Below are 60,948 nucleotides of genomic sequence, written 5' to 3' on the forward strand. Positions count from 1 at the left end.
AGACATCTTGGAGTTTGAAGTCAAGTGGGCCTTAGGAAGCCTTACTGTGAACAAAGCTAATGGAGGTGAAAGAAATCCACTGAGCTATTTAAAACCCTACAAGGTAATGCCATTAAAATGCTGCACTCAATGTGTCAGAAAATTTGGAAAACTCAGCAGTGGCCCATAGGACTGAAAAAGGTCAGTTTTCATTCCAGTACCAAAAAAAGGCAATACCAATGAATGTTCAAACTACAGTGCAATTGTATTCATTTCACATGCTAGCAAGGTAATGCTAAAATCCTTCAATCTAGGCATCAGCAGTATGTGAACAGAGAACTTCTACATGTACAAGCTGGATTTAGAAAAGGCAGAGGAATCAGAGATCAAATTGCCAACATCCACTGGATCATAGAAAAGCAAGGGAATTCCAGAAAAACATCTACTTCTGCTTCATTGACTATGCTAAAACCTTTGGCTGCATCACAACAAACTGGAAAATTCTTAAAGAGATGGGAATACTAGACCATGTTACCTGTCTTCTGAGAAACTTGTATCCAGGTTAAGAAACAACAATTAGAATTGAACATGGAACAATGGACTGGTTCAAAATTGGAAAAGGAGTACATTAAGGCTGTATGTTGCTATCCTGCTTATTTAATTATATGCAGAGTACATCATGACAAATGTCAGGCTGTATGAATTACAGGCTGGAGCCAAGATTGCTAGGAGAAATATCAACAACCTCAGATATGTAAATGACACCACCCTTATTGCAGAAACTGAAGAGAAACTAAAGAGCCTCTTGATTAGGGTGAAAGAGGAGCATGAAAAAGCTGGCTTAAAACTCAACATTCAAAAAACTAAGATCATGGCACCCACTCCCATTGTTTTAAGGCAAATAGATGTAGGGAAAGTGGAAACAGTGACAGATTTTATTTTTTTGGCTCCAAAATCACTGCAGGCAGTGACTGTAGCCACAAAATTAAAAGATGCTTGCACCTTGGAAGAAAAACTGTGACAAACCTAGACAGCATATTAAAAAGTGGAGACATCACTTTGCCAACAAAGTTGAGTATAGTAAAATCTATGGCTCTTCCATTAGTCATGCATGGATGTACAATTGGACCATAAAGAAGGCTGAGTGCTGAAAAACTGATCCTTTTGAATTGTGGTGCTGGAGAAGACTCTTGAGGGTCCCTTGGACTGCAAGGAGATCAAACCAGTCAACCCTAAAGGAAATCAACCCTGAATATTCATCGGAAGAACTGATGCTGAAACTGAAGCCCCAATACTTTGGCCACGTGATGTAAAGTGCTGCTTCATTGGAAAAGACCCTGGTGCTTAGGAAAGATTAAGGGTAAGAGAAGAGGGCAAAAGAAGGAGATGGTTGGATGGCATCACCAACTCAATGGACATGAGTTTGAACAAATTCTGGGAAATAGTGAAGGCCAGGGAAGCCTGGTATGCTGCAGTCCAAGGGGTTGCAAGGAGTAAGACAGGACTTAGTGGCTGAACAACAACAAGAAATCAACAGTGAGAGTATTGGCAAAATGCAATTGGTTGGGGTTGATAATTCCATAAGCCTCTTATCATTATTCATCAGGAGGCAGACAGAATGAAAACCATAATCACAGAAAACTAACCAAGTTGAGCATATGGACCACACCCTTTTCTAACTCAGTGAAACTAGGACCCATGCTGTCTGGGGCCACCCAAGACCAGACAAGATATGGTGGAGAGTTTTGACAAAACATGGTCCAGAGGGAATGGCAAACCACTTCAGTGTTCTTGCCTTGAGACATGAACAGTATGAAAAGGTAAAAATACTGGACACTGAAAGATGAACTCCCCAGGTCAGTCAGTGCCCCATATGTTACTGGAGAAGAGTGAAGAAATAACTCCAGAAAAAAATGAAGGGATGGAGCCAAAGCAAAAACGATGCCCAGTTGTGGATGTGACTAGTGATGGAAACAAAGTCCAATCCTGTGAAGAATAAAATTGCATAGAAACCTGGAATGTTAGGTCTATGAATCAAGGTAAACTGGAAGTGAACAAACAGGAGATGGCAAGAGTGAACACTGACATTTTAGGAATCAGTGAACTAAAATGGGCTGGAATGGGTGAATTTAATTCAGATGACCATTATATCTACTACTGTGGTCAAGAATCCCTTAGAAGAAATGCAGTAGCCCTCACAGTCAAAAAAAGAGTCCAAAATGCAATACTTGGGTGCAATCTCAAAAATGACAGAATGATCTCTTTTCGTTTCCAAGGCAAATCATTCAGTATCACAGTAATTCAAGTCTATGCCCCAAACACTAATGCTAAAGAAGCTGAAATTGAACAGTTCTATGAAGACTTACAAGAACTGCTAGAACTAACACCAAAAAAAGATGTCCTTTTCATAGGTGACAGGAATGCAAAAGTAGGAAGTCAAGAGATAGCTGGAGTAACAGGCAAGTTTGGCCTTGGAGTACCAAATGAATTGTATAAAGGCAAAGGCTAACAGAGTTTTGCCAAGAAAATGCACTGGTCATAGAAAACACCCTCTTCCAACAACACAAAAGACAATTCTACACATGGACATCACCAGATGGTCAATACCAAAATCAGATTGATCATATTCTTTGCAGTCGAAGATGGAGAAGCTCTATACAGTCAGCAAAAACAAGACCAGGAGCTGACTGTGGCTCAGATCATGAACTCCCTATTGCAAAATTCAGACTTAAATTGAAGAAAGTAGGGAAAACCACTAGAACATTCTGGTATGACCTAAAGCAAATCCCTTACGATTATACAGTGGAAGTGACAAATAGATTCAAGGGATTAGATCTGATAGACAGAGTGCCTGAAGAACTATGGACAGAGGTTTGTGACATTGTACTGGAGGCAGGGATCAAGACCAGTCCCAAGAAAAAGAAATGCACCTTGCTTATAGTTTCCTTTGTTGTGCAGAAGCTTTTAAGTTTAATTAGGTCCCATTTGTTTATTTTTGCTTTTATTTCCAATATTCTGGGAGGTGGGTCATAGAGGATCCTGCTGTGATTTATGTCGGAGAGTGTTTTGCCTATGTTCTCCTCTAGGAGTTTTACAGTTTCTGGTCTTATGTTTAGATCTTTAATCCATTTTATTTTTGTGTATGGTGTTAGAAAGTGTTCTAGTTTCATTCTTTTACAAGTGGTTGACCAGTTTTCCCAGTACCACTTGTTAAAGAGATTGTCTTTAATCCACTGTATATTCTTGCCTCCTTTGTCAAAGATAAGGTGTTCATAGGTGTGTCGGTTTATCTCTGGGCTTTCTATTTTGTTCCATTGATCTATAATTCTGTCTTTGTGCCAGTACCATACTGTCTTGATGACTGTGGCTTTGTAGTTGAGCCTGAAGTCAGGCAGGTTGATTCCTCCAGTTCCCTTCTTCTTTCTCAAGATTGCTTTGGCTATTCGAGGTTTTTTGTATTTCCATATAAATTGTGAAATTATTTATTCTAGCTCTGTGAAAAATACCATTGGTGGTTTGATAGGGATTGCATTGAATCTATAAATTGCTTGGGGTAGTACACTCATTTTCACTATATTGATTCTTCCGATCCATGAACATGCTATATTTCTCCATCTATTAGCGTCCTCTTTGATTTCTTTCACCAGTGTTTTATAGTTTTCTATATATAGGTCTTTAGTTTCTTTAGGTAGGTGTATTCCTAAGTATTTTATTCTTTTTGTTGCAGTGGTGAATGGAATGGTTTCCTTAATTTCTCTTTCTATTTTCTCATTATTAGTGTATAGGAATGCAAGGGATTTCTGTGTGTTGATTTTATATCCTTCAACTTTACTATAGTCATTGATTAGCTCTAGTAATTTTCTGGTGGAGTCTTTAGGGTTTTCCATGTAGAGGATCATGTCATCTGCAAACAGTGAGAGTTTTAGTTCTTCTTTTCCAATTTGGATTCCTTTTATTTCCTTTTCTGCTCTGATTGCTGTGGCCAAAACTTCCAAAACTATGTTGAATAGTAATGGTGAAAGTGGGCACTGCTGTCTTGTTCCTAACTTTAGGGGAAATGCTTTCTATAAGCAAGGTGAAAAGACAGCCTTTGGAATGGGAGAAAATAATAGCAAATGAAGCAACTGACAAACAAATAATCTCAAAAATATACAAGCAACTCCTGTAGCTCAACTCTAGAAAAATAAACGACCCAATCAAAAAATGGGCCAAAGAACTAAATAGACATTTCTCCAAAGAAGACATACAGATGGCTACCAAACATATGAAAAGATGCTCAACATCACTCATTATCAGAGAAATGCAAATCAAAACCACAATGAGGTACCATTTCATGCCAGTTAGAATGGCCGTGATCCAAAAGTCTACAAGCAATAAATGCTGGAGAGTATGTGGAGAAAAGGGAACCCTCTTACACTGTTGGTGGGAAAGCAAACTAGTACAGCCACTATGGAGAACAGTGTGGAGATTCCTTTAAAAACTGGAAATAGAACTGCTTTATGACCCAGCAATCCCACTGCTGGGCATACACACCGAGGAAACCAGAATTGAAAGAGACACGTGTACCCCCAATGTTCATCGCAGCACTGTTTATAATAGCTAGGACATGGAAGCAAGCTAGATGTCCATCAGCAGATGAATGGATAAGAAAGCTGTGGTACATATACACAATGGAGTATTACTCAGCCATTAAAAAGAATACATTTGAGTCCGTTCTAGTGAGGTGGATGAAACTGGAGCCGATTGTACAGAGTGAAGTAAGCCAGAAAGAAAAACACCAATACAGTATACTAACACATATATATGGAATTTAGAAAGATGGTAACGATAACCCTGTATGCGTGACAGCAAAAGAGACACAGATGTATAGAACAGTCTTTTGGACTCTGGGAGAGGGAGAGGGTGGGATGATTTGGGAGAATGGCATTGAAACGTGTATAATATCATATATGAAATGAACCGCCAGTCCAGTTTCAATGCAATACTGGATGCTTGGGGCTGGTGCACTGAGACGACCCAGAGGGATGGTACAGGGAGGGAGGAAGGAGGGGGGTTCCGGATGGGGAACATGTGTATACCTGTGGTGGATTCATGTTGATGTATGGCAAAACCAATACAACCAATACCAATTAATAAAGTAATTAATCTCCAATTAAAATAAGTAAATTTATATTTTTTAAAAAAGAAAAATGCAAAAAGGGAAAATGGTTGTCTGAGGAGGCCTTACAAATAGCTGAGGAAAGAAGAGAAGAAAAAGGCAAAGAAGAAAGGAAAAGATATACCCATCTGAATGCAGAGTTCCAAAGAATAGTAAGGAGAGATCAGTAAGCCTTCCTCAGTGATCAATGCAAAGAAATAGAGGAAAACAATACAATGGGAAAGACTAGAGATCTCTTCAAGAAAATTAGGGATACCAAAGGAACAATTCATGCAAAGATGGGCAAAATAAAGGACAGAAATGGTATGGACCTAACAGAAGCAGAGGATATTAAGAAAAGGTGGCAAGAATACACAAAAGAACTGTACAAAAAAGATCTTAACAACCCAGATAACTATGATGGTGTGATCACTCACCTAGAGCCAGACATCCTGAAGTCTGAAGTCAAGTGGCCCTTAGGAAGGATCACTACAAATAAAGCTAGAGGAGGTGATGGAATTCCAGCTGAGCTATTTCAAGTCTTAAAATATAATGCTGTGAAAATGCTGTATTCAATATGCCAGGAAATTTGGAAAACTCAGCAGTGACCACAGGACTGGAAAAGATCAATTTTCATTCCAGTTCCAAAAAGACAATGATGAAGAATACTCAAACTACTGCACAATTGCACTCATCTCACATGCTAGTAAAGTAATGCTCAAAATTCTCTAAGTAAGGCTTCAACATTATGTGAACTGAGAACTTGCAGATGTTCAAGCTGGATTTAGAAAAGGCTGGGGAACCAGAGATCAAATTGCCAACATTCATTGGATCATAGAGAAAGCAAGAGAATTCCAGAAAAACATCTACTTCTGCTTTATTGATTGTGCCAAAGCTTTTGACAGTGTGGATCACAACAAACTGTGGAAAATTCTTAAAGAGGTGGGAGTACCAGACCACCTTTCCTGCCTCCTGAGAAATCTGTATGCAGGCCAAGAAGCAATAGTGAGAACTGGACACAGAACAACTGACTGGTTCAAAATTGGGAAAGGAGTACTTCAAGGCTGTATATTGTCACCTTGCTCATTTAACTTATACGCAGAGTACATCATGTGAAATGCGAGGTTGGATGAAGCCCAAGCTGGAATCAAGATTGCCAGGAGAAATATCAATAACCTCATATATGCAGATGACACCACACGTATAGTGGAAAGTGAAGAGGAACTAAAGATCCTCTTGATGAAAGTGGAAGAAGATAGTGAAAAAGCTGGCTTAAAACTCAATATTCAAAAGAAAATGAAGATCATGACATCCGGTCCCATCACTTCATGGCAAACAGATGGGGAAACAGTGGAAACATTGACAGACTTTATTTTCTTGGGCTCCAAAATCACTGCCGATATTGACTGAAGCCATGATATTAAAAGACATTTGCTGCTTGGAAGAGAAGCTATGACCTGCCTAGACAGCATATTAAATAGCAGAGACATTACTTTGTCAACAAAGGTCTGAATAGTCAAAGCTGTGGTCTTTCCAGTAGTCATGTATAGATGTGAGAGTTAGACTATAAAGAAAGCTGAGCACTGAAGAATTTATGCTTTTAAATTGTGGTGTTGGAGAAGATTTTTGAGAGTCCCTTGGACTGCAAAGAGATCAAACCAGTCAATCTTAAAGGAAATAACCTGAATAGTCACTGGAATGTATGAAGCTAAAGCTGAAGCTCCAATACTTTGGCCACCTGATGTGAAGAACTGACTCTTTGGAAAAGACTCTGATGCTGGGAAAATTGAAGGCAGGAGAAGGGGATGACAGAGGATGAGATTGTTGGATGGCATCACTGACTCAATGGGCATGGATTTGAGCAAGCTCTGGGAGTTGGTGATGGACAGGGAAGCCTGGCAGGCTGCAGTCCATGGGGTTGCAAAGAGTTGAATTCAACTGAGCCCGAACTGAACTGTACTGATAATAATGGAAAGTAGATGAAGACTGCTTCAAGGACTCTATATGATTTGTGCTACTTTTTCATGTTATTGAAAATTCCAATTAAAATGAAGTCTCTCCAAGGTGAGGTTCCTATTGAAACCAGATGAAGGGAAAGGCAGCGAAATGTCTGGGGAAGAGGGTGTGGGCTGTGGGTACCTGAACTGAGGCCTGAGACAGCTAGCTGAACTTGTTGATGGACAGAGGTGAACTGTGGGGTGATGTCATGGGCCCTGGGAAGGGGTGTGGGCTTTATTCTAAGCACAGTGAGCCTATTGAAGGACTGGCTGGGTCCATGTGAGTTTGGGCACAGAGGCAGCAGGATCTGCAAGTGGACTGGATGTGGGATGAGAACAAAGTGGAGTCGAGAACGATGCGCAGGATTGTGAGCAAAGCGTCTGGGTGGATGTTGGTGCCTTTTATGGACACTGGGAAGCCTGCAGGGGAGCAGGGCCTCTGTGTTTGTGCTTGCTTTGTAGTTTTGTGGGAGCTGTGAGGTGGCCCTCAGAAGCCTCGGACAGTCCATAGCTAATAGCTGGAGACTTCTCTCTCCTGAGCCCTCTCTCTCCTTAAACCTCAACCGTGGTTACAGGTCAGGCCTTTCCCACAGACTGTTCACTTTCAGGTGACCAGTTTTGGCCATGACTGAGTTCTCAGATATCTATGGAATTCGGAACTCTTTCCCCCTTCAGTGGTGCTGATACTGAGACTAATCACCAAGTGTATTTACAGAGAAGGATTAGTGTCTGAGGGGTAGGAAGGTTGGGATTAGTTGAAAAAACTCATAAGGAAATGTGCTGTAATCTCCTTAGTGTTCACACAGCAGGGACAGTGAGGTGACAGCAGGCACCTCACATAATGAAGACCAAGAAAATCATCATTGGCTGCAAAGTTTTCTCTCTCTTTTAATCGAAGTATTGTGGGTTTTTTTTAAAAAAAAAAAACAATATTATACTCCTTTCAGGAGTATAGCATATTGATTTAAAAGTTTTAATAGATTATACTGCACTTAAAGTCATTACAAAATATGGCTACATTCTTTGAGCTATACAGTATATCCTGTATTTTATTTATTTTATACATAAGTTTGTACCTTTTAATCCCCTAGCAAAGGACTTGCCCCTCTTCCCTTTTCTCTCCTGTCTGGTATCCAGCAGTTTGTTTTCTATATATCTGTGTCTGTTTTGTTATATTTAATAATTTTTTTAATGTTTTAGACTCCATGTGTAGTTAGAACACACAGTATTTTCTTCCTCTGTCTGACCTATTTCACTTAGCATAATACCCTCTAGGTCCATTCATGTTGCTGCAAATTGTAGAATTTCATTATTTTTTAATGGCTGACTAATATTTCCACGTGTGTCTTTGTGTGTGTGTGTGTGTGTGTGTGTGTGTGTGTGTATAAGGGTGTATACTACTTCATCTTTATCAGTTCATCTGTGATGGACACTTGGATTGCTTCCATATCCATAAACAATGCTGCTGTGAACATTGGGATACAAATATCTTTTCCAATTAGTGCTTTTGTTCTCTTCAGATATATACTCAATAGTGGAATTGCTAGATCAATGGCAATTCTATTTTTACTTTTTTGAGCAATCTCCTTGCCATTTTCCTTACTGTCTGTACCAATTTATTGGTACAATACATTCTCACCAACTGCATACTAGGGTTTTGTTTTCTCTATATTTTGGCCAACATTTGATAATAGCCATTTTGACACATGTGAGGTGATAAGCGCACTGTGTTTTGACTTGTATGATTAGTGATGTTGAGCATCTACATACCTCTTGTCAATTTGGATATCTTCTATTCAGGTTTTTTGCACATGTTTTAACTGGGTTCTTTGTTTTTTTCAATACTGAAGTTTTTGAGTTATTTATATATTTTTGATATTGACTCATCAGTCATTATTTGCAAATATTTTCTCCCATTCAGTAGGTTGTCCTTTAATTTGGTCCCATTTGTTTATCTTTGATTTTTTTAGCCTTTGCCTTAAGAGACACATCCAAAAAGGTATTGCTACAATTTTTATCAAAGAATATTCTGCCTATATTTTCTTCTAGAAGTTGTATGGTTTCAGACCTTATATTAACATCTTTAATGCATTTAAAAAATTGGGGCATAGTTGCTTTGCAATGTTGTGTTAATTTCTGCTGTATCGAAAGTGAATCAGCTATATATACATATATATACACCAATAGCATATTCAAAAGCAGAGACATTACTTTGTCAACAAAGGTCCATCTAGTCAAGGCTATGGTTTTTCCAGTGGTCATGTATGAATGTGAGAGTTGGACTGTAAAGAAAGCTGAGTGCTGAAGAATTGATGCTTTTGAACTGTGGTGTTGGAGAAGACTCTTGAGAGTCCCTTGGACTGCAAGGAGATCCAACCAGTCCATCCTAAAGGAGATCAGTCCTGGGTGTTCATTAGAAGGACTGATGTTGAAGCTGAAACTCTAATACTTTGGCCACCTCATGTGGGGAGCTGACTCATTTGAAAAGACCCTGATGCTGGGAAAGATTGAGGGCAGGAGGAAAAGGGGACAACAGAGGATGAGATGGTTGGATGGCATCACTGACACAATGGACATGGGTTTGGGTAGACTCTGGGAGTGGGTGATGGACAGGGAGGCCTGGCATGCTGTGGTTCATGGGGTTGCAGAGTCAGATATGACTGAGCGACCGAACTGAAGTGTAGGAGGGTTCCCTTTTCTCCATATCCTCTCTGGCACTTATTGTTTAAATGCAATTTTATTTATTTATTGGCATATGTTGTGAGGAAATGTTCTAATCTCATCCTTTTATGTGCTGGTGTCCAATTTTCTCAGTATCACATATTGAAGAGACTGTCTTTTCTCCATTGTATTTTTCTTTACCTCCTTTGTCATAGATTAATTGACCATATGTACATGTGTTTATTTCTGGGATCCCTATGCTATGATTTATGTGTCAATTTTTGTTTTGATTACTGTAGTTTTGTGCTATTGTCTGAACACCAGAAGCACGATATCTCTAGTTTTGTTCTTTTTTAAGATTGCTGTTTGTGTTTTTTTTTGGTATGTGTGTGGTTCTGTACTCATTCTAGGATTATTTATTCTGTTGTTGTTGTTCAGTTGCTCAGTCATGTCTGACTCTTTGCAACCCCATGGACTGCAACATGCCAGACCTCTCTGTCCTTCACCATCTCCTGAAGTTTTCTCAAGGTCATGTCCATTGCATTGGTGATATCATCTAGCCATCTCATCCTCTGACACTCCCTTCTCCTTCTGTGCTCAATCTTATTCAACATCAGCGACTTTTCCAATGAGTCAGTTATTTGCATCAGATGACCAAAATACTGGAGTTTCAGCTTCAGCATTAGTCCTTCCAACAAGTATTCAAGATTGATTTCTCTTAAGACTGACTGGTTTGATCTCCTTGCTGTCCAAGGGACTCCCAGGAGTCTTCTCCAGCTCCACAGTTTGAAGGCATCAATTCTTCAGCTCTCTACCTTCTTTATGGTCCAGCTCTCACAACCATATATGACCACTGGGAAAGACCATAGCCTTGACTGTATGTACCTTTGTCAGCTGAGTAACGTCTCTGCTTTTCAACACACTGTCTAGGTTTGTCATCGCTTTCCTGCCAAGAAGCAAACATCTTCTGATTTCAAGGCTGCAGTCACCATCTGCAGTGATTTTAGAGCTCAAGAGGAGGAAATCTGTCACTGCTTTCACTTTTTCCCCCTACATTTGCCATGAAGTAGTGGGGCCAGAGCCATGATCCTAGTTTTGTTTTTTTTTTATATATATTTAGTTTTAAGCTGGCTCTTTCACTCTGCTCCTTCACCGTCATCACGAGGCTGCTTAGTTCCTCTTCACTTCCACCATTAGAGTGGTGTCATCCCCATGTCTAAGGTTGTTGATGTTTCTCCCACCTTTCTCGATTCCAGCTTGTAACTCACACATCTGGCATTTCTCATGATATGCTCAGCATATAGATTAAACAAACTGGGTTTGTTTATTTATTCTTGTTCTATTTCTGTGAAAAGTGTCACAGAGTTTTTCCTAGGAATTGCATTAAATTAGTGGATTGTTTTGGGTAATATGGACATCTTAACAATATTAATTCTTCCAATCCATGAATGTGGCCTTTCTTTTCATTTGTGTTTTCTTCATTTTCCTTCATCAATGTCTTATAGTTTTTAAGTGGATGAATTTCACCTCCTTGGTTAAGTTTATTTTTAGGTATTTTATTTTTTTGATATAATTATAGATGGGATTGGTTTCTTAAATTCTTTCTGATAATTTATTATTAGTGTATAGAAATGTAACAGATTTCTGTATATTAATCTTATTTCCTAAACTTTATTGAATTCATTTACTGTCTTTGATGGTCTTATTGGTGGAGTTATTATTATTATTATTACTTTCTGTGTATAATATTATACATCTGCAAATAGTGAGACTTTTACTTTTTCCTTCTTATTTGAACATCTTTTATTTTTCTTTTCTGCTTACTGTCTCTAGGCGTTCCAATATATGTTCAATAGAAGTGATGAGAATGGACATCTTTGTCTCATTTTTGATTTTAAAAGAAAAGCTTTCAGCTTTTCACTGTTGAGTATTATGTCAGCTGTGGGTTTGTCATGAATGGGTTTCATTAAGTTGAGCTGTGCTCCTTCTGTACCACCTTTGATAAGGGTTTTTTTTTTTTTAAATCATGAATATATATTAGTTTTGTCAAAAGCTTTGTCTATTAAGATGGTCTATAACTTTTATCTTTTGTTAGTATGGTGAATTATATTCACTGATTTGTGGATGTTGAATCATTCTTCCCATCTCTGGAATAAATCCCACTTGGTTAAGGTGTTTGATCACTTTTTATATATTTTTGAATTCAGTTCACTAATATTTTGTTGAGCTTTTTTCCATCTATTTTCATCAGAGATATTGGCTTGCAATTTCTTTTTCTGTAGTGAAAAAGTTTTCACTTGTTTTCCTTTGGTAGCTGGGTAATGGTGGCTTTGAACAATGATTTGGGGAGTGTTTCCTCCTCTTCAATATTTTGAAATAGCTTGAGAAGGATAGGTATTAGTTCTTTTGTGTAAGTTTAGTAGAAATCCCCTCTAAAGACATTTCTCTTTGGACTTTTGTTTGCTGGGAGTTTTTTGATTACATATTCAATTTCAATACTAGTGGTCAGTCTTTACAGATTATATATTTCTTCCTGATTCAGTCTTGGAAAATTATGAATTTCTAGGAATTTATGCATTTCTTTTCATTCAGTTTGTAGGCATACTGATTGTAGTATTTCCCTTGTGACTTTTTGTATCTCTGTGATACCAGTTGTGATTTTTTCTCTTTCACTTCTTTTTTTTACGTCAAGTCTATTTTTTTCTTAATGAGCATGGCCAAAGGATTATCAATAATGTTTATCTTTTAAAAAAAGATGCTAAGGAACATTATTCTAAATGGTGAAAAACTGAAAGCATTCTCCCTAAGATCAGGAAAAAAACAAGAGTGTCCACTTTCACCACTGTTATTCAACATAGTTCTGGAAGTCCTAGCTACAGGAATCAGAGAAGAAAAAGAAATAAAAGGAATCCAGATAGGAAAAGAAGAAGTAAAGCTCTCACTGTTTGCTGATGATACGATACTGTACATAGAAAACTCTAAAGATAGTATCAGAAAATTACTAGGGATAATCAGTGAATTTCGCAAAGTTGCAGGATACAAAATCAATACTCAGAAATCACTTGCATATCTATATACTGACAATGAAAAATCAGAAACAGAAATTAAGGAATCAATCCCATTTACCATTGCAACAAAAAGAATCAAATATCTAGGAATAAACTTGCCTAAGGAAACAAAAGAACCATACACAGAAAATTATAAGACGCTGATGAAAGAAATCAAAGGTGCATAAACAGATGGAGAGATATTCCAGGTTCCTGGGTAGGAAGAATTAATATTGTGAAAATGACTATACTACCAAATGCAATCTACAGATTAAATGCAATTCCTATCAAATTACCAATGGCATTTTTCACAGAACTAGAACAAAAAATTTCACAGTTAACATGGAAACACAAAAGACCCCAAATAGCCAAAGCAGTCTTGAGAAAGAAGAATGGAGCTGGAGGAATCAAAGCTTCCTGACTTCAGCTTATACTAGAAAGCTACAGTCATCAAGACAGTATGGTACTGGTACAAAAGCAGAAATACAGACCGATGGAACAAGATCGAAAGCCCAGAAATAAACCCATGCACCTATGGGTATCTTATTTTTGACAAACGAGGCAAGAGTATACAATGGGGCAAAGACAACCTCTTCAATGAATGGTACTGGAAAACTGGACAGCTACATGTAAAAGAATGAAATTAAAACACTTCCTAACACCATACACAAAGATAAACTCAAAATGGATTAAAGACCTAAATGTAAGACCAGAAACTATAAAACTCTTAGAGGAAAACATACGCAGACCCTCAATGACATAAATCAAAGCAAGATCCTCTATGACCCACCTACTAGAGTCATTGAAATAAAAACAAAAGAAAGCAAGTGGAACCTGATTAAACTTAAAAGATTTTCCACAGCAAAGTAAACTATAAGAAGGTGAAAAAACAAAATTCAGAATGGGAGAAAATAATAGCGAGTGAAACAACTGACAAAAGATTAATTTACAAAATATATAAGCAGCTTATACAACTCAATACCAGAAAAACAAACAACCCAATCAAAAAGTGGGGAAAAGACTTAAACAGACATTTCTCCAAAGAAGACATACAGATGGCTAACAAACGCATGAAAAAATGTTCAACATCACTCATTATTAGAGAAAAGCAAATCAAAACCACAATGATCAAACCAGTCAGAATGGCCCTCATCAAAAAGTCTACAAACAATAAATTCTGAAGAGGGTGTGGAGAAAAGGGAACACTCTTGCACTGTTGATGGGAATGTAAATTGATACAGTCACTATGGAAGATGGTTTGGAGATTCCATAAAAAACTAGGAGTAAAACCACCATATGCCCCAGTAATCCCACACCTAGGCATATATCCTGCGGAAACCAGTGTTGAAAAAGACACATGTATCCCATCGATCATTGCAACACTATGTACAATAGCTAGAACATGGAAGCAACCTAGATGTCCATCGACAGATGAATGGATAAAGAAGTTGTGGAAGTGGTCCTAAGATGGCGGAGGAATAGGATGGGGAGACCACTTTCTCCCCCACAAATTCATCAAAAGAACATTTAAACGCTGAGTAAATTCCACAAAACAACTTCTGAATGCCGGCAGAGGACATCAGGCACCCAGAAAAGCAGCCCATTGTCTTCGAAAGGAGGTAGGAAAAAATACAAAAGATGAAAAGAGAGACAAAAGATGTAGGGACAGAGCTCTGTCCCAGGAAGGGAGTCTTAAGAAGAGAGAAGTTTCCAAACACCAGGAAACACTCTCACTGCTGGGTCTGTGGTGAGCCTTGGAACCACAGAGGGCAATATAACTGGGAGGAAAAATAAATAAATAAATAATTGAAACCGACAGATTACATAACTCCCCCAGCGGAGAAGCAGTGCAGATGCCTGCATCTGCCACTAGCAAGCAGGGGCTGAGCAGGGAGGCGCAGGCTGCATTGCTTAGAGTAAGAACCAGGCCTGAATGCCCCGAGGGCAATCTGAGGGAACTAACTTGGGCTAACAAACCAAACTGTTGGATAGCTACCACGGGAAAAGCCCTAACCTAAGACACCGCCAAGCCCACTCACAGAACAAAGGACTGACTAGAGCTACGCAAAAAGCCCTAACCTAAGACACCATCAGGCCTGTTCACAGAACAAAGGACTGAACAGAGCTAGCCAGCTACAGACCATCCCCCTCCAGTGACAGGTAGCCAGAGCCAGAAGGGGCAATCGCAGCCCCAGAGAGGCATTATCTACCAAACTGCAAGCAGGCTTTGCTAACTAAGACCTCTTGGGATTCTGGATGGTCAACATCCGCCTGAGAAGATGCACCGGTTGTACACCCAGAAAACTGAGCAGCAGGGATGGGAGAGGCAATAAGTCGCAGCGACTGCTCTCACCAAACACCTTATCACCTGAGCTGCTCGGACCTGGGAAGGGCACAAAATGCAGGCCCAACCGAGTCTGCGCCTCTAAGGACTACCGGAGTATCTGAACCTGAGTGGCTTAGACCTGGGAAGTGCATACAACCCAGGGTCAGCCTCAGACAGTTCCCGGCAGAGCAACCTAGAGCCTGAGCAGTGTGGGCAGGGAGGGCACATGCACCGTGAGCAGGGGCAGGCCCAGTGTGGCTGAGACACTGCGAGCACACGCCAGTGTTATTTGTTTGCAGCATCCCTCCTTCCCCACAGCGTGACTGAACAAGTGAGCCTAAAAAAGTGTCCACCACTGTCCCCTTGTGTCAGGGTGGAAATTAGACACTGAAGAGACCAGCAAACAGAAGAAGCTAAAACAGGGGGAACTGCCTTGGAAGCGACAGGTGCAATAAATTAAAACCCTGCAGTTAGTACGAACTACATAGGAAGGGGCCTATAGATCTTGAGAAATATAAGCCGGATCAAGGAACTATCCGAACATGAACTAACCCCACACTGCCCACAACACCAGAGAAAGTCCTCAATATAATTTTACTATTTTTACTATCATTCTTTTTAAAATTTTTTAAATTTTAAGTCCTCTATTACTCCTTTATTTTCATTTTTATAACCTACTATTACTCTGCAAAAAAAAAAAAAAGAGAGGCCCTATTTTTTAAAACAAACTTCATTTATATATATTTTATAAATTTTGTGACTATATTTCTTTTTCTTTTCTTTAATATTGTATTTTTGAAAATCCAACCTCTACTCTAGACTTTTAATCTTTGCTTTTTGGTATTTGTTATCAATTTTGTACCTTTAAGAACCCAACCTTCAGTACCCATTTTTACTTGGGAGCGAGATTACTGGCTTGACTGCTGTCTCCCACTTTGGACTCTCTTTTTTCTCCACCAGGTCGCCTCTATCTCCTCCCTCCCTCTTCTCTTCTCTACCCAACTCTGTGAATCTCTTGTGTGTTCTGGATGGTGGAGAACACTTAGGGAACGGATTACTGGCTGGATCTGCCTCTCTCTTTTTGATTCCCCCCTTTTACCCTCCTGGCCACCTCTGTCTCCTTCCTCCCTCTTCTCTGAGCAACTCTGAGAACATCTCTGAGCGGTCCAGACTGTGGAGGGCACATAAGGAAGTGATTACTGGCTAGCTTGCTCTCTCCTCTTTTGATTCCACCTCATCTCATCCTGGTCACCTCTATCTCCCTCTTCCCTCTTCTCTTCTCCATGTAACTCTGTGAACCTCTCTGGTGTCCTCACTGTGGAGAAACTTTTCATCTTTAACCTGGATGTTTTATCAACGGTGCTGTATAGAAGAAGTCTTGAGGTTACTGTAAAAATAAGACTGAAAACCAAAAGCAGGAGGCTTAAGTCCAAATCCTGAGAACACCAGAGAACTCCTGACTCCAGGGAACATTAATTGACAGGAGCTCATCAAACGCCTCCATACCTACACTGAAACCAAGCACCACCCAAGGGCCAAGTTCCAGAGCAAGACATACCATGCAAATTCTCCAGCAACACAGGAACATAGCCCTGAGCTTCAATATACATGCTACCCAAAGTCACTCCAAAGCCATTGACATCTCATAACTCATTACTGGACACTTCATTGCATTCCAGAGAGACGAAATCCAGCTCCACCCACCAGAACAGTGACACAAGCTTCCTTAACCAGGAAACCTTGACAAGCCACCCGTACAACCCCACCCACAGCGAGGAAACTCCATAATAAAAAGAACTCCACAAATTGCCAGAATACAGAAAGGCCATCCCAAACACAGTGATATAAACAAGATGAAGAGACAGAGGAATACCCAGCAGGTAAAGGAACAGGATAAATGCCCACCAAACCAAACAAAAGTGGAAGTGATAGGGAATCTACCTGATAAAGAATTCTGAATAATGATAGTGAAAATGATCCAAATCTTGAAAACAAAATGGAATCACAGATAAATAGCCTGGAGACAAGGATTGAGAAGATGCAAGAAAGGTTTAACAAGGACCTAGAAGAAATAAAAAAGAGTCAATATATAATGAATAACACAATAAATGAGATCAGAAACACTCTGGAGGCAACAAATAGTAGAATAACGGAGGCAGAAGATAGGATTAGTGAAATAGAAGATAGAATGGTAGAAATAAATGAATCAGAGAGGAAAAAAGAAAAATGAATTAAAAGAAATGAGGACAACCTCAGAGACCTCCAGGACAATATGAAATGCTCCAACATTCGAATTATAGGAGTCCCAGAAGAAGACAAAAAGAAAGACCATGAAAAAATACTTGAGGAGATGATAGTTGAAAATTTCCCTAAAATGGGGAAAGAAATAGTCACCCAAGTCCAAGAAACACAGAGAGTCCCAAACAGAATAAACCCAAGGCGAAACACCCCAAGACACATACATATTAATCAAATTAACAAAGATCAAACACAAAGAACAAATATTAAAAGCAGCAGGGGAAAAACAACAAATGACACACAAGGGGATTCCCATAAGGATAACAGCTGATCTTTCAATAGAAACTCTTCAGGCCAGGAGGGAATGGCAGGACATACTTAAAGTCATGAAGGAAAATAACCTACGGCCCAGATTACTGTACCCAGCAAGGGTCCCATTCAAATATGAAGGGGAAATCAAGAGCTTTACAGACAAGCAGAAGATGAGAGAATTTAGCACCACCAAACCAGCTCTCCAACAAATGTTAAAGGATCTTCTCTAGACAGGAAACACAAAGAGGGTGTATAAACTCAAACCCAAAACAATAAAGTAAGTGGCAATGGGATCATACTTATCAATAATTACCTTAAATGTAAATGTGTTGAATGCCCCAACCAAAAAGACAAAGACTGGCTGAATGGATACAAAAATAAGACCCCTATATATGTTGTCTACAAGAAACCCACCTCAAAACAAAGGACACATACAGACTGAAAGCGAAGGGCTGGAAAAAGATATTCCCCGCAAATAGAGCCCCAAAGAAAGCAGGAGTAGCAATACTCATATCAGATAAAATAGACTTTAAAACAAAGGCTGTGAAAAGAAACAAAGAAGGACACTACATAATGATCAAAGGATCAATCCAAGAAGAAGATATAACAATTATAAATATATATGCAGCCAACATAGGAGCACCACAATACGTAAGACAAATGCTAACAAGTATGAAAGGGGAAATTAACAATAACACTATAATAGTGGGAGACTTTAATACCCCACTCACACCTATGGATAGATCAACTAAACAGAAAATTAACAAGGAAATGCAAACTTTAAATGATACAATAGACCAGTTAGACCTAATTGTTATCTATAGGACATTTCACCCCAAAACAATGAATTTCACCTTTTTCTTAAGAGTGCACGGAACCTTCTCCAGGATAGATCACATCCTGGGCCATAAATCTAGCCTTGGTAAATTCAAAAAAATTGAAATCATTCCAAGCATCTTTTCTGACCACAGTGCAGTAAGATTAGATATCAATTACGGGAGAAAAACTATTAAAAATTCCAATATATGGAGGCTGAACAACACGCTGTTGAATAACCATCAAATCACAGAAGAAATAAAAATATGCATAGAAATGAATGAAAATGAAAACACAACAACCCCAAACCTGTGGGACACTTTAAAAGCAGTGCTAAGGGGAAAGTTCATAGCAATACAGGCATACCTCAAGAAACAAGAAAAAAGTCAAATAAGTAACCTAACTCTACATCTAAAGCAACTAGAAAAGGAAGAAATGAAAAACCCCAGGGTTAGTAGAAGGAAAGGAATCTTAAAAATTAGGGCAGAAATAAATGCAAAAGAAACAAAAGAGACCATAGCAAAAATCAACAAAGCCAAAAGCTGGTTCTTTGAGAGGATAAATAAAATTGACAAACCATTAGCCAGACTCATCAAGAAACAAAGGGAGAAAAATCAAATCAATAAAATTAGAAATGAAAATGGAGCGATCACAACAGACAACACAGAAATACAAAGGATCATAAGAGACTACTATCAGCACCTGTATGCCAATAAAATGGACAACTTAGAAGAAATGGACAAATTCTTAGAAAAGTACAACTTTCCAAAACTGAACCAGGAAGAATTAGAACATTTTAACAGACCCATCACAAACACGGAAATTGAAACTGTAATTAGAAATCTTCCAGCAAACAAAACCTCAGGTCCAGACGGCTTCACAGCTGAATTCTACCAAAGTTTTAGAGAAGAGTTAACACCTATCCTATTCAAACTCTTCCCAAAAACTGCAGAGGAAGGTAAACTTCCAAACTCAGTCTATGAGGCCACCATCACCCTAATACCAAAACCTGACAAAGATGCCACACACAAAAAAAGAAAACTACGGGCCAATATCACTGATGAACATAGATGCAAAAATCCTCAACAAAATTCTAGCAATCAGAATCCAACAACACATTAAAAAGATCATACACCATGACCAAGTGGGCTTTATCCCAGGGATGCAGGGATTCTTCAATATAAGCAAATCAATCAATGTAATGCACCACATTAACAAATTGAAAAATAAAAGCCATATGATTATATCAATAGATGCAGAGAAAGCCATTGACAAAATTCAACATCCATTTATGATAAAAACTATCCAGAAAGCAGTAATAGAAGGAACATACCTCAACAAAATAAAAGCTATATATGACAAACCCACAGCAAACTGTATCCTCAATGGTGAAAAATTGAAAGCATTTCCCCTAAAGTCAGGAATAAGACAAGGGTGCCCACTTTCACCGCTACTATTCAACATAGTTTTGGAAGTTTTGGCCACAGCAATCAGAGCAGAAAAGGAAACAAAAGGAATCCAAATTGGAAAAGAAGAACTAAAACTCTCACTGTTTGCAGATGACATGATCCTCTACATAGAAAACCCTAAAGGCTCCACCAGAAAATTACTAGAGCAAATCAATGAATATAGTAAAGTTGCAGGATATAAAATCAACACACAGAAATCCCTTGCATTCCTACACGCTAATAGTGAGAAAATAGAAAGAGAAAGTAAGGAAACAATTCCATTCACCACTGCAACGAAAAGAATAAAATACTTAGGCATATATCTACCTAAAGAAACTAAAGAACTATATATAGAAAACTATAAAACACTGGTGAAAGAAATCAAAGAGGACACTAATAGATGGAGAAATATACCATGTTCATGGATCGGAAGAATCAATATAGTGAAAATGAGTATATTACCCAAAGCAATCTATAGATTCAATGCAGTCCCTATCAAACTACCAACAGTATTTTTCACAGAGCTAGAACAAATAATTGCACAATTTGTACTGAAACACAAAAAACCTCAAATAGCCAAAGCAATCTTGAGAAAGAAGAATGGAACTGGAGGAATCAACCTGCCTGACTTCAGGCTCAACTACAAAGCCACAGTCATCAAGACAGGATAGTACTGAAACAAAGACAGAAATATAGATCAATGGAACAAAATAGAAAGCCCAGAGATAAACCCATGCACCAATGGACACCTTATCTTTGACAAAGGAGGCAAGAATATACAACGGAGGAAAGACAATCTCTTTAACAAGTGGTGCTGGGAAAACTGGTCAACCACTTGTAAAAGAATGAAACTAGAAACACTTTCTAACACCATACACAAAAATAAACTCAAAATGGATTAAAGATCTAAATGTAAGACCAGAAACTGTAAAACTCCTAGAGGAGAACATAGGCAAACCCTCTCCGACATAAATCACAGTAGGATCCTCTATGACCCACCTCCCAGAATACTGGAAACAAAAGCAAAAATAAACAAATGGGTCCTAATTAAACTTAAAAGCTTCTGCACAACAAAGGAAACTCTAAGCAAGGTGAAAAGACAGCCTTCGGAATGGGAGAAAATAATAGCAAATGAAGCAACTGACAAAGAACTAATCTCAAAAATATACAAGCAACTCTTGCAGCTCAATTCCAGAAAAATAAACCACCTGATCAAAAAATGGGCCAAAGAACTAAACAGACATTTCTCCAAAGAAGACATACAGTTGACTAACAAACACATGAAAAGATGCTCAACATCACTCATTATCAGAGAAATGCAAGTCAAAACCACAATGAGGTACCATTTCACACCAGTCAGAATGGCTGTGACCCAAAAGTCTACAAATAATAAATGCTGGAGAGGGTGTGGAGAAAAGGGAACCCTCTTACACTGTTGGTGGGAATGCAAACTAGTACAGCCACTATGGAGAACAGTGTGGAGATTCCTTTAAAAACTGGAAATAGAACTGCCTTATGACCCAGCCATCCCACTGCTGGGCATACACACCAAGGAAACCAGAATTGAAAGAGACAAGTGTACCCCAATGTTCATCGCAGCACTGTTTATAATAGCCAGGACATGGAAGCAAGCTAGATGTCCATCAGCAGATGAATGGATAAGAAAGCTGTGGTACATATACACAATGGAGTATTACTCAGCCATTAAAAAGAATACATTTGAATCCGTTCTAATGAGGTGGATGAAACTGGAGCCGATTATACAGAGTGAAGTAAGCCAGAAAGGAAAGCGCAAATATAGTATACTAATGCATATATATGGAATTTAGAAAGATGGTAACGATAACTCCATATGTGAGACAACAAAAGAGACACAGATGTATAGAATAGTCTTTTGGACTCTGGGAAAGGGAGAGGGTGGGATAATTTGGGAGAATGGCATTGAAACATGTATGATATCATATATGAAATGAATCGTCAGTCCAGATTTGATGCATGATACAGGATGCTCGGGGCTGGTGCACTGGGATGACCCAGAGGGATGGTATGGAAAGGGAGGTGGGAAGGGGGTTCAGGATGGGGAACATGTATACACCCGTGGTGGATTCATGTTGATGTATGGCAAAACCATTACAATATTGTAAAGTAATTAGTAATTATCCAATTAAAATAAATAAATTTATATTTTTTAAAAAGGAAGAAAGCTGAGTGCTGAAGAATTGATGCCTTTGAACTGTGGTGTTGGAGAAGACTCTTGAGAGTCCCTTAGACAGCAAGGAGATCCAACCAGTCCATCCTAAAGGAAATCAGTCCTGGGTGTTCATTGGAAGGACTGATGCTGAAGCTGAAATTCCAATACTTTGGCCACCTCATGTGAAGAGTTGACTCATTTGAAAAGACCCTGATGCTGGGAGGGATTGGGGGCAGGAGGAGAAGGGGGCAGAGGATGAGATGGCTGGATGGCATCACCAACTTGATGGACATGAGTCTGAGTAAACTCCGGATAGACAGGGAGGCCTGGCATGCTGTGATTCATGGGGTCGCAAAGAGCCGAATACGACTGAGCGACTGAACTTCACTGAACTGAACTGATTCACTTTAAAGGATACCGTACTGCCTTAAGAAATGCCTTCAGGACACTGATGATGACTAACCTAGGATAACTTCTCTTAGTCTAGCTTTACCTCCTTCCCCTAATAATCAAAACTAAAACAGTGTGTGAAATAGGACAGATATAATGCCCTCAGATCACTATCTAAGAAGGTATTCATGTTGGAAATATTGTTCTTATACTTAGGATGCAATCTGAATCAGCTGTGGTCTAGCTCTGCCAGGTTAGTTGAGGAATAAAACATGGATGGAATCCACTAAAAGAAAAAAAAAAAAAGAAGTAGTAGTTGTGGTAAAAATACACAATTATTACTCAGCCATAAAAAGGATGGCATTTGAGTCAGTTCTGATGAGGTGGATGAACCTAGAACCTTATTATACCAGAGTGAAGTGAGCCAGAAAGAGAAAGATAAATATCGTATTCTAACACACATATACTGAATTTAGAGAAATGTTTCCGAAGAATTTATTTACAGGGCAGCAGTGGAGAAACAGACATAGAGATTAGACTTATGGGAGAGGGGAGGAGAGGGTGAGATGTATGGAAAGAGTACCATGGAAACTTACATTACCATATGTAAAATAGATAGCCAACGGAAGTTTGCTGTATGGCTCAGGAAAGTCAAACAGGGGCTCTGTATCAACCTAGAGGGGTGGGATTGGGAGGGAGATGGGAGGGAGGTTCAAAAGGGAAGGGGTATATGTACGCCTATGGCTGATTCATGTGTGTTAGTCGCTCAGTTGTGCCCGACTCTTTGCGACCCCATGGACTGCAATCCACCAGGTTCCTCTGTCCATGAGATTTTCCAGGCAAGGATACTGGAGTGGGTTGCCATTTCCTTCTCCAGGGGATCTTCTCAACCCAGGGATCAAACCCGGGTCTCCTGCACTGCAGGCAGATTCTTTACCAACTGAGCTACAAGGGAAGCCCCGATTCATGTTGAGGTTTGATAGAAAACAACAAAATTCTGTCAAACAATTATCCTTCAATTAAAAAATAAAGAAAATAAAACTGAAGAAAAAAAAGGTGCTAAGGGATTGATTATTTTCAGGATTTCCATATGAAGGGAGAGTTAACCAGGCTTCTAGCCAAGTCCCCCCTCCACATGTCAGTTTTGCCACTATCATTAAAGTGTCTACAGTGAGAGGGCAGTAAGAACTTTGAAGACTTTGTTGGGTGAAGGGGATGCAGTGTGTTGTGGCATATTTCTTACTTGGAGGTATCAAGGGACTTACTTACCAAAGACTTTGCCAGAGCCCAAATGATATCTGCAAACAATTTCATCCTTCCTTTTCCGATCTAGGCCAGATGCAAAAAACGTCACTTCATAGGCTACTGCAAGAGTAACATCCAAAGGTCTGTGTTAGGAGGGGCTCAGTGCTGTCTTCCCTCTGATCTCACAGTTACAGAATTTCACCCAAAACTGAACTTCCAAGTGACTTCTACGAGGAAGCAGCTCTGTCTGAACCAAACTCTGGTTACCTCTTGTTGCAAGACCCTCACTGAGTGTCCACTCTGAGGCTACTGGGCTGGGCTTTGAGACCTTGGGGTGCTGCTACAAATCTGTCTGAAAAGTTGAGCTAAAAGACACCCAGTCTCATACCCTCCACAGGGGTAAGTAAATCAAGACCCTGAAAAGCCACTCTCTTCCCTAAGTGGCATAGACAATGCTGGCCACTGAAAATCACAGAGGAACCAAGACAACACAGGCTGAAGCCAATCCTGATCCTCGTCTGAGCTAGGCACACAAATCTGGTGCCTGTGGGGCTTTCTGACACTTGGGAATCTGTTCCTCCTCCCTGTATTTCTCTGTGTCTATGGCAGAGTGGTGACTCCAGGAGAAAAATCAGGTCCTGGGTGAGGCATGCAATGAGGCAAGCACCCTGCACAGGAGAATCCCCCGTGGAGGGTGAAATCCTGTCTTAGCTGTGGGTCTGATACAGAAATTGTTACTTTATAGGCTGCAGTGACTATTCTTCCCCTCCTTCTTCCTGCCCCTTCATGTGCCTCACACAACGCACTACCCCCACCGCAGAGATTCACCAAGCTCTTCCTTTGGCCAGGGTGGTAGACACTGATATGCAGTCCGGTCCATAGCCCCTCACCAGACTACTGGGTCCCCAGTGGTGCCTCCTGACAACTGAAACAAATACCAGAGGATCCAGAGAGGGCAAGTCATAGGCCTGCCCCTGGGGAAATGGCCAGGATAAATGCAGGTCATCCTACTGGAAGTCCATGGTCTTTAGCCTCCACCCCTGCATCCTGGCAAAGGTTGGCTAGTTCCAATTGCATATCCTTGATTTACCCAAGGTCAGTTAACTTGAGAAACATTCCTCAGAAATGCCAGCACAGCCTTGGACCTGGCAGTACTGGTTCTTCTGGCTTTAGGTGTTCCTGCAGCTCCCATCAGATCAAGGTGGGGTTTGCAAATTCTCTTTTGAAGTAAATAGATTCTTGGCCAGTTGGCTGACACTAGCCTGCTAACATGTTATCACAGACTGTTTTAAGCAGAAACCCCCATAAGGGACCTAGCAATCCTAGCCTCATGGTGAAGGTTGAGCCCAGCCTCTTCCTCCATGTGGAAGATGTGGGAGGGCAGCAGCAGAGGTCAGGGCTGGCTGATAGCCCAGGGCACGGGCCACACTGGCTTTTGCCCTCTGCCTGGGTACCTTCCTTCCTCCTTGGGTCTCCTGCTGCCTTCAACCCAGCTCAGGTGCTGCTTCACCTCTGCAGTGGAGTTCCTCTGTCCCAGGCACTGCTGCTTTCAAAGGAGGGCTTATGAACTCTAGCAAGTCTCCAAAGTGGAAGACAGGGTGATGGTTTTAGTATTTTGGCAAAAGAGACTTAAAGGTAAAGGCCTTTTGCTTTATCCAGAAAGCTGCTCCTTTTGTTTCCTAAAGCCCTACCTCAGCACCCCAATCCCTCCAACAGTATCAACCACAGGATGAAAATGAAGTGACAGGAAGGTCTAAAATCAGCTTCCAGGGCTGCACTCGCTGCATTTCCACATGCAGTTCACTGCCCACCAGCTCTCACGTGGTAGAAAGACTGATAGGCTCTCGAAGGGAGACCCATCCTTTCTGGAAAGGAGAGCTTTCACTCTGAAGGAAAATGTATATACCAGGCTACCTGGAGGCTCCAATGAGAGGAGCTGGGAAGGCAGGCCTCTCCCTGAGAAGGCTGATGGAGATAGACATGAGCAGATGCCCAGGAAGAGGGCATCTGACTTGCTTGAGACAGACTAGGGTACACAGATGGACGTGACCTGCCTTGGGGAGGGCAGGTCTTGGAGCACCACATGCTACTTGGCACAGCCACTTTGAGAGAAACTCGACACAGACCAACTGTGACCTGGCTTTCCCTTATGGTGGCAGGTCAACTTCTGGTCCTTTCCTAAGCTCACAGAGAGGTAATTATCAAGATGGTCCTATAGAATAACCTCTGCTGCTGCTAAGTCGCTTTAGTCGTGTCTGACTCTGTGTGACCCCATAGACGGCAGCCCACCAGGCTCCCCTGTCCCTGGGATTCTCCAGGCAAGAATACTGGAGTGGGTTGCCATTTCCTTCTCCAATGCATGAAAGTGAAAAGTGAAAGTGAAGTCGCTCAGTCGCATCTGACTCTTCGTGACCCCATGGACTGCAGCCTACCAGGCTCCTCCTTCCATGGGATTTTCCGGCAAGAGTACTGGAGTGGGGTGCCATCGCCTTCTCCGAGTATAACTTCCAGTATCTACCAATTAGGAACAATCTGAATATTGACCAAGGGAGACTAATGAAATAAACCGGTCCATCCATAAAATGAGATACTGTGTAGAAGGTTGGAAAACACTATGTACTACAAGATGCCATGAACGTAAAAATATCCTTGTAAAGTATACTTAGGTAGGAATTTACATATAAAAGGGCTTCCCTAGTGGCTCAGTTGGTAAAGAATCAACCTTGTAATGCAGGAGACCTGTGTTAGATCCCTGGCTTGGGAAGATACCCTGGAGAAGGGAATGGCTACCCACTCCAGTATTCTTACCTGGAGAATTCCTTGGCCGGAGGAGCCTGGTGGGATACAATCCATGGGGTTGCAAAGAGTTGGACAGAACTGAGCCACTAACACTTTCACAGAGGAACTCTTTGTGGTTAATTCTGGAGACAGTAGGATGGGACAAGGGGGGGGCCATATCCTGGAGGAGGGGCAGCCTCTGCCCAGGTTGGCTGCAGGAGTGTCCATTGGCGTCATGTGTCCATCCTTCATTCTCAGGTCCTCTTGCCCCGCAGAGCCCGCTCCCCCCCCCACCCCCACAGAGGGTCTCTGGCCATGATGCGGAGCTGGATGCGGGATCCCAGAGGGAAGCCCTGCTCTGCACTGGTCCTCCTATAGCCTTCACTGCTGGTTTCTTGAGGACACCAGTCTGGTCTGGTCACATACAGGAAAAAGAGTAACCAGGTACTGTCTCTAGCACCCCTCCCCGGGGTCAAGGTCTGAGGAAACCTAGAAACACATAGGAGGGATGAATCCTCAAAGCATGGTGCCTAGTGCCCCAGAACAGAGCCCACGCTTATCCCTTGAGAGTCACTGGGGAGAGTTCTAAAGCGCAAATTAGACTGTAGAGGACGAAATCAGGGAGTAGCTGCCCCTAGGGGGTGGGGGCAGGGATTGCTTGGGAAGGGGGCTGAGGGGACACTTTACTCTACAAATGTAATGCTCTGAGTCTTCGTGGGCTTTGCTGCTGTGTGCATTTGTCAGAACTCATCAAATGAAACACTTAGTTCTGCTGCATTTCAAAACAGAGAAATCTTAATAAAATTGTCTCCCAATTAAAGATATGCAGTGTAGTAGTCTGATGATTGTAATTTATTTTGAAATGCATCAAAAAATAAGACAGACTGATAAAGAGAGACATAGAAAGAGCTAGACAGATTAATATGAAAGGGAATACAGTTAGATATTAATTGCAAATCCAGGTGATGGAGATTGGACTGCCCACTAAACAATTATTTCTACTTTGCTGGGGGTTTGAAATGATCCATAATAAAATCTGAAGCAAGAGAATTTACTGAATGATAAAAATAAAGATGTGGACATAGCCAAACAGAAGTCACGCTTCATACCAGGTGAGAAGCCTCTAATGAGAGGAGAGATTAAGCGCTGTGGGGAAACCAAGGGAGCCAGATGCAGAGGAAAGCCTTCTAATTAAGGTGCTCTGAGAGTGAAGTCTCAAAACCTGGGTGATCTGGATCCCGTAAAGTTAAACGAGGTTTTCCAGAAGGCCCAGGCCCCTACCTACCAGCCTCTGCAGCAGGTGAACTTAGAGCAGAGGCTGGTCCTTGGAGGGTCTGGTTATCCAGCTTGGGGGCCTCAGCCCCATGGTTAGGTGGGTTAGGGAAGTGGCCTTCCCAGCCCCTAATGCCCTGTGCAGAGGATGAGCTGGAGCACAGGCCTGGAGGCAGGGAGGCCAGAGAGGCCTCCGCTTAGTCCTGGAGGGAGCCTGAGAGGCTGAAGAAGTGCCATGTCTCATGCTCACCCCCTCTAGGCTTCCTCACACCCAGCCCACTGACTTACTCAGAGTGAGAGGTTCTACTTTATTAGGCTCCAGGTTCCTGCCTTGAGCTTTCTATCTTAGTGACAGTCATGCTGTGTGGCAGCTTTTGTAAAGATGGCAGCAGTTGTAAATGTTAGGGCAGTACCACTGGGCCTCACTGGCAGAGGCTGTGCAGCAAGCACCTGTCACCCCAGCTAGGCCACCACAGGGCGTGAATGACAACAGGCATCCTCCCCTGAGGCCTGCAGGCCCGTGTGTGTCCTGGGGACCTGATCAGAGAATGGAGGCGCTCAGGTTGCTGCAAGCTGGGATGTGCAAGGAAAGACCCTGCACGTGTGTGGGGTCTCCTTCCGTGGCCGCACCTTGCACGGGCCACAGGGTCAGAGGCAGCAGGGGTCGAGAGCTTCCACCCACAGAGGGCTCAGCGGGAGATGCTTTCATCCTGGGAGTTCTTTAACCACTTGCCTCCCCAGCCTGAGCTCAGCAGAGAGGTAGGGGAAGAACCAGGGGTCAGTGATGAAAGTCTTAGTGCCAGCTCCTGTTGGTGAGGGCCACCAGCTTCTAGATCCCGTGCAGTCACTGCGAACTCCACTGCTTCTGTGTCCCACAGCAGATCTGATAGTGGGTGGCGGGTGTTATTTCACCTTCTTGGAGATGAAATTGGAGCTGGTAGATATGCAATAATTTGTCCCGGTTTTGTACCCATGAGCAGCAGAGCTCAGATACGAGCACTGCTCTGTCTGACCACAGCCTTCGGCACTGTGGTCTTGCAGTTCAGAGCACCACAGCCAGGACCAGCTTCCTGGGTCTATATCCAGCTGCATCCAGCTTGGTGCTGTTACCAGCGGGAGCTTGTGTTTATCACCCACCTCAACTCTACAAATCCCAGTGATATGGATGCACAAACTGGCATGCACACAGCTCATTCAGAGAGAGGGCTTCTAATAGAAACTCAACTGCACAGGGTCATTCCCACACTGATGGAGAGACCCTCTCGGGGGAGACATGGCTTCCTTGGATGCCCTTGTCAGGCTCTGTTACCAGCATGACATTGACCGTGAACTATGTCCAGTTCTTTTCTTTATCCACTGAAATAATCACGTTTTTCTTCTCCATTTATTTCTGATGAGGAAAATCACATTAATATTTTCTATATTGAATCAGGCTTGCATTTCTGGTGTGAGCCCTAATTAATCTTGATGTGTTATGTTTTCATGGGTAGTTTGAATTCATGTGATAAGTATTGTTGGGAGTTTTAAGCATCAATATATATTTGATTTTTTAAAGAAACTTTTTGGTTTTATATTTTAAAAACTAAATTTATTTATGGTCACCCTTTTGCAATGTATGTATAAGTCTGTACCATTATGTGGTATACTTTAAAATCATACAGAACTATATGTCAATAACCTCTCAATCAATCTGTGAGATAAAAGTAATTACACACATCCACATCCACAGAAGACACCTGGCATACACATGTCATACAGTCACACATACATATATCAATGCATACTTCCATACTGGGCAGATTTCCATACAATGGTGTCATATATACACACACATCAGATACTCACACAATACTCGCATGCACACCACACACACATACCATACACAATCCACTCAGACCACATAGACACCACACACACAATCAAGCCACATACAGAAACCCACTAATACACATATGCCACAATCAGAACACCCATACCACCTGAATGCATCACAGACACACACACACAAGCACTTCTGTCTAGATTTGTGACTTGGCTCTTACCTCCTAAACAGACAAAGTGTGTGTCCCCGGCCATGGCTTCCATACACGAATTTTTCACGAGCTGGAACAGAGGGGTGGCAGGGTCAGGGAGACTGATAGCAGGGACATGGGGAAAAGACAGCCCACCTCCCCTCTCATGTTTGGCCCACACTCACCGATGTAACAAATGTTTCTGCAGAACTGAATTCCTCCGTCCCATACATTTGGTCCTTTCTTTCTACAATATCATTCAACTACGAGAGAGGAGATGGTTGTCACACAGCCAGGAGCTGAGAACACAGCAGTCTCATCTCAGGACAGAGACTCTTGCCTCCTGCCATGTTGGACTCCAAGAGCCACACCTTGGCGTCTGTCAGCAGCCCACCGTCAGAGAGTGGAAACTCCACCCACACCTCTGGTGTGTAGGTTTACACAGCACTTGCTGTTCACCTGACTACCTGTTGTCCAAATGTTTGGGCTGAGGTCGAGGGCCATTGTCTGGGCGATCTTGGGACAGCTGCCTTTGAAAGCTTTCGACAGCTGGGCTCAAACGTGGCACTTGGTTATCTGTTTTGAATTACCTGATCTCTCTCATAGTCCTTTACACCCACGCAGTAAACCTTGGCCCCCATATCCCGAGCCTGTTGAGCCTGAGAGAAAAAAAGTTTTGAGTGGAAACATCCAAATACATGGAGTACAAAACTGGTAATGGTGGACAGGACTCACTTCCTTCTTTGTGTCCTGTAATGTCCTTGGTAGCAGTGGCCCCGCAGTCAGGGTGATGATCAGGCTGGAGGTATTCCTGTCTAGAGAGGAAGCAAGGGATGGCCTGGTTAGCAAGGCACCTGGAGTGACCTGCCTCAGGCTGTCAGGCCTGCAGCTCTGCTCCTGCATCTCCTCCTCCTGGGGAGGGGCCACCCTGACCCCAGAACTGCAACCGGGGGGACTGAGCCTAGGACTTACTTGACAGGTGAGGAGCCTGAGACTGGCTCAGAGCACTTCCTAGTGACCCTCACTAGGGCAGGTGGACAGCCTTTATCCTGAATGGCAACTGCAGCTACTTCCCTGGCAAGGACAAGCCTCCCAGCTGAGCTCAGGGAGGAGCAGCCAGACTGACTGCCAGAGGCTTGGGCAGCGGCCCCGCCCAGCTCCCTGCCTTTCCCAGCCGCCTGTGCTTCCTTCCTGATGAGTTTGCAGCCCTGTAGTCTACATGCCGATGGTTCTGGGCCGAGCACAGCCTTTCCCACTGTTGGAAACACCGACACAGGACGAGAGTCACCCACAGGGGAGAGGCTGAAGGGAACGGGCAGAGCCAGGACCGTGGTGGACAGAGTGTGGGCAGGCAGGGGGCACCAAGGCCTCTGCTCCCCAAACTGAACTCTATTTACTCACTCACTGTCCCTGGAATTTCTCTTCTTTCTCATGCAGCCCAACTGTAGGTCAAGCACTTGATATCTAGTAAGAACCAGGAATGTACTGCATGACCCCATGTGGTTCTCAGGAACATCCCTGGGGGAGCTTTCCCTCCTCACTGCGGGGAGGAGGAACCTGCAGCACGGGGAGGGCAAGGAGCTCGCTCCAAGAGTCAGCACTAGGGGCTGGCCGAGGAGGGTCTGCACCAGCCCTCGCTGAGGCCTGGGCCTGGCTCTGTTCCCCATGAGCACAGTGATGTCAGCGGGCAACTTACTTCCTGAGGTAGCTTGTTGAATCTGTTTATTTGCCTGCAACAAATTGAAAGAATGTTGGCGGATGAACCAATAATAGGCTTAAGAACTTGACAAAGCAGAATAAATTTTCAGAGCTGTCTTGTACCTTTTTCAATCCTTCCTGCATGTTTGTGGCTCCTGTAGGCACTATATCCTGAAGTCTTTTAAGACCATCACGTATTTTTGTTCTAAAAACATATCAGAAAAGAGGGTAGAGGGGGAATAAGGGTTGATGGCTATAAACAGCCCCAGCTGTCCTGCACCAGTCCTGCCTGGACCAGAGAGGATACAAGTGGTCCTGTCCTGACCCTTCTGCCCGTGTCTTTGATGCTGACAGGACTAACCCTAATACTTCTTTGTCCCCTACTCAGTGAGTGTGGATGCTGCTGCTTTGCTGGTCCCATGAATATGGCTGCCTTTTAACATGCTCATCCCTGTCTCAGGCATCCAAATCTCAGAGACTCAGCAAGGACCCTGCTTTGACTATCCACGGTGAAGGGGGACACCTACGGATCTGGCACCCCCATCATGACTGGCCATACTGCTGGCACCTAAGGGGTCCCTAGTAAGGTCATTCCAACAGGGAAGGCTGAGTTTGGGGAACTCACTTTGCTGATACTCCTGCCCTGTCCCTTCCTCCCCTGCCGCAGACCCCTGTAGTGGACTTGGTCCCTCCAAGCCACTTCCCTCACTGGATCAATGCTAAGGGAAATAGTCAAGCTGCTCCGTTAGAATCTAGGGCTCCTGGGCTTCATGTGCTCCTGAAGAAATAGACCATGAATGAGGAAGAGGCCTGAGGAGTGTCCATGCGGGCTGAAGAGCAGTGACCCCAGGCTGCCACAGGGATCTCTGTTGGCTTCTGTTAATGCAGGTTACAGGGGATGGGACTGGGACATGCCAGGGGGTGGGGCTTAGGTTCAGGTTTATCCTGTGTGATGAACCTGTCACAGTAAGTCTGAGAGAACATGGCACCTGAAGGCTGGCTCTTGCCTCAAGCAGAAGGGATTCTGCCATGAGCTGAAATCTGAGAGCCCCTGGTCCTGCCCTGCCTGACCCAGCATGGGAACTGAGGAGGCCTGGGACCAGGGCCAGTGGAGGCCAAACCAGGCCCTGCCCGCCCCACTCTTCCTGTCACTTCTGGGAGGATTTCTGTTTCGTTGATAACACCTGCAAATATGCTGGAACTCTCATCCACCAGCCTTTTTCTTAGACTACCCTCCCCACCACCTACTCAGTCTCGACTCCCAGCTCCATGCATGGAGAGGACACTAGCCTGCTTATGTCCCCACGAAGCCCTTACCTTCTTAAAACTCCATCACCCTTTTCCCGTCCCCTCATCCCCACTCCTCTTCTGACGCTTTCTCTTGAGAAAGACAGCCTCACGTCCACTCTCCAGAGAGGACTGGGAGCCCCTTAGAAGTCTCCCCCACAGGTCACTTTGTTCAGACTGAATCCTCTGCCTAAAGGAGTCAGCGGTCCTCCTCTCCCCCACGGGCAGCTCCTCTACCAGAGGCCCCTGTCTCTCTTCTTGCTACTTGCCTGACAACTCCCCACTCACTTGCTGCTTGCACCTCACACTCACTCAGGTCTCTCTCTCCAAAATGCAGACCACAGGGACACACAAAACTCACTGGGCAGGAAGCCCCGGTCCCCGCTTCTCCCAGGAGCCAGACCTGGGGAGTGCTGTCTCCGCGCACTGGCAGCCCCACACTCTCTGGGTTTCAGTCATTCGCATCATGAGCATCTTGAGCTCCTGGATACTCATGAGCTCCCTATCTTCCACCTCAGGCCTTCGGGCACACCTAGGATGCTGCTGTGTCATGCTGCCCTCCTGACCCCAGCCCAGTCTGGTATTCAGAACCATACTCATGGGCTCCCTTGTCTCAGAGCCACCAAGGCATCAGTCCACTGAAGCTCCAGCACTTCATCACACCCACCCCTGCCCCTGGTCTGATTCTGCTCCCCACTTCCTGCACTGGCCCAGAGCAGAGACTGACACAGAGCAGGAGCCAACACAGGCCAGTGTTCATGAAGGGCCCACGCACCTGCTCCTCCAGGTCCCAGGGGTCCTCACAGTGAACCAGTTCTAAGACATGAGAAGAGGGCTGGGAGGACAGGACAGGTGGAGGGCTGGGCTTAGAGGAGGTGGAGGCATCTAGTAGGATGTGATCTCTCAGTGCCAGCTCAGCCAGAGGCCAGTGGGGGCCAGGGAGCCAGGACTGGGGGTCAGAGTGGACACTGACAGTCCAGGATGGCCTAGTCTGCACCTAATGGGTCCTTATGATGTCTCAGGGAACCCTCAGTTCCCTGGTTTTTCCTGTGACCCCTCCACCATGCCTACCTTGGGGGATTAAAACAGCACTTGCCTGTCTGAAGTGAGCTTCATGACGATGTTGCCCTGTGTGGAGTACGTGATGAAGGACATCCGCAGGTCAGGGCTGGAGAAGAATTATGCAAATGAAGCCAATGAGGAGCCAGGAAGGGGGTGCTTGCCAGTTTCTCTGCTCCCATTCCAACTCTTTTGCTTTGGGGTTATTTCCTGAACCATGGAGGTTCCTATAACTTAGTGAAGGATTCTGAGGCCTGTGGGGCCTTCTTGCTCCATCCCTATACTCCCACCCCCACTCCAAATCTCCTTCTGTCTCTCTCTTTCTCTCACACAGGCACCAGAAGACAGACACCCATCCACTTTTGCATGGTTCTCTCAACTGGCCTCTTTTCTTCTATAATAGTCTTTGTAACTTCACTCCTTTTCCCTCCTTGCCCACCTTGCCCATGTCCTCTTCATATCAAAGAAATTCAGTTCAGTTCAGTTCAGTTCAGTCGCTCAGTCGTGTCCAACTCTTTGCGACCCCATGAACCGCAGCACACCAGGCCTCCCTGTCCATCACCATCTCCCAGAGTCCACCCAAAACCATGTCCATTGAGTTGGTGATGCCATCCAACCATCTCATCCTCTGTCCTCCCCTTCTCCTCCTGCCCTCAATCTTTCCCAGCATCAGGGTCTTTTCAAATGAGTCAGCTCTCCACATGAGGTGGCCAAAGTATTGGAGTTTCAGCTTCAACATCAGTCCCTCCAATGAACACCCAGGACTGACCTCCTTTAGGATGGACTGGTTGGATCTCCTTGCAGTCCAAGGGACTCTCAAGAGTCTTCTCCAACACCACAGTTCAAAAGCATCAATTCTTTGGTGTTCAGCTTTCTTTATAGTCCAACCCTCTCATCCATACATGACTACTGGAAAACCATAGCCTTGACTATGGGACCTTTGTTGGCAAAGTAATGTCTCTGCTTTTTAATATGCTGTCTAGGTTGGTCATAGCTTTTCTTCCGAAGAGCAAGTGTCTTTTAATTTCATGGCTGCAATCAACATCTGCAGTGTTTTTGGAGCCCAGAAAAGTAAAGTCAGCCACTGTTTCCACTGTTTCCCCATCTATTTCCCATGAAGTGATGGGACTGGATGCCATGATCTTAGTTTTCTGAACGTTGAGCTTTAAGTCAACTTTTTCACTCTCCTCTTTCACTTTCATCAAGAGGCTTTTTAGTTCCTCTTCACTTTCTGTCATAAGGGTGGTGTCATCTGCATATCTGAGGTTATTGATATTTCTCCCGGAAATCTTGATTCCAGCTTGTGCTTCTTCCAGCCCAGTGTTTCTCATGATGTACTCTGCATATAAGTTAAATAAGCAGGGTGACAATATACAGCCTTGACGTACTCCTTTTCCTATTTGGAACCAGTCTGTTGTTCCATGTCCAGTTCTAACTGTTGCTTCCTGACCTGCATACAGGTTTCTCAAGAGGCAGGGCAGGTGGTCTGGTATTCCCATTTCCTTCAGAATTTTCCATAGTGTATTGTGATCCACACAGTCAAAGGCTTTGGCATAGTCAATAAAGCAGAAATAGATGTTTTTTCTGGAACTCTCTTGCATTTTCCATGATCCAGCGGATGTTGGCAATTTGATCTCTGGTTCCTCTGCCTTTTCAAAGAAATTATTCTACCTCATTTCAGCCTTTCAGACATCTCTGCCTTCTCCCTCCTTCCACTGTCTTGTGGTCCATTGACCCACATTATTTTAATTTTAGTTGCTACCATAGGTCCCTAGCTATGCTCCTTGCTGCTCTTGGTTTTTGTTACAAATTATTTTAACAACTGTTAGCAGACTTTTGTACCTGGAGGACATCATGCATCATATTAGACACTTGCTCAAGAATCAGCTTATAGCTCCCAAATGCTCAGAGCAGGAATTTTAAGCCCCTTGGCTTGGCATTATGAGCCTTAAAGGTTTTGGCCCCATGCTGTCCTGTCCCACCTTTCAACCTTCCCCATAGTTAACCGTACTCTCTAGTCAAACAGACCACTCATTTGACAAGAAATCTGCTATTTGCTCACGTTACCCTATCTTTCCCCATTCTTCAAATCTAGTCCAAAATTTCAGATCCCCTCGGAAGTCACACTTGACTCTCAGAAAAGAATACATGCTTTTTCCTTAAAGTTGAAAGTAATTCCTTTGCACTTTTCTTTTAACCCTTGGCACCATTTAACTTGGTGTTTGGTTACTGGTTTGCCTGTTTCTTAATCTGTGAGGTCCTCAAGGGCAGACTGTGTGCCTCACAATGTGGCCTGACTCACAGGCAGGAGCCAAGAAATCTGTTAAGACCTGACAGAACCAGAGTGATGTGTCCTTTCTGCTTCAGAACAGCCCCGCTCCAGACTCTGTGCTCCTGAACAAAGGGACTTCTATGGCCACCAAATCTAGAGAGCTATGTGCCCAGCCCGGGAGAGGAAAACCCCAGCCGTACTTTGTGTACTTTGTCGTTATTTCATCCACTAATTGGCAAATGTCCTCCCAAATATCTTTTGCCTTCTGTGACCTGAAAACAAAGAAGATCTGAGTCAGAGACATGGGGAGCATCCATCCAGTGGGTGGAGTTTCTGCCTCCCCAGATTCCAGGAGAAACTTGAGCAAATCCTTCCCATCCCAGGCAGTGCAAGGCTGCCACACTACCTCAGCGACCTCAGTGGGTCACCCGAGTGGTGACTTTCATCGCTTTGAGTGCTGGGGAGGGTGACCAGCCAGACCCACGTGCGGGGGGGAGGGGCGGTGAGGAACTTCGGGTGGCAAACCAGGAGGGCCGATCATTTTACTTAAGGCTTTAAGACAAGGGACTAAGGAAAGATGCATTGAAAAGTTCTGCTATGTTGGCGCTCATGTCCCTCACTTATGGGCATCCAACAGGCACCACGGCCTCAGGCCAGGGAGGGTGCTATAGCATTTTATTTCCATTTCTTCTCATCAGCTTTAAAGCTGAGCCACTCGACACTGAAGGCCTTTTCTGGGACCACTGTCTGGGGAGGGGCTGAACATGGCCTGGGACACTGCTGTCCTGGCATCATGATACCCCACCAGCAGGGAAAGCCGCAGGCCCTTCCTGGCTCTTCTTTCAGTTGCTCCCTTTGTCTTTAACTTTAGTGCCAGGATGGAGACTGAGGACGCTTAAGACAGTGGGGCCTGAGGAATGTGCTGTGCTTGCAGATAAGCCTGGCCTATTCCACTGTAGCCATACTCTAGACTTACATCTCACTGACCCTCAGCTCCTTTCCCCATTTGTAGAATTCAGGATTCAGTCCTATTACTCTCACCAGCCTCTGGGCTGCTTTATCCAATGTCTAGGCGCCTGCCCTCTTTCCAGTTGATTATAAATGCAAATACATTCCCTACTCTACCTCCATATGTTTTAAAGATAGCAGATGTGCATTAAAAGAATTTGGGGACTGTAAAGTGCTTCAGTGATATTGAGAGTCATATCACTGTTACTACTGAGGATAAAATTTATCCTCAGCCCTGGGCTTCCTTGATAGCTCAGATGGTAAAGAATCTACCTGCAATGCAGGAGACCTAAGTTCAATCCCTGGGTCAGGAATATCCCCTGAAGAAGGGAATGGCAATTCACTCTATTATTCTTGCCTAGAGGATTTGATGGACAGAGAAGCCTAGCAGACTACAGTCTATGGAGTCGCAAAGAGTTGAACATGACTGAGTGATGTGCACACACCTACACACACATCATCAGTCCCACAGAGGTGTTGAAAATGGAACCAAGGCAATCTCTCCAGTCTGAGGACCTGCCCCTCCCTTTCCTTCCTTGATTGCCAGAAGATACTTAATAAGAGGCCCATGTTTCCTAAGGTTGTAGGCAGACAGACCAAACTGTTCAGAAAGTGCACACAAGCATTCACATGGGTGTCCAAGTTGTCAAAAAAGCAGCAAAACATTTAGAACCTACAAATCAAAGGACTTGTAAGCAGTGACACCATGAGAATGCTTAACAGATGACACGTCAATCTCTCTGGAGGCAGTAGAAATAGCAGTCACTGGGGTAAATAAAAAAACAGAAACCAAACAAACCCAGAAATCACAGTGAGTTTCTCCCAAATGCTGAGAAGATAACACTTGGCAATCAGCTGCCCCTCCAGCTGATTAAGGGACATGCAGATCACAGATCCAGCTCAAGCTGATGGAGAGACTGACAGCCATCCAGAAACCCTATGGTGTTTTACTTTCTATAATATAAATGTCCCTGGGGACAAAGGCCCAGGACACTCCTAACTCAGGAACAAGGAGGACACAGAGGTCTGCTCCTTGGGTCTAATCAAGACTGTTCTTGTCTCATCGGTGGCCCTGCCACTGCCATGAAGTGGTCCGGTAGACAGAGGTTCCCTGAAGAGCCAGGTAGGAGAGCCACTCACGCGTCCACTACGAAGTACAGGTCAAAGGCGCCCTCACAGGATTTCAGCTTCTCCCAGCTGCTTCCGTGATGTCTGGAGCCCAGGTGGAAGCTTCTCGAGTTTGGGGGGTGATGCAGGAATCTCCCTTGGCTAAGCGGTAGCGGCCGCAGCCCGAGGATCAGAAAGAGCATGGAGCCCAGCATCCCGGGCCCGACATTCCCCATTTTCTTTGGCACCCGCCGTGGTCCCACTGGCCCCGGGCCATCAGGCCATCGCAGGCCGCGGCATCTGCTGCCTCCGCCGGTTCCCAGGGGCCCCACGCCTCCAGCCCTTTCACCGAGGTGTGCTGGAGCTGCAGGCCCCCCTGATGTCTGCCCTGAGTGCAGAAGAGGCAAGAGGCTGGCCCCGGGGGGTGGTCCCACTCTCTGCACAGTCCTCCTCTGCCCCAAGGAGGCAGAGTTTGCTGTGATGCCCCTTATGAGGGGCAGGATGGTCGGCATGGCGACTTTGTGACCCGCAGGCCTGCTCAGTGTCCGGCCTACTGACAATCCCAGTAGGGAAGCATGGGGGGAAAGATGAAGCTTCTATTTGTTCTTCATCCCAGACATCCTCAGGAGGCATAATCCCTTCAGAAAGCCTGCCTTTTTGTCAACTGAAAGAAGGCAGCTGAGGTGATTTCTATAAGGACATCACTGATGGATCAAAAATTGACAGCCAAGAGTGCTGCGGTGGTCACTTGTGTTACCCAGTGGATGGACAGAAGGATCTAGAAGGGAAAGAAGGCCTGCAAGGATGTCAAAGTTCTTTGTGAATGTGGGACATTTTCAGTTACCTTCTTCTGTGTAGCAAGTCACCCCAAACTGAGTCACATAAACGAGAACTATTTTATTATGCTTTTAGGTTCTGGGACCAGAAATCAGAGAAGGTTGAGTGGCAATAGCTTCTCTCTGTTCTATGTGGGCATACACAAGTCTAAATAAAAAATGATTAAAAAGCTAAGAATGTGAATTTAAAGCTTTTTGGAAATACCTTAACCAATTTATTTTGTTCATTTTTATGTGCACAAAGGAAGAGTTAAATATGTTAAAAATCCTTCTCTAATAAGTCGAGATCTTTCAACATGCAAAATAAACATTAGAAGTGATCAAAAGCATTTTTGGAGTGGTATTTAAAATAATGGAGTATCTGAAATAAATGGTGTTTTGGAATTGAGGAAATCTGGTATACTTCTCCCTATTAGATTTCCCTAGCTTCACATCCCTCATGACACTTGATATTTCATATTTTATATATTTTCTGATCAATTTAGCATCCCTTTGTGGTCATTTGTATTTCCCTCATTATGATGTGATTGGTCTTTTTGAGATTTAGTCTCCTGTCTGAAGGAGGTAACAGGTGCCAGAGCCTTTTCCAATTAGTTCTTGAAAGACTATGTGCTTGGTAAGCCTGGAATGTGAACCTACATGTGATCAGCAGCCTTTTACAGAGAATATTCATGTGTAGGACCCCATGTCTTAGTACCTAGAGTTGAAAGTGCCAGCCATGATTTTTCTTACAGCCCTGTCCTCATCGGACACCACTTGACGCTTCTGAGAGAGGACTTCGATCAGAAAAGTGACTACACAGGATCCTCCCCACCCTGCTGCAGGCACCTTCTCAAGGCAGAGATGGCTTCCTGGTCAAGTTTCAGATCTCAGAGAGACACCATCCCTACTGAGCACCTAGTGTTATGTTAGTTGTGAGAATGCATTTTGTGTGGCTGCCTTTTGTTAGCCTGTTCCTATTGTGATGCTGAGCTTGACCTGTTTCCAACTATTTTCTTCCTTTTTGAGGTAATCATGTTTCCTTTCTCCATTTTGCCAATGTGGTAAATTATATCGATACTGCAAACCTGAATTAGACTTGCATTTATGGGGTGAACCCTAGTTAGTCTTGATGTATTGACCTTTTTGTACTTTATTGGATTTCATTTGCTAGTGTTATGTTCAGCGTTTAAAATATATATTTTCTTATTTTTTAGTTTTAATTTTGAGCTTTGAAAAAAGTAATTACTCTAGCTTCATCCCAGCTCTAGTTATAAACTGGTAGATCTGGAAAGGACTGTGAGTACAGTTTAGCCCAAATTCAGCATAATGATGAGAAATTCAGGCTGGGAGAGGTGAATGATCAGTTCAGGGTCACTCAGTACAGTGATGTGTCTGCCTTTGTCTCTCTTCAAGGAACATTGGCCAACACTAATCTTAGATGTCAATGGCATCCCCTTTGAGGAATCAGTTTTGAAATGATATTAGGAGAGATTCAGATGCTGACGGTGGCACAGTTTGGATGTCCTTTCAGGATGACAAAGCACATGAGACCTAAAGACATGTATTTCGGTGTCCTATATTTCCTTAGGAGCTGTTAGAAGTGCAAGGAAGTTAGACAAAGAATCTGACTTTTTCATAGAGTAAATAAATACTCAGAAGTTAGAGTTAAGGTAGGAAAGGATGCTTTAACTCTCAACATGCCCTCATTTGGAGTTTGGGTCACATGCTGCTGCTGCTGCTAAGTCGCTCCAGTCGTGTCTGACTCTGTGTGACCCCATAGATGGCAGCCCACCAGGCTCCACCGTCCCTGGGATTCTCCAGGCAAGAACACTGAAGTGGGTTGCCATTCCCTTCTCCAATGCATGAAAGTGAAAAGTGAAAGTGAAGTCGCTCAGTCATGTCTGACCCTCAGCGACCCCATGGACTGCAGCCTTCCAGGCTCCTCCATCCATGGGATTTTCCAGGCAAGAGTACTGGAGTGGGGTGCCGTTGCCTTCTCCGTGGGTCACATGGTTGGTTTGCTATTCATCACTGGGGGCTCTGGGAGGGTAACACGGCCAGTGCAACCAAAGCAGGCTTTGGGGACACACACTTGAGTTTCAATCCCAGTTGCGCCTCCTCCTTGCAGGATGCTTAGTAAGGCAGGATCTGGGCCCTCCTCATCGTTGGAGGAGGATGATGACCCTTCATGTATATGGAAGATGGAAGGAGGTGAAATATGCAAAACACATGTCACAAACACTTGTTGTCAAGTTAGTGAGCAGGGCAGGTAGTTGTGATGCCTCTTACAGGTGGGGCAGGAGGCAGGGCAACAGGAAGAAGCTGAGTTGAACCTAAATGATGTCCCCGTGAGGAAGGAGCAGAGCTGCCCACTCCTCAGGTCCTCCTGCGCTCAGGACACATATTTCTTAGTGATAAAAACTCAGAAGACTCAGTGGAGTGTGGTCCAGCAAACGTCTCACAAACTGAAGAAATGCTTCAAGATGGGTGTGCTAGCTTCAAGAACTTGCTTGTGGAGTTGATCAGGGAAAGGCAGGGATGAATGCAATGCCATCTTTAAAACAATCTTGACAGAGATTGCATTGAAGGCACAGACGGCATTAGGGAGTCTGGACAATTTACCAATATTGATTAGTCTGATCCATGAACATAAATCATCTTTCCATTTATTTATGCCTTCTGCAGTTTCTGTTATCAATGTCTTATAATCTTAATATACAGATCTTTCGTCTATCAGTTAAATTTATCTTTAATTATTTTATTGATACTATTGTATATGGGATTGCTGTCTTTATTTTTTTCAGATCCTTCCTTGTTACTTCATAGAAATGCTAGTAATTTTTCTATGATCTTTTTATTCTGCAACTGTACTGAATTTGTTGATCATGTCTAATGTTATTTTGTGGAGTCTCTAAGATTTTCTGGCTCAGTGGTAAGGAATCTGCCAGCAATACAGGAGATCTGGGTTCGATCAACATCAAGGTTGATGTTAATTGGTGAACTGTCATATATGGACTTTTTTGTGGAGGTGTGGTCCTTCTGTACATCTGTTGAAACTTTTTATCAGTAATGGATGTTGAATACATTTAAATGCATTTTCTGCATCTGCTGACATGGACATACAACTCTCTTCTTTCAATCTCTTAATGTGACATCACATGTATTGTTTGGTGTGTATTGAACCATATTTCCCTTCTACTAACTTTGTGCTCATTTAGTTCCTTAGGCTGAACTGCTTCTTTTTCCTTAAAATAATAATTTACTTCTATAAATGTCATCCTTAGAAATGTTTTTGAGGCATACCACATGATTTTTGTTTATATATTGTCTTTACTTTTTTATTTTTCAAGGTATTTGTCTATTTTTGTTTTGAAAAAGTCTCCTCTGATCCATTGGTTACAGATGTGTGTGGTATGTAATTTTCATGTGTTTGAGAATTTTTCAGCTTTCCTCATGATATTCATTTCTAGTTTCATACCACTGTGTTTGGAAAAAATACATGCCATGATTTTGATCTCCTTAAATTTATCAAGAATTACCTGGAGCCTAAAATATGATCTACTTTAGAAAATGGCCCATAGGTGCTTAAGAAAATTGTGTAGTCTGCTGCTATTGGATGAAATATAATGTACATGGCTTTTAGGTCTGGTTTTGTTCAAATCGGCTGCTTCCTTATCAATTCTCTATCTGGATGATTTTTCCATTGTTTAGAGTGGATGTTAAAATCTCCAACTTTTACTGTATTATTTATTTCTCTTTGCGTGCATGCTGGGTCACTTCTGTCGTGTCCGACTCTTTGCGACCCTATGGACTGTAGCCTACAGGCTCCTGTGTCCATGGGATTCCCCAGGCGAGAATACTGGAGTAGATTGCCACGCCCTCCTCCAGGGGATCTTCCCGGCCCAGGGACTAAACCTGGAGCTTCTGCATCGCAGGCGGATACTTCACCGCTAAGCCGCTGGGGAAGCCCTTATTTCTCCATGTGTTCGGCTAATAACTGCTTTATATACTTAGATGCTCTGATGCTGGGTGCATAAACGCGTGCAACTGCTGTTTTCCTGATAGACTGGCTTTTTCTTTTTAATCATTATACAATGACCTTTTTCCCTAGAGCATTTTTAGCTTAAAGTCTACGTTCCCTGTAAGTATAAGGTATAGGTATTGACGTTGTCTTTTGCTTACCCTTTGCTAGAGTCTCTTTTCCCATTCCATCACTGTTAGCCCTTGTGTGTCTTTAAGGCTAGAGTAATTCTCTTATGGGCAGCATATTTCTGGACCTCTTTTTTTTTTTTTGGTCCATTAAGCTATTTTATGTATTTTTAATTGAATTTACTTTATGTTTCAGTAATTATTGATATGTAAGTACTTACCATTGCCATTTTGTTAAATTTTTCAACTGTTTTCTAAATCCATTTTTCTTAGCTTCTTATTGTGCTGTCTTTTGTTATTTTATAACTTTTAGTAGGGGGTATGCTAAGGTAGCAATTACTTTAAGTAAATACTCTTACTTTAGACTTTAAGCTAAAAATGCTCTAGGGAAAAAGGTCATTGTATAATGATAAAAAAAAAATGTCAATCTATCAAGAAAACAGCAATTGCACACATTTATGGAGTAACGCATGCAATTGCAATTCGGACCTCCCTGGCGGCTCAGACGGTACAGCGTCTGCCCACAGTGTAGGAGACCGGGTTCAGTCCCTGGGTTGGGAATGGCAACCCACTCCAGTATTCTTGCCTGGAGAATCCCACGGACGGAGGAGCCTGATAGGCTACAGCCCACAGGGTCACAAAGAGTCGGACACGACTGAGTGACTTCCCTTTCACTTTCATGCTAAGATCACTCTTTCATCTTTGGTATATCTACCAGAGGTTATTTCTTTGTGGTTATCATGAAGCATACCTAAAATATCTGATATTTATAATGTCCTATTTTAAGCTGATAGCATACCTAAGTTTTTCCTTTCTTCCTTCCTCCTTCATGTTAGGTTATCAAGATGACAACTCACATACTTTATGTTTTGTGTCCAGTAAGAAGTTATTGTAGTTACAGTTGTTTGATATATTTTTTAACCTTTTAACTGGTGTTCTGAGTGAACTATGCCCTGAAAGTGGAAGTGAAGCCGCTCAGTCGTGTCCAACTCTTTGCGACCCCACAGACTATAGCCCACCAGGCTCCTCTGTCCATGGGATTTCCAGGCAACAGCACTGGGGTGGATTGCCATTTCCTTCTCCAGGGAATCTTCCCAACCCAGGGCTCGAACCCAGGTCTCCCACATTGTAGACAGACGCTTTACCGTCTGAGCCACCAGGGAAGTCCAAATTATGCACTATTATGACAATATTACAGGATCGACCATTACTGGTGAATTTTACAAACTTCCTACCTTTTCATGGTACTAATTATTATTCATTTATTTGTGCCTGATGAAATTCCTGCAGCATTTCTTATACAGCAAGTTTTCTGGTGGTGAACACTTCCAGCTTTGTTTTGTTATTTCTTTGGTATGTTTTCAATATCTCTTTCATTTCTGAAGAGTAGATTTCCTGGATACAATATTCTTCCTTGACAGTTTTATTTTCTTTCTATATTTGAATACATCATCCCTCTCTCCTGGCCTGCAAAGTTTCTATTGAGAAGTCTCTCTTGAGTGTTATGATGATGTCTTACATGTGGTGACTTTTTTTTTCTTGTTGCTTTAAAAATTGCTTGTGTCTTTGACCATAGACTATTTGACCATAGACTATTTCCTCACAATGTGATTTCCTGTAACCATTGCAGGCTCAAGCTATTTGGGATTCTTTGGGCCTCATGAATCTGGATGTATTTCTCATTCCATGTTTGGTAAGTTTTCAACCATTTTGTTTCCAATAGACTTTCTTTTCTCTCTCTCTCTTCTCATATGGGACTTCCATATTTCACTATTGTTTCTACTGATAATGTCCCAGAGTTCATTGTCACTCTTTTTAATAATTTTTTTTTCTTTTCACTCCTGTGGCAGGATAATTTCAAATGATCTACCTTTTAGTTCACTGATTCTTTCTTCTGCTTGCTTGAGTTTGTTGCTGAAATGCTTTATTATATTCTTCAATACAGTAATTCAGTTTTCAGTTGTTCTTTTGATTGTTTTCTTTGTTGAGCTTCTCATTTCGTTCATGCATCTTTCCCCTGAATTTCATGTAGTTGTCTGTCCATGTTTCTTGCATTTCACTAAACTGCTTTAAGAGGACTGAATTCTTTGTAAAGGATTTCATAGATCTCTATTTCTTTAGAGTTTTAGTCACTTCTTTTCATCATCTCATGTTTACTTGACTCTTAATGGTCCCTTACTGGTTGCACTGGGATGTGTACATTTGAGGTAGTAGCCACTTCTACTCGTCTTGGACTCTTTGGTCCAGGGTATTGATCCATCTTCATAAATATGTTGTATGATCGTCGCAATGAATTCTTGTCTACTGATAGTCCTCTGGCATGTAAGTGTGCAAGGAAGCCTGAGCGTGTCTTCAAAGGCTTCTTCAAAAGGGACCTGGAAGATTGGGAGGTCTGTCTGTTATCAGTGGAGTTGATGGGAAACTAGGAATTAACTTTATGAGAAAAAATTAAGGTACAGGAAGGGAACTCATGTTTGTGAAGGACAGAGTAGGTGGAAGGACCTTTTCTGATGGTATCTGGGAGATTACATGGGTGGTGGCCTTTGACGTTAACTTGCACGTGGTTAACAGTTTGCAGAGAATTCTCATGTATGCCAACCCTTTGTCATGGTATCCAGCGCTTAAAGTTCCAGTCATGACTTTTTCTAACATCTTTTCACTCACCACACACTTCCTGATGTCTCTGAGCTCATCATTGCCTCCTTCCCTGGTGAAGGGGGGAAGACCTTAAAGAGCTGGCCCCTGAGTCTTTACAAGTGCTGAGCATGTTGCAGCAGTTACTGTTGCCCTCTTTTTAGAAAAGACACCATTATCCACATCTTTTCAGTAAGGAAATTGAAGTACAGGGAGATTACGTAACTCATCCAGGAGATTAAGTAACAGCAAGCGAGTAATGGACAGCAGACTATTTCCATATATCAGCTATTTTGGGCTTTCTTGAAAGAGCGTATTTCGTCTAACACCCCATGCATCTCAACCCTTGGAGACAGATGGAGGTCTGTCTTGTGGGAATGGGACTCATCATGTCTACATCCACAGGATACCAGGGTGCCTTGTCCTGGTAGATGAGTACAGTTGCGTCTCATACAGAGGAGCAGTGCTCCCCAGGAAAGGAACTCTCCTGCTGATCAGAAACTAATTCCAGCTCCTTTTGACTGTAATCCAAAACACAATATATGTATTGTATTATATATATATATATATGTATGTCTAATTTGGTACAAAAGGGGCTCTTAATTTTCAGTTTTAAGTTCTTTAGATGTTGAGCTATGGGGGCGGGAGAGACATAGTACTTCTGTAGACCTCTGGGGGAGGGATCAGCGGTAGCATCCTGGACGGTGGCTGAGAGCATATCGGCGGGGGATGTTGACAACGTGAGCAGCAGACATCGAGGGGGAGGCACTCTTGACTGGGTTGAAGGCAGGTCTCTGAGCCATAGAGCATTGGCATGCAGTGAGGATTCACTAAGGCATAGTCGATGCACCTCCCCTGTGTGAAGAGTAGAAACAGAATATCAGTGAGAAGCCACTGGACTTGGGAGCAGAAGGCTGTGGTCTCCTCAGCTCAAGGAGATCAAGCTCAGTGCCCCTCAGGATTCCCAGGGCAAGCCCTCGTTGATGCTGTTCCTCTTCCTGGGTGTTGGCCTTCAGTCTGTGCTCCTATTTCTAGACTCTGTTCAGACATTGGAATCTACTCTCCCTTTTCCCATGGAGCCCTGTTTTTCTGACTTTGGATCCCCTTTGCTCTGGTCTTGAACTTGTCTGCTCCCCTGTGCACTGGGAGCCTGTGGAAGGATAAGTGCTGATTGCCACCACAGCCCCAGCATTGACCAGGCTCTCTTGGTGACTGTGTGCTCGAAGGATGAGTCCTCACCACAACCTTCAGTCTGAGCTCTGGGCCCACAGGGCAAGGGCAGACGATGGTGCCCTCAGATGGGTGATGTGCTCTTAAGGCAGCAGCACATACAGACCTTCAGTTTGGGTAGAGACTGCCATAGACCCTCTGGGACGGCATAATCTGCAGTATCAGTTGCTTCTAGCTTTGCCATCACCTCTCACTAGTCTCCTGCTAAGGGTCCTGGATGTGACAAGGAGGGTAGCCTCAGCACACTGACCAGCTGACACCAACTCTAGGCTGCTGAGGATGAAGGCAATCAGATTAAAATCTTTCTTGGAACAATTTAGGCTATCATTTCTAAGTTATCACACAACCTAGAGATAATTGGCTATTATCTCTCTTTGGAGTATCCTTCCTTCCCGGGTTTTCCTAGCGAGCTCCTAATCACTTTTTAAGAATCACCCTAAGCCCTACCTTTTCCATGAATCCCTGTAACTATCCCCTTAACTTCATTTCCAGCAAATACTTCCAACTATTCCCACTCAGTCCATCTTATAAACCCTGCATGTTTCTTTTCCAGCAAGATGTCTGATCTCCAAGATTCCTTCATTACTTGTCTGTCCCTGGAGTGTTGTGACAACGGGGGAGTGGGCGAGGTTGAGCTCCTGACATCTGACCTGGGTGGCCCACAGGCTGACGAGAGGCCTGTCACAGTGACCGCTGGACCACACGGTCCAGTTCAGCAAAATACTGGCCCACGATGTGAACCAGTTTCCTGCGGAATAAATCCCCCCTCATTACTTGTCTTCTTGTTTGCACTTATTTTAAGCCACAGGTTTGAGACCATTATGTCTTTAGCACAAACTGGGCCTTCGCAGGGAGCCTTCTGAAGTATACTGGAAGGCTGAGGCTCATAAGTCCATCCTTACTTTGTCCATCCTCCTTGTTACTCATCACCCTCAAAGCAGTAATTGATTAAGCATGTGGGGGAGGTACAGTAAGAGCCAGAGAAGGGTGGGTCCTTATTGTCCTCAACTTCTTCCCAAGCAGCAGCAGGGTCTGTGAGGATACTGAGAGGAGACCACCTGTGCTAGCCATTGTGTGAGGAAGAAGAGGTGACAGCTTGGACTTCAAGGGTCCAGGGGACTTGCTAACTGCTGGCCACTCCACCTCCCCCCATGGTTTCCACTGAGCACAATGCCAGGGCTCCATCTCCTGGTTACCACCTCCTTCCAGACATGGTCCAACTCAGACCATGATTTTTCCATTTCCTTCACTTTTAAGATTCTCTTCCTTCATTCCCACGAGCCCCACATTCTTTTTCACGCTAGGCGCTTTCACACACCATATCTTGCTTTATTTCTTAGGAAAAAGCCCTACAGGAATATAGGCTGAGATACCACAAATCAGAATATAATGCCTGGTGATGGAAGACTTTTCTGGGGTGGGAGCTAAGTTGGTTCCCTTTCCCACTGTGAGGAGGGAGGGTACGACAAGGTGGGAACCCAGAGGGCAAGTTCTTCTCCAGAATGGGAGGCAGGGAGTGGATCCCTTTCTCCAAGCACTGAGAGGACATGGGCGTCAGTGAGCGTGGGAGATTTTAGACATGCTGCTGTTCTCCTGGAGTTTGTGTGAGCTAGAATGGGGAGCCAGAGTCACCCCTGCCTATAAGGATACCACGGTGGTAACTGCTACCAGATGTAACGTTTGCTAGGTAGCCATGGATCAGATTTGTCAATAGAACTCCAGGACCTCTGGACTTTGGATTATTCAGACTCACCTGAATCCTCCCTTGTCCTCACCAAAAATAGACCTAACATTCTTCATAAGTGCATTATTGTTGGTTTGGCGGTATTTTATTATTTTACCCCTGTTTTGAGATATAAATGGTAGGTCTCGGAGCATTTAAGAAGCTAAGTTTGCAGACTTAGTAGCAGGTCGAAGTCAGTAACTCCAGAAAAGGCTGCAGGGATCTTTCTTCATCCCTGCACAGTGCCCTGCAAAGCAGAGATCTGTGCCTTATTTCATGAGATCCCCAATGCCTATGCATGCCAGAGAAATGGACGAAAGCATCTACAAAGAAACACAATGACTGGACGTGTCCATTCATTCATTCACTACCAGAGGACTCAGTGCGTGTGTGGACCACACGCGGTCTAGACTTGGTGCTCCTGTGATGCTCTGACCTGCTGGTGCTCATTTGTCCCCCACACACCACAGGGTGACACTGGTAACCGGGGAATATCTTGACCATGGGATTGATGAAGACAGTACTCAATTTCCAGCCTTTCGATTCTCCAAGCCTAACAGCCCCAGGGCAGAAGCACCGAACGTTTCCTCTGTTGGGAAGGACTTTGGATTTTCACTTCACCAACTCCTTTTTATCAATTATTTCTCAGCTTGTGACATGTCACCGTGTCACAGATTCTGAACTGGCCAAGCAGGCGCTCACTGATACATTCATGACTTTCAAGTCTCCAGAGAGCTATCGAGAGATAAGTGGAGAATGGGGCTTCTGTGAAAGCAAGGCTGGGCCTGAGGGCTCTATTCTGATCCATAGCCAGGGGCCCAGCTGCACTGGCGCCTCCGTCCCCAGAAGTGTCTCTGGCAGGCGTGAGCATGCGTCAGCTCCGTCCCCGACAGTGTCCAGAGGCTTCCAGCCTGTCCAGAGCTTCTAACACCCACCTGACCAGCCATCTGAGCCAGTGTTTACCTGACTCAGTGAATCCAGTCAGTGCAGCCTAACTGCAGACCCTGGAACCAGAACCTCCTCCAGACCCCTGGCCCGGTCTGTACAAAAGGTCTGTGCATGAGAACACCCAAAATACGATGCCCAGGTGCTGCCCAGGTGAACCAGGAGCAGTACCTCTTTGAAACTGGAGGCCTGAGGAGGGCAGATCTCTGGTGGCGTGGGAGTAACCATCATGAGACCATGAATGCTGAACTGAAAGGGGGCAGAGCAGTGAGAATGGCCAGGCTCAGAATTCAAGTTCAGCTTTGTTCCTCCCAGCCTCTGTGACCTGGGTCACGTCACTCAACCTCTGTGTGGGTCAGTTTCCCCTTGGTAAAGCTGGGATAATGGTACTGGCACAGTTACTGGGAGAATTAAAGCACTGAAAACATTATTGGTCTAGCAACTGACCCACAGAAAGGATGCACTATTATTATTCATCATTATTGGTAAATTCCAAGGATGACAACCGAAACAATTTGGCTTCTCCCAATTGTCACAGACACTGACGCAAGGAAGGCATCTTTACGACCTGGTAAATGCAGTCAGTGTCGGCCAGACAACATTGGGGAGGGGGTGTCACCATATCCTCCACCACTCCTGGTACCTGAGCGACCAGCCCAGGAGGGTCTCATGGGCGGGGTGCAGCCAGCAGTCCCACAGCGGTGGGTAGGGACGATGTATGGGAGGCCAATAGGCCTCTCAGCCCTTTTTACTCAGGACTGGAAGTTCTGGGCATTGCTCTGGAGAAAAAATGTCCTGACATCCTTGAGATGACCATGCAGGGAAAATGCATGGGCTCCATGTTGAGAATTATCTGGAGGCTCATGATGTCCAAGCCTCCATGTTTTGGGCCTTCCTCTTAGCAGATGCCCCCACAAGGCTCTCTGAACCACAGTCACAGGCAGTAACTGTCAAGACCAAAGACAAGACCCAAGCCCATGGGGAGCACACTGTACCCAGCTTACCATGTCCCTGGATGGACACCACATCAACGGCACCAGGCTGCAGCGCTGAAGAAAGTTATAAAAAACATCCAGTTTTCCCTGCAAAGCAGATGTGGTTGTGAGGAAGCTACAGGCACAGACGCTGCCTCCAGATGAGCAGCATCGCCTCCATCTCCCACAAGTCCCCAAGGCTGTGTCCCCACACCCTGGCTGAGGCAGTGCTGCAGGCTTCACCTGGGGGAGGGGGCTGGAAAACCTTTTGTGTTTGTTGGGAGATGGACTTTGTGGATCACAGACTGTATTGGATTCTGGAACAAATCAGTGCTTTTAGTGTAGGAGATGTTGGGGCTGCTTTTGAAAAAAAAGAAAACAAACGTCAAAGGTTGGAGGAGGTATGCAGTAGCCAAGGAGAGGTCCTCAAGGAGAAACATGGTGGGTGTGGGGACTGAGCAGGAGGTGAAAGAGGGGGAAGAGGGCCTGCATGTGGGGACAGAAAGGGAGAAGGCAGGGGAGAGACCTGCTCCCTGCTCAGGGGGAAGGGTCCCGATACTGGGGTGAAAGAGAAAGATGAGGAAAGCAAAGGACAGGCCAGAAAGTGGACCTGGTGGGGTAGGATGTGGGGCCAGGCCTCTGAGTGGGAACAAGTCCCTGGCTGATGGCTTCCTCCCTCTTGGAACGCGAACTCTGGCTTTCCTGGGCCCCCACAGTGACTGTCAGAAGAGACGTGGGGCTGGCCTTTCAGCTACCATTTGAAGCTCCCAGGAGGAAGCAATGGATCCCACAGGGACAGAGGCAGGACCAGGTGGAGGAAGGCAAAGCTGAACCCGGAGATCGTGGTTCGTTCTTCCTCAAACCTGCCACCTGGGGCCCTCCCTGTCGTCTCTCAGCCTCCTGTGAGTGGGGATCTCGGTCACTCAGGGGGAGGAAGTGTCCTCAGCTTCCCTCCTTCTGGTGTTTCCTGTCACCCCATCTCAGGCGCCACAAGACCCTGCAGTAAGGCCTTTGCCTCTCTCACTGAGCAGACGGGGGCTGTGGGCACTTCCCACAGCTATTTTAATGGTGGTAGGATCTTGGCTCAGAAGTTTCTTTTTCTTTCGCTTTTTTCCCCTGACTTGTGTGTGGCTCTTTGTCATTGTTTCTTTCCTCTCATCCAATCACTCTCTGGTGAAACTCAGGATATTGTCAGAGCTGATGACAATCTCTGTGAGAACTAGGAATTGGCCAGCTATGAGTCAGCCACCAACATCCAGAATCCTGGGCCTGCTCAAGGGGAACAGCTGGTGCTGGGACAGCTGGAGGCAGCGAGTTCATGAACATTCAACTCTTTGTCTCACCCTGAGCCACTAGGGTGGGAAGAGCTGCTGGATTTGCTCTGTCACCAAGTGGCGGAAGACCAGAGCCCATTAAAGCTCATGTCCATCCAGGCCAGGTCTTTTAGGCCCAAGTCCATGTGGATCGATCTGGCCCCCCTGCTCCTCCAAACCTCTAGCCTTAAGGGTGTCATCCTTCCCTTCCTATGAGTGCTTCTCACCTCCATCTGGCTTATCCTGTCTTCTTGGCACTCACAGCGGGAGACAATCACTGTGGTCTGTACAGGGCATGGCTGTGAGAAAGAGAAATAATTGTCTGAGTCTTTGTCTGACAGCTCCTGGGTGCAGACACATGACATCTGTTGCCCTGGCACCTGTCAAGTACCGGCCACTCAGCAAATGTTTGTGGGAGAATCAAGGACAGATGAGCAGCTCCCGGCACAGGAAGAGTGGCCTCCATCTGTGAACACACCAGCTCCATCTGGCTTACAAAGACGCCTCCTCTCCAAAGATCAACAAACTTCATCCTGTCCCCATGGTTCCCAGAGGCCTCCCTGGTAGGGTAAGCCGGGTGCGAGGCTGCGCCATGTGACAGCGGCTGTCAGGGGTGCAGCAGCAGCAGGGGACAGGGCTGCACTCACCCACCTCGGGCAGACGCAGCCTCCAGGCCCCACTGCGGCCAGTGCTATCCCAGCCCTGCAGAGACCCTGTTGGCCACTAGACATCAGACCCAGGTCTCCCTTTCTTGGGACATGAGTCCCTACTCTACTTCTTATGGGCCCTGGTTTGGGTCCCCACCCTGGGTCAGTCACAGCATTTTCTCCTGGCCCTTTGTCTCTGCATTCATCTGGGCTGTGCCCCCCTCACAGCTCAATGCCAGGTAAGACGCCCTCCTCCTTCCTTAGTCCCCAGGCCCTAAGGGCCAACCCTGCCAAGACCTCCACCCTGAAATAAGACGGAGAAGGTCACAGAGACAGCACAACATGCATCGCGCGCGGGGAGAGACCAAGGCCCGGAAACCTGAGGACCCTTTTCCAAACACTCACCTGCGTCCCGGAAGGACCATCCTACAAACAGTCCTTTGGGAACTGACAAAAAGCTCATTGACTCCGGGAGGGATCATAGGTGTTTCTAAACAGGCCACCCCACATTGCTAATTCATTGATAAAGGCCCTATATCAGGTGGTGTTGGGAACTGGGGAATGGTGTTTTGCGGGTGACAGGTTGTGAGTCCATTTCTCATCTACATCCCTCTCTGCCCCCTGTCACCCTCTTCTTTCTGCCAGTTCTTTCTGCTCAGATAGGTGGGAGCTGGAAGGGTCGAGGGGCACAGCCCTGTACACATTAGGGGGCCTCACTGTGCAGGGCAGTGTGTGCATCACGTGTGCTCTCAACATCAGCCAAACACGTCACTCACTTTTTTTGGATTCTGGGCTGATGGTGGCTCCTTGATGACCTAGGATGTTAAAGAGACATAATTAATGTGGAAAGGGCATGGACAAGTCTGACTCAGCCATGCAGACATTGGAACTCTGCTCTGTAACAATAACTGGTCAAAAAACAGGCTTTAGGGTATCTCTTAGGTGCTCATGACCTGTGACTATCTTCCTAAGCCTTAGACTTCTCAGATTTCAAAGGGGAATCAATACATCCTTGTAGGGTCAAGGCGGAGAAAGGCAGGTCAAGGCCCGTGGTCCCTGGCAGAGGCTGCACATGGAAGTTTTCATCAGCAGCCCTGACATAATATGAAGACAAGAGAACACTCCCCACACGTCTCCCAGCTCCCCTTTTCTCCCATCCCCCTGTAGCCCTCCCTGCCTCCCAGCCCTCAGGGATGATGGTCCACCTCCATCTCCCTGTGCTTTCTCTCCTCACTTATCTCTTGCAGAAATCTGATCTGCTAGCTTCTATGCTGCTTTGCTTATCCTTCTCAGCTCTGCTGTTTCCTTTTCTTCACCGCTCTGGCCTGTGTCTTTGCAAGTCCAGCTGGCCATCCCCTTTGTCTCCCCTCCCTCCCTAGGGCCAGTCTCTACTCTTTTCATTATCAGGGCTCCTGACACACCCTCTGAAGGTGATATTTACCCTCAATGTCCCCCAGGTGCCAATACCAGACCAGACACTGGACAGTGAGCTCCTGTGGGCAAAGGTGGCGGCTGCACATCCTGGTGACTTATTATGGCTGATGAAGGAGTGACAGAAGGTACCAGAGACGGGCAGGGATCCATGCTGCTTCCAAAGGCACAGCCGCCTCTGAGGTTAGCCCTCTCCAGGCCAGCATCCTTCTCCCTTTGGGCCATCAGTGCCCAGGCAGACCCCTCTCCTTCCCCCAAACAGCAGGGACTCCAGGGGCTTTGGTCTACCTGAGTTCTTCAGGAGTCTGACTACTGTGGGGCAGCCTTGGTCTCAGGGGTCTGGACAATTCATAGGCCCCTTCCCTGTGAAGTTAAAGCATGAGGCAGGTGGCCCCCTAGAAGCCCAGGCTATGCCTATGCCCAGAATGGGAGGGTAGAGTCTGCACCTTGTTTGCTGGTGTGAGGGCCCTGGAGCTGATAGAAGCCTTCTCACAGGCAGGGTTCTGGGGCCAGCACGTGCCCAGCCCCTCAGGGGGTTGGTGAGGGCTGTGCAGAGGCTGTGCAGGCAGGGGTCACTCACCCTCTTGTAGCAGCAGATGCAGATAAGCAGCAACGGGATCACGACCAGGGACGGGACAAGTGTAGGGTACAAGAGAGGAACCGGGCTCGGGGTGACAGCGATGGACACTGGCGGCTCTGGGACAGCTGCACTTTCTGTGGTTGTGGTGGTCGTCGTGGTGGTGGTGGTGGTCGTCGTGGTCGTCGTCGTGGTAGTTGTCGTTGTGGTTGTGGTAGTTGTCGTCGTTGTCGTCGTTGTCGTTGTCGTAGTTGTAGTCGTCGTCGTCGTGGTCCTTGTCGTCGTCGTCGTCCTCCTTGTCGTTGTGGTTGTTGTAGTCGTCGTCGTCGTTGTCCTTCTCGTTGTTGTCGTTGTCGTTGTGGTTGTTGTCGTTGTTGTCCTCCTCGTTGTTGTTGTTGTCGTCGTCGTTGTCGTCGTCGTCGTCGTTGTCGTCGGTGTTGTTGTTGTCCTCCTTGTTGTTGTTGTTGTTGTCGTCGGTGTTGTCGTTGTCCTCCTCGTTGTTGTTGTCGTCGTTGTCGTCGTTGTTGTCGTCGTTGTTGTTGTCGTCGTCGTTGTTGTTGTCGTTGTCGTCGTTGTCGTCGTCGTCGTTGTCGTCGGTGTTGTTGTTGTCCTCCTCGTTGTTGTTGTTGTTGTTGTCGTCGTTGTCGTTGGTGTTGTTGTCCTCCTCGTTGTTGTCGTCGTCGTCGTCGTTGTTGTTGTCGTCGTCGTCGTCGTCGTTGTTGTCGTCGTCGTCGTTGTTGTCGTTGTCGTCGTCGTCGGTGTTGTTGTTGTCCTCCTTGTTGTTGTTGTTGTTGTCGTCGTTGTCGTCGTCGGTGTTGTTGTTGTTGTTGTTGGGATAGTGGTGGGCTCTGTAGGCTCATACTGTGGAGAGCACACATGCCAAAGCCCTGGGGTTAGCCTGAGCGACCGCTTCTTATGCACCCAAAATGCACTCCTCACACTAGACCCCACAATTCCCCTTCTCCTCAGGTTGCCTCATCTACAGGGCCCGTAGTGGGGCTAGGAGACCATGGCTGGTACCCGGAGAGCCCCTGTGGAGCCCTGGGCCACAGACCCCCACCGCCGGCCCTGCTCAGAGGCCCTCCCCAGAGCCCTGTCAAGGAAGCCCAGTCCTCTAAGGAGTGACAGCCCAGCCCTCACTGCCTGCCTCGGCTGAGAGCACTGGGGTTTTGCGAGGACCGCAAAAAGCTATGACACACGGATGGGCGAGGGAGGGCTGGGGGGCCCCTGAGGAGTGGGGGTGCAAGAGAAGAGGCGGGAGACCTGATCACCTACCCGTAGCTGCTCTCCCCCACTTCCCAGCTCTGCAACCTTGGGCAGAGCTACTCTCTGAGGCTCCATCTCACATCTGCGGTGAGGAAGTGCAGGCACTTGAAAGCATTAGAGAGAGGCTTTAGAAAGCCCAGTAGTACAGGACATGTCCACATGGGAGCTTAAGGAGTGAGCTCTGTTCTCTTGTTCATAACCCAGGGTGTGTATGCTGCATACATGGGCCTGCACTGCCCAGCTCTTCCCCACATCAACAGCTCTGCTGGACAGAAGCAGAAGGGAAGGAGATAGAGAAAGCCCCTGTCCAGGAAATAGGATTGCTGAAAGGAGAGGCCCAGTCAGGCTGAGAGTGACCCTTGCTGGGCCTGGAGCCACAGGCAGCTCCAGCATTCTCTTCTCAATGTGCCCGTGGACAGACAGCAGTTGGGTGGAGGGACTCCTGGTGGGAAATGTGGAGGTTCAGGCTCAGATCCTCAGGAGGATATGCAGGGGGTAGCAGAGACGGACACACAAGGACCATCACATTGAGGGAACCCACACCAGCTGGGACTGGACACAGGAGCAGTGGCATTAGGTACAAGCATCCGTCCTCCCAGAGAAATCTCACTCCAGGCCGACAGGCTCTATTATCCATGCCGGGCTGCCCCAGGCTAAGCAGCCTGGATGCTGAAGAGCTGGGGAAAGCAGCCCCTGGGAGCAGCATTTGTTCCCATTTCCTCCTCCTGAGCTGAGCCCCGCCCTCCCCACAGCCCTGCCAGCTCCCCAGGAACAGAGGGCAGAGCCCCCCTGCAGAGGTCAGAGCCAGTTTGCAGAGAGGGGCAGTGGAGGAGCATGAGAAAAGAGGAGAGGCAGAAGGGAGGCTGACGACCTCTGCAAAGTGATCACCTGTGTTCCCCAAACAGACTTGGGAGGCTGGGATTGTGAAGGTAATGAGTGGGTTCAGAGCCCTGCCTGCTGCTGCTGCACCCACGCAGTGAAGACACACTCTGGACATGGCCACAGCTGGTCCCACCCTCCAGACCCCTGTGCTTGGGACTCCAATTTGGAGGGCCTGGGAGTCTCAGAGGGCCTGGATTCTGTCTCTTAATATGCAGTGTCCCAGCCTCTTAGATTCACTCCAGCTGGAATCCAGGCTGGTGCCTGGAGTTATCCACCACAAGTCCTGGGCCAGGAGAGGTGGCAACGTGGGTCCAGGGTAGGCAGAAGCTCAGAACCATTTTTGGAGTTGCTTAGAGCTTGAGTTGGTTCCTTGCACATACCTTCAATGATACTTGGTTCACAGAGAAGGCAGTTTCTGTAGGACTTGGATAGCCAGCTGCACCCCGAGAAACTCATAGAGGCATTCCAGTGAATTTCACAAACCAGAGTTGTGCCAGCTCCCTGATGAAGAACTCAGGCACCAAACTGGCTGTGAAATGCTACCTGAAGTGCTTGTCTTCACAGATTACTTGCTGGCCCTTTCCTAATGGTGTTATGCCCCTGTCCTGCATCCCTGGTTGTCTCTCCCTCCCAAGCAGGTTCTCTTGCAGCCCAACATTCACTCACACAGTCCTTGCTGGTAATTTTCAGGCTTCGCTCACTCCAGGTATTTTCCCTGTTCAGAGAGTAATCAACGACGACCACCCTAAAGCATAGAAAGGGCAAATGGTGACAAGGGGACAATGACAGTTCTTGCACTTGTCTCACTCTGTTCTCCCCAGATGTCTTTATTGTAATGACTTCAAACATAAGGCATTTGGAGCTCCCAGGGAGCAGGAAGCATGGGCAAGGAAAGCTGATGCCCAGACAACATGAGATTGACCTCTGAAACGAAGGCAGAGCTAGCAGTGAGGAGCCCTGCCCGGGGTCAGATGCCCTCCTGACACAGACTAAGTCACTATGCGTCACCATCCTGACTCCGTATGTACACAGCCTGTTGGCTTCGTCTGGAAAAGCTTCCTGGAGTAAAGGTACCATCCCTGGGACATGCCATCTCCCACATCCTGCCCTCCTCAGCAGAGCCTGGGTCACGGCCCGCAGCGGATCCCTGAACGCCTCAGGGGATTATCAACCAGGACAGGGGTGGAGGACACCTGAGCCCTCCTGGAAACAGACGTGTGCTGCCCTCAGTAAATGGGGCATCCCACACTCTGGACTCCTCACGGTGGGGAAACCTGCCCAAAGAGCCCCGGGTCATAAACACTTACTGTCCAGCCTCAAGAAAAACATGTCCTAGGCAGACTAGTTTTTCTCCAGTCACTGAGTCAGGTGGCTTAGCTAAAAGACAACCATATGAAAAAGTGTCAATGGACTTCTCCACCCACCCACCCCTCCCCTTCTGCCTGCCCTTGGCAAGCAGAGCTACCGCTCTGGCAGAAGCAGCTTCTCTTCTCCGCCCTCTTCTGACACCCTACCGTGCACCAGGCGTGGTGCAGGGGCTCAGGTGTTTAATGGGAACAAGGCGGGCAGAAGCTTGCTCTTAAGGGCCTGACATTTGTGGCTCTAAAGAGGGAGACGGACAATAAAGTAACAAACAATGAAATGAATGCCAGAAAGAAAAGCGCCATGATGTCAATAATCAAGGGAAGGAACAGGGAAGGGAGTGGAAGGAGCAACTGCTTAGTCTTTTAGAGACACAATTTCTCTTTAAGAGAAAATGAAATATTTACACAGGGCATGATGGGATATCTGGGATTTGCTTTATAATAATTGATGGTGAAAATATGAGCGAAATCAGATCGGCCAGGGTTGATGATTATTGAAAGCAGGTGGGAGATCAGCCCTGGGATTTCTTTGGAAGGAATAATGCTAAAGCTCCAGTACTTTGGCCACCTCATGTGAAGAGTTGACTCATTGGAAAAGACTCTGATGCTGGGAGGGATTGGGGGCAGGAGGAGAAGGGGACGACCGAGGATGAGATGGCTGGATGGCATCACGGACTCAATGGACATGAATCTGAGTGAACTCTGGGAATTGGTGATGGACAGGGAGGCCTGGCGTGCTGTGATCCATGGTGTCGCAAAGAGTTGGACACGACTGAGCGACTGAACTGAACTGAACTGAAGTTTATTGAGGGGGAAGGATTTGTGTCTGAGGGGTAGAATGGTTGGGATTAGGGTGAAAAAAATCACAAGAAAATGTCATATAATCTCCACAGTGTCCACACAGCAGGGAGAGTGAGGTAATGGCAGCCACCTCATATACTGAGGGTCACAAGAACAGCATGTTTAAAAATTTCTTAATATGTGAAATCATGACACACTTATGAAAGACAATATAAAGCATACAGAAATGTTGGTTTTAAAATTAATCTTTGTTATGCTTTTCTGTATTTACTAAAAAGTTTTCCCAGATGTTTTAATCAGAGTAAAATATAAGGAGAGACTACCAAATGAATCCTCATTGGCGCTCATGGCAATCCTCAAGGCTCATGGCAATAAACAGTGCTGAGCCACCACTTCTGGTCAGCCTCCAACCACATGCAACGTGGCGGTCAGCAGAGAGCCCAGCAGGGATAAGCTCTCCCATGTGAGACCTCTGTGCTGGTCCACCTCAGAGAGAAACTGATGACACCATGGGTGAGGAAACAGTAATAGCCACCAAACCCAGAAGCAGTGTCTGAACACATTTATTGGATGATAGGCTGTTCCCAACCTTTTTCAAGAACTGTCGTCAGCAAGGCCAAAGACCCAGACCAGGCGGTCAGATCCGTGTGTCTGCCTTCCAGCTCTCGCTGTATCAGCTCCACACCATTGGGCCTCATTTGAGAACCAACTGAGATAGTGCATATAAGCCACTCAGCGCATAACCTGATGTAGCAGCTGCTCAATAAACATGAGTTCTCCATACAAATGATTGACTCGGTGCCAGCCACTCCTGAGAAAGTGCAGACCAAGGGAAATCTAACCCCTGAGGCCATGTACACCCTGCGTGGTGTGAGTGTGTGGAAATGGCAGAGCCCTGCCTGTTCTGTGCACCCATGTAAGGAGACGTGGTCCGGAAGTGTCCTGGTGGAGAGGACTTGCTCTGGGTTTACCAGATGGCCCTGGAATGAGGAGTCAGAGAACATAATATAATCATATCTGATCAATGTATCAGGGGCTGACTGGGAGAGTTGAGGAGGAAGAGGAAGTCCAGCTGCCCCCAGGCACTCTCTGGGGGAGGTCAGACCCACCTCTGTGATGAGGGCTCACCTCCTGGCCCCACTGTGGGCTTTCTCAGGCCGCTCCCCCATTGTGGAGGATATTTGTGCCTGAATATTTCCAAATAGTAGCTTTATGTATATGGTAGGGCTTAGTTAGTGCACCTACCCTACTGACCCCACTTTACAGTACAGATAATAGAGGCTGAGAACAGAACACTCATTAGGTCAAAATCACACATGTAAGATGGGCCTGAGCCAAGGCCCCAGGGCCCAGGTTGGCATCCTTTCTCAATCCCGGTGACACCACTCTCCTGGGAGAGCTCAGTGCACCTTGCACAGACTCAGGGCCCCGGGGCTGCCTCCACTTCTCACCAACAGACGCATAAGATTCAGGTCCTTTCTCTCGAGGGGAGGGAGGGCCAAGGAACTCATGGGAGGATGTAGCATGAGGGCAGAGCCAGCGCCCCAAGCAGGGCGGAGCCTTGGCAAGGGATAAGCCTGGATCCAAGGCTTTCTTGACTTGTTGGGGATTGCTCACTCCCCAGCCTGAGATGAAGGGCAAGGGGGCCAGGTTTCCTAGCCAGGTCCCTACCTCCACTTGTCCCCACTCCTTCTGTCCTCAGACTGTCTGAGGGAATGGTAAGGAAGGGATCTGATGGCTTGGTTGGCTGAGGGGATGCAGTGTGGTGGGGAAAGTTTGTCACTTAGAGGCACCAAGGTGGGTTACTTACTGTAGACTTTGCTTTTGTCCAATGTATATCTGCAAGTATATTCACTCATTTTGTCTGGACTCAGTTCAGGTGCATAAAATCCGAGATGATAGGGTTCTGCAAAG

The 60,948-nt window shown here is 45.2% G+C and overlaps 1 protein-coding gene across 1 annotated transcript; it reads right to left on the reverse strand.

Moving 5' to 3' along the window:
* Positions 1 to 50,782: 50,782 nt before the first annotated feature.
* LOC132658638 (protein PFC0760c-like) lies at positions 50,783 to 60,203 on the reverse strand. The gene is made up of 6 exons (XM_060406586.1): positions 60,163 to 60,203; positions 57,250 to 57,305; positions 54,725 to 55,576; positions 53,490 to 53,528; positions 52,294 to 52,365; positions 50,783 to 50,861 (listed from the first exon to the last, which is right to left on the reverse strand). The coding sequence occupies exons 1-5, from the start codon at positions 60,201 to 60,203 to the stop codon at positions 52,325 to 52,327; spliced, it is 1,029 nt and encodes a 342-aa protein (XP_060262569.1). The 3' UTR covers positions 50,783 to 50,861; positions 52,294 to 52,324.
* Between the last annotated feature and the right edge of the window lie 745 nt (positions 60,204 to 60,948).

This window comes from Ovis aries, chromosome 25, assembly GCF_016772045.2.
Source record: "Ovis aries strain OAR_USU_Benz2616 breed Rambouillet chromosome 25, ARS-UI_Ramb_v3.0, whole genome shotgun sequence".
NCBI lineage: Eukaryota > Metazoa > Chordata > Mammalia > Artiodactyla > Bovidae > Ovis > Ovis aries.

What these genes read in the sequence shown, in the direction of transcription:
- LOC132658638 (XM_060406586.1), bottom strand. Translation starts at nt 60,203, where the DNA reads ATGGGGGAGCGGCCTGAGAAAGCCCACAGTGGGGCCAGGAG. An exon ending in TGAACCAAGTATCATTGAAG is followed by an intron (nt 55,577 to 57,249) that starts GTATGTGCAAGG and finishes CCACAGTATGAG; the next exon opens with CCTACAGAGCCCACCACTAT. An exon ending in CAGCCCAGAATCCAAAAAAA is followed by an intron (nt 52,366 to 53,489) that starts GTGAGTGACGTG and finishes TCTTTCTCACAG; the next exon opens with CCATGCCCTGTACAGACCAC.